The sequence below is a fragment of the Bufo bufo genome, chromosome 6, assembly GCF_905171765.1.
Source record: "Bufo bufo chromosome 6, aBufBuf1.1, whole genome shotgun sequence".
NCBI lineage: Eukaryota > Metazoa > Chordata > Amphibia > Anura > Bufonidae > Bufo > Bufo bufo.
The window spans coordinates 47870030-47942118 of NC_053394.1; positions in this window are offsets into that span (position 1 = coordinate 47870030).

Genomic DNA, 72089 nt, shown 5'->3' on the forward strand with positions numbered 1-72089 from the left:
CATAATAAAATATGAACGATGAATGGTTTAGGGAGAGCAATTTAAATTCCAAATTTGAATGCAAGTAGTACAAAAGTTAAAAGGCATGTAGTGATCATATAAAGAAGGAATGATAGTCGAACAGAAATTATTTCTTCCTTAAAGGGTCTGTATAAATGGTACATTTTTACAAGAGGTAACAAAGGCTTTCTGCTCCCTTAGCTGATGAAAATCTAAAAAGAAACATGATCAAACACAGTGGATGGCATGGGCGGACTTGGAACTTAAAGTGGCCCTGGAAAAAAACTAAAAGTGGCCCCATTTTATAGAAAGGTACAAATTAACAGAAGGCAGGGGAACAAAAGAAGGCACAGTCAACAATACCATGGTGCAAAATACCATGCTAGCAGAACCAAATAACACAGTGCAGCACAATATACTGCCCCAAAAGCTCCCCCTCTGTGGTGATCATCAATAGCTACCATCTTCTGTCCTCCTCCTCCAGTTGTCTATGCAGCCACAGCAGTTGAATTCAGGAGGGCATGTGTGGTCACTGGCTGGGTACATGAGTACCTGATTCTCACACCGTTAATTACTTTTGAGTGCTCATAATGTACCCGGTCAACGGCATAAAGGAGGACTTGGGTGGCCCACCTGGGTCATCGGCCAACTAGGAAATTTCCCTGTAGGGTCTATGGGTAATCCGCCCCTGGTGGATGGAATGGAACCTTCTGCTTTGAGTTTTGTCTGCTATGTTTCTTGTGCCAGCAGCTGCTGCAAACAGATGATTGGTGGAGGTGCTGGGTGAGAGACCACCACTAATCTGACATTGATGACCTGGACAACCCATATAAATAAAGCAGAAGGTTGTAAATGGCTTTCACAGCAAACAGGGCAGAGCGGAAGAAAGATAGATTTAGGTAGAATCGATTTGATCATGAATTGAATCTCAGGCCCAATTTGGAGAAAATTGGATCTGAATTGAGTTTTAAGAAATTGGCTAATCTCTGTATTTCTCACTCCCTTCCTTGCTTCCTTCCTTTCTACCTCTCTCCATCCTTTCCTTTGTCATTTCTCTCTCTAATACTCAAATCCTTCCTTCCTTCCTCCCCTTTCTCTATCCATTCTTTTGGTCCCTTCTATTGCACCTTCACTCATCCCTTCTCTCTTCCTTTCTTCCTCGTTTCTTCCTCTTTCTCTCCCTCTACCTTTCTGCCTTCATTCTTCCTCTCTCGCTCAGTCTCACTTTTCCCTTTTTCTCACCTTTCTGTACTTTCTCATTCTTTCTCTCTTCCGTCCGTAGTTCTTCTTCCCTTTCTCCCTCCCTCATTATCTTTCTCTCTTCCTTCCTGGCTTGTTTAATCCCTCTCCAACCTTTCCCTCTTTCTGTCTCTCTCCCTCTCCTACTCCTTTTCCTCCCCTTCCCCTTCCTTCCCTTCCCTCTATTATAAGCCAGCTTTTATACGAGACGACAAACATGACGACAAACAGGGATGAAGGCTAATAGGAACGGCATGACTGAGTGTAATTAGGTTTTAGTCAACGTGACTCTTCAAGTAAACTAAATTTAGCCTGGATTGGATCAGAAAAGTTGTGTTGAATATTTTAAGCCTGAAGTATACATTTATTAAACTTGACACCGTTACTAAAGAACCAATTTTACATAATTAACAGCTACACATTGTTACAACCATCTGCTTGATACATTTTCCTCCTGTTAAGCCTTCACCTTTAGTTGATGGCACAAAAGCCGTTTTAAGTTCATAAAATTATTTTTGAGGCAAATAGCTTGGGAATTTTTTTGATGTGGCAGAATAAAACCAGCAAAGCTTTTATACATTATGCATGTGCAGATAATTTCTGTTATATAAACTCCACTATTTAATTTTTTATCTTTTTTGTCACTTCGAAACAGAACTTTGCAAAAACGTATTGCCTTTAACGGGGCACTATAACAAAAAATTCAAAAAATACTGTAAAACGCACAAAATGTGAGCAATGTTTAAAGTAAAGTCCTGCTTTACATATTGATGCTGTTCTCTATTCTATCTTGATTTACCAGCCTGTTGTATGCAGCTTCCTTGCCCTAGTTGCAAAAACCCAAGTTGCAGATATACAAAGTTGTGAAGCGAAGAAAGTCCAAACCTGTCACTGAATCATCTACAGGAAAAAACAACATGTTAAAGCTAGTTGATTGCTGTCGTCTATGCATAACACATTGAACTAAGTGTAGGATTGTGATTAGATTTGAGCGGACACCTGGATGTTCGGGTTCGACGGGTTCGGCCGAACTTTGGAAAAAAGTTCGAGTTCGGGACCCGAACTTGACCCCGAACCCGAAACCAAATGAAGTCAATTGGGACCCGAACTTTTGAGCACTAAAATGGCTGTAAAAATGTAATGGAAAAGGCTAGAGGGCTGCAAATGGCATCAAAATGTGGTTTAGAGCATGGCAAGTGCTCTGCAAACAAATGTGGATAGGGAAATGACTTTAAATAACATAAAATATGTAAAAAATAAAAGATAATATTCTTGATCTAGGAGGACGAGGTCCATATGGAGTAGGAAGTTGAGGAGGCGGTGGATGTGGTGCTGTAGGTGGAAGCGGCGGTGGAGGAGGAGGAGGTAGCCTACACTGCTTTTTGGATTTAAATTTTATTTTTTAAATTAGGGTACACCCCAAAACATTGGGAAATATAACCTGTGATAACCCCCTCCACTCGTGCTCAACACACGTTCAGACAATACACTGGCTGCAGGGCAGGCCAGCACCTCCAAGGGGTAAAGGGCAAGCTCAGGCCATGTGCCCAATTTGGAGACCCAGAAGTTGCAGGGGCTGACCCCTGTCAGTCAGTTCGTGTAGGCGTGTGCAAACTTACTGCCCCACCATGTCGCATGTCCCCGTGATGTTCACGATCCAATTTGATATCTGCTCTATCAACTTTCAATGTTATTTTCTGCGCCTACCATGGTGATCACAGGTGGCAAGGAATCAGGGTTCCACGCCGGAAAGGGAGCGTGAGAAAGAGAGACCACATCCAAGGGAGGATACATTTTTTCAAATTTAAAATTATACAGTTGAAATATAGGAGAAATTATTAAAGCATAAAAGATGTGACAACTTTTTAAAGTTTAAGCATTGAATGAAAGGATGTGGCGCGCATTAATTACTAAAGAATTTATTACATTTTATTCCTTGTCACCTATGCAGAGCAGGGGTTTATTCACGTCTAAAATTGTATAATGTCAACCCAAGAATGTAACAGAAAGATTTGTGAAATGTATTTACCTGTCTACTTGGTAGAGCAGGGATCAGAAAAAAATTCTTTATTGTCACCCGAAAATGTTAAAGAAAAATTATTGAAATTTATTAAGCTGTCAACTAGGTAGAGGAGGTCGTACATCACACCCAAAAAATGGCTAATTTCACCAGAAAATGTAACTGACAATTTTTTTTTTTTTTTCGGTCTACTAGGTATAGGAGTGGTACATCACACCCAAAAATTGGTGAATTTCACCAGAATATGTAACTGACAATTATTTTTTTACCGGTCTACTAGGTATAGAAGTGGTACTATACACCCAAAAATTGGTTAATTTCACCCGAAAATGTAAATGACAATTTTTTTTTTGTGTAATCTGTCTTTTGTGTAACCTGTCTGTCACGAGTTGGAGGTCCCAGGAGAGACCACCGCGTCGTCAAGCAATAAACAAACGGAAATCAGGTACAGACACACAAGAGTTTATTGCACAAACAAAAAACAGGGAAGGCAGCACAGACAAAACATGAGCTCTATGTACCATCAGCACAGTGGGAGAAAACCCCCACTGCGCCACTGTCTAGTAATACTCCAGAGGGGGGTGACTAAGCAACTCCTGGTATTCACTAGGGCCCCAGAAGGTAGGGTTAGGCTTTGCCGCAGGAAGTTGCCAGGGTCCACTCTGGAGCGTGAACTAGAACGAATGGACAACAGGTACCAGAAGGTACGGACGGCACATAGGCATACATAACAGACAGGCAAATACAAACAGGGCAACTTATAACACAAGCAGGAGTACATAGCAAGGAAATAGGAGTGACAATGAGCAGAGAAGGACTTGCTCCACCAGTAGTAAACTGCATGGCCTTACGCATTGCACTCTGCTGCAAAGAAAGGTGCAGCAAGGACTTGCTCAACAGAGACATGAATACACACAAGGTAACTAAAACATAACTGGCAGAACAGATAACAGAAACACAGGAAAGGACATCAATGAACAAGTAGGAAACCCACAGAGCACGCACAGACAGACAGACACGGATCCCATGGGTCAGCAGCATGGGAGAGTGAGTACAAACAGGAGCAGGACAAGACAACACACCAGGAGAGCTGACACAGAACTGAGGAAACCTCAGCCTTATATACAGGTTCCATGGGTGCAGCAGAGAGGATTAACTCCTAATAAACACACAGGGGAGTTAACCCATAATGAACCACAAATGACACACAGGAACAGAGCTGCAGAGAGAGCATAGACAGAGGTGACGACTGTGACACTGTCTACTAGGTATAGCAGTGGTACTATACACCCAAAAATTGGTGAATTTCAACAGAAAATGTAAATGACCTTTTTTTTTTTCCGGTCTACTAGGTATAGCAGTGGTACTATACACCCAAAAATTGGTGAATTTCACCCGAAAATGTAAATTACAATTTTATTTAAATTTTTTACCGGTCTACTAGGTATAGCAATGGTACTATACACACAAAAATTGGTGAATTTCACCCAGAAATGTAAACGACAATTTATTTTTATTTTTTAACCTGTCTACTAGGTATAGCAGTGGTACTATACACCCAAAAATTGGTGAATTTCACCCAAAAATGTAAATGATAAAGTAGTGATATGACATAAAATAAAATACGTACAAATAAAAAAAAAAATGTGATTCATGAGGTGGAGTTCCATATGGAGTAGGAGTTTGAGGAGGCGGTGGACGTAGCGGTGTAGGTGGAAGCGGCGGTGGAGGACGACGAGGTAGCCAACAAAGGTTTTTGCTTTTAATTTTATTTTTAAAAATTAGGGTACACTCTAATGTCTATTCTGCACAAGGTACGGACAAGTCCTGATGGATCCATGCCTGGTTCATTTTAATGTGGACAGGCGGCTGCGCTTGTCTGTGATGACGCCCCCTGCCGTGCTAAACACACGTTCAGATAATACACTGGCTGCAGGGCAGGCCAGCACCTCCAAGGCGTAAGGGGAAAGCTCAGGCCATGTGCCCAATTTGGAGACCCAGAAGTTGAAGTGGGCAGACCCATCATTCAGTACGTGTAGGCGTGTGCACACATACTGCTCCACCATGTTGGTGAAATTCTGCCTCCTACTAAGACGTTCCATATCAGCTGATGGTGCTGGTTGTTGTGGCGTGCTGACAAAGCTTTTCCACATTTCGGCCATGCTAACCCTGCCTTCTGAGGTGCTGGCGGTGCCCCAGCTACGTTGGCAACCTCTTCCTCTTTCTCTGCCTTCGCCTTGTGCTTCCACTGTGCTCCCGCTGTCAGGGGAATGCCACCAGCAGCGCGTCTACCAGCATGCGCTGGTACTCGCGCATCTTACGATCACGCTCCAGTGAGGGAATTAAGGATGGTACATTGTCCTTGTAACGGGGATCCAGCAGCGTGGCCACCCAGTAATCAGCACAAGTTAGAATGTGGGAAACTCGCCGGTCGTTGCGGAGACACTAGACACTGCAGCATGTAATCGCTCATGTGTGCCAGGCTGCCCAGAGGCAATGAAAAGCTGTCCTCTGTGGGAGGTGTATCGTCTGTGTTGTCTGTATCCCCCCAGCCACGCACCAGTGATGGCCATGAGCTGGTCTGGGTGCCACCCTGCTGTGAACATGGTTCCTCCTCCTCCATCTCCTCCTCCTCATCCTCCACCTCGTCATCCTCCAGAACTGTGCCCTGGCTGGACAATTGTGCACCTTGGGTTTGTGGTGCAGGAGCCCACCCTCAGAGCGACTTGAGAATGACTGGCCGGAAACCGTACAAAATGTTCCCTCTTCCTCCTCCTCCTCCTCCTCTGCCACATCCTCTTCCATCATCGCCAGGAGCGTTTTTTCAAGGAGGCATAGAAGTGGGATAGTAACGCTGAGAACGGCGTTATCAGCACTGGCCATGTTGGTGGAGTACTCGAAACAGCGCAACAAGGAACACAGGTCTCCACTATCGCCTGCTGCTGCTCGCACAGTCTGGCCAGCATGTTCAAGGTGGAGTTCCACCTTGTGGGCCCGTCGCATATAAGGTGGTAAGCGGGAAGGCCGAAGTTACGCTGCAGCGCTGACAGGCGAGCAGCAGCAGGGTGAGAACGCCGAAAGCGTGCACAGACGGCCCTCACTTTATGCAGCAGCTCTGACATATCGGGGTAATTTTTAAGGAATCTTTGCACCACCAAATTCAGCACATCAAATCGGCTAGTCCCAGAGCTGCTGCGAGATTTCGCCCATTATCGCACACCACCAGGCCGGGCTTGAGGCTCACTGGCACAAACCACTCATCGGTCTGTTGTTCAAGGCCCGTCCACAGCTCCTGCGCAGTGTGGGGTTTGTCCCCCAAACAGATACGTTTTAAAACAGCCTGCTGTCGTTTACCCCTGGCTGTGCTGAAGTTGGTGGTGAAGGTGTTACGCTGACCGGATGAGGAGCCGGCAGAGGATGAGGAAGCAGAGTAGGAGGAGGAAGCAACAGGAGGCAAACTGAAGTGCCCTGCAATCCTTGGTGGTGGAAGGACATGCGCAAAACTGCTATCCGCCTCAGGCCCAGCCGCCACTGCATTTACTCAGTGTGCTGTTATGGAGATATAACGTCCCTGACCGTGCTTACTGGTCCACGTATCCGCTATGAGGTGCACCTTGCCACAGATGGCGTTGCGCAGTGCACACCTGATTTTGTCCCCCATTTGGTTGTGCAGGGAAAGGATGGCTCACCTGGAAAAGTAGTGGCGGCTTGGCACGACGTACTGTGGGACAGCCACCGCTCTCCGTCTCCACCAGACGGAATGACAGCATTTCAAAGGCCAGTAATTTTGCATGACCAGGCATTTAAGTGCTAAGCATGAGCTGCAGTGGAGTAGACACCTCAAAAACCAAGAAAGGTCTCTGGCTCCTCTTGCTTCCTCTTCTGCTGCAGTCTCGGCCTCTTCATCCACCTCTGGAGTGACAGTGCCACCTGCCACCTCGCAAACAGAGAATCTTCCAGCAACACCACCACCTGGGTCACCAAGTATCTCCACAATGTCCCACGGAAGCGTTCAGCTCTCCATCTCCCAAACGCTGGAGAGGAATGCCAGAATTTCAAATATCTGAATAGAACCACACTATGTAAAGGCTGTATCTCACAATGACATATGCAGCAAAGGCTGCCAAATAAACTTTTTTTTCCCAAACGGGTGTTTGTTTAATAACTGAATATGGCCGCAGTATATAACCCTGGAATTTCAAATGTCAAGATGCTGCAAGGCCTGAAAAATTGTGTATTTTGCACAAAAAAGGTGTTTTATTAATAAAAGAATCAAATCCTTGTATTTAAAGGGTGTATCTCACACGCCCTGAACCCGACTAGGCCTTCTTTTAATTTTGTTTGCCCAAAATGGCTGTATTTCAAATACCTGAATAGAACCCTGTATATACAGGGTGTATCTCACACGCCCTGATCCACACTAGGCCGCAATTAAATTTGTTTGCCCAAAATGGCTGTATTTCAAATACCTGAATAGAAGCCCTGTATTTAAAGGGTGTATTTCACACGCCCTGATCCACACTAGGACGCTATCAAAGAATTGTGCCCAAAATGGCTTTATTTCAAATAACTGAATAGAAAGACAGTATGTAAAGGCGGTATCTCACAATGACATCTGCAGCAAAGGCTGCCAACAAATTATTTTTTGCCCAAACGGGTGTTTGTTTAATAACTGAATTTGACAGCAGTATATAACCCTGGAATTTCACACGTGCTGATGCTGCAAGGGGTGTAAAATTGTGTATTTTGGCAAAAAAGTGTGTTTTTAAAAACCCAGAAAATGATGGCTGTATTTGTAGCTTAAATTGCACACTGACTAATCCAGATGTTGTATATTGCCAAAAAAGTGTTTTTTTTAGGTAACAGAATATGAAAGCTGTATATATTAAACTTGAATTTAACACTCGCAGATCTGGAAAATTAGCTTAAATTGCACACTGTCTAGACCTGCAAATGCACCAGATGTTGTAAATTGCCAAAAAAATATAGATTTAAAAAAAAAACTAATTATTTGTGCTGTTTTTAAAGCTTGGTTTCTATGTCCCAAAAGCTCAGATGCAGTGCTGGTGCACTGAGCTTGCATAAAATGGCCGCCCACCTAACTGACTTATAAAAGTTATTTTTTTTCCGTCACTGGGCTCAGGGCAGGATAAAAAAAATTGTGCCCTGCACCCACACAACATAATATATGTAGATCGCTGAGTTAGATTTACGGTTTGAGCAAAGATTCTCTCCTATTCTCTCCCTGAAATCACCAGCAGCATCCTCTCCCTACACTAAGCACAGCAGAGTGACGTGCAGCGCTACGTGACTCCAGCTTATATAGAGGCTGGGTCACATGCTACACTGGCCAATCACAGCTATGCCATTAGTAGGCATGGCTGTGATGGCTTCTAAGGGCACAGAGTTAAACGCTTGTTGATTGGCTGCTCTGCAGCCTTTCAAAAAGCGCTGAGAAATTGCCGAACACCGAACCCGAACCCAAACTTTTACTGAAATGTTAGGGTTCGGGTCCGGGTTCCAAAAATCCTAAAGTTCGGTACGAACCCGAACTTAACAGTTCGGGTTCGCTCAACCCTAATTGTGATATTTTTGGTTTATTTTCTTAATCTTTCTCTGAATCCTCGGTGCACCCTTCATTTTCCTGTACAATTATTTGAGTAAATCATGTATCTGTATAGCTGCTGCGTGACTCTCCTGTAAATGTCACAAGTCTTTAGGGATAAATGTGATTTCTGACATTTCATGCTTTATTGTCTTATTAGAAAATGTTAAAGATGAATAATGTGCTATCTGTTTTGAATATCTTTGTTACGCATCAGTAGGGAAGGGTCCGATAAGACATTGCGGTCATCCACAGTGCTTCGGCTCATTACAGTGTGTATTCACCATATACACAAACTTGAGGCAGCCCCTCGATGAAAGATTAATAATACACTCTGAAATTATAAAATCATAAAGTCCTAAGCAGATTTTAAAAGAAATCAATTAATAAATAAATGTAAAAAATATGTTTTTTTAATAAATACATTTTATAATTATTAATTACATTTTTTTTTTCATTATTTATTTAAAATGAACATGTCATGTGGATATTTGATTATAATCTAACGAATTATATACAATCATTAACTACTAAAAAGTACCTTAGATGTATTCACTTACTGGTGTGACAGATGGTTACCTCATAATATACACACAAAGATGCCACATGCCGCATGCTAATGAGCTGATTTGAGTCCAGCGTGATGTCAGTGAGTCCAGCGTTTATTTAATTCAGAGCTATAGCCACTCCCCTGCCCACCTGCTGCTGGTTCATATGGAAAATAACTGTCAATCAGCAGCAGGTAGGCGGGGAGAGTCAGGAGCTCATAAATATTCATGACTCATCATTATCAGCTGGAGCTTTTCAATACAAGATGTTGGCAGATTGACTGGGTCAATTAAAGAAAGTGACTCAGCATTTTGCTAAAAGAATCAGTCGCTTTTTTATGTTGCCCTTAGTTAGGATACCATAAAACTGGTGACAGGTTCCCTTTAAAGGGAATCTGTCACCTGGTTTGACCATATTAAGCTGTCACCATTGCCATGTTTAATAAAATACCTTATTTCCTGCAGTGGTTTTCTTTCTTCTTTTCATGCTTTCATTTTGCTAAAAAGGTGATTTTTGTATTATGCAAATGAACCCCGAAGGTGCCTAGAGGGGCGTTATTCATCACCCTTTGAGCCCAGTAACGCCCCCCTGCAATGCCTAGACCGCCTTAATTTAGAGCCCAAGCACGCCTCCTCGTTATGCAGTATCGTCCCACAGCCTAGTTTAACGGCGGCGCCCCCTCTGCTACGTCAACTAATTCATTCAAGCCATGCACCTGGAATCTTCAATTCGTCCGTCTGAAATCTCGCGCAGGCGCAGTACCGCCTACTGCCTGCGCCTGTGCAATCCAATAGCTCCTGATAACAGCGATAAGAAGACATCACTGGGCTCGGCGCATGCCCAGTGACACTTTTGAGGCTGTTGCCCTCAGGATCGGTTGGATCGCACAGGCGCAGGAAGTAGGCGGTACTGCACCTGCTTGAGATTTCAGACAGACGAATTGAAGATTCCAGGTGCGTGGCTTGAATGAATTAGTTGAAGTAGCAGAGGGGGCGCCGCCATTAAACTAGGCTGTGGGACTATACTGCATAACGAGGAGGCGTGCTTGGGCTCTAAATTAAGGCGGTCTAGGCATTGCAGGGGCTCAAAGGGTGATGAATAACGCCCCTCTGGGCACCTTCAGGTTTCATTTGCATAATACAAAAATTGCTTTTTTAGCAAAATGAATGCATGAAAAGAAGAAAGAAAACCACTGCAGGAGATAAGGTATTTTATTAAACATGGCAATGGTGAGAGCTTAATATGGTCAAACCAGGTGACAGATTCCCTTTAAGTAATTAAAAAATAAAAACAATATATTAAAATATTTTATTACTTAAATAATTAAAGAAACTAGTTAGTCAGGAGACCAAATATCAAACACTGAATGGACAAAGGTATTAGGACACCTACACATTCTACCTACAGGAGCTTTTATGACATCCCATTCTAAATCCATACAAATGCATATGGTGTTGCTCCCCCCTTTGCCGCTAAAACAGCTTCCACTCTTCTGGAAAGGATTTCTACAAGATTTTGGAATTTATCTGTGGGAATTTTTGCCAATTCACCCAGAAGAACTTTTGTGAGGTCAGACACTGATGTCGGATGAGAGGGACTGGTTCATTACAAAGGTGTTGGATGGTGTTGAGATCAGGGCTCTGTGTAGGCCAGTCAAGTTCTTAGACAAAGTCATCCAACAAAGTCACCCAACCATACCTTTATGAACTTTGCTTTGTACACTGGGGCACAGTCATGCTGCAAAATGAAAGAGTCTTCCCCAAACTGTTCCAACAAAGTTGGAAGCATGCAATTTTCCACAATGTCTTTGTACTGTATGTTGAAGCATTGAGATTTCCTTTCCCTGGAACTAAACGGCCTAGGCCGACTCCTGAAAAACAAACCCATAGCATTATCCCTCCTTACAGCTGTACATTGCAGTCAGGCAGGAAACATTCTACTGGCTTTAGCCAAACCTAGACAGGTCCATCAGACTGCCAGATAGAGAAGTGTGATTCATCATTCCACAGAAGACGTTTTCACTGCTCCAGAGTCCAGTGGTGTGCTTTACACGCCTCCATCTGACACGTGCCATTGTGCTTGATGAGGTAAGGCTTACATGCAGCTGTTCAGCCATGAAAACCCATGCCATGAGGCAGCAGGACGTTGGTGACTTTTATGCACTATGCTCATCAGCCTCCGGCCACCCCGTTATGTAACTTAATGTGGTCTCCACTTCGCAGCTTAATTGCTGTGTTTCGTAAACGCTTCAACTTTATAATAATTCCATTCAAGGTCGATGGTGGAATGTCTAAGGGGGCAAAAATTTCACAAACTGACTGGCAGCACCAGTGACATACTATTACAGTAGCATGATCGAATTCAATAAGCTCTTTAGATCAGCCAATTCTTTCACAAATGTTTGCAAAGACAGACTGTAAGACTAAGGAATGGATTTTATACACCTGGGGCAATTCGATTGACTGAAACACCTGAATTCAATGTTTCCCAGTACTTTTGTTCAAATTGTGCTTGTAAGTCAGTACCTACATACTCAAATCTTGCTACTTTGCTACTTTTTATCTCATCTCCATTAGGTCAGAGCTGCGATGGGAGACTACAGTTTGGCTGCAGTGCTCACAGGAGTCTGAGGTGGTCTGATACCAATCTCCTGCCTCATCCTTGGCCATGCTGCTACTCTCTTCCTCTCACGGCAGCTCTGCTGGTATAAATCCAATTGTATTCCATACTCACGAAGAAGTCAGTGCATGAAGAGCTGATTTACAGTACAATAAGGGAAGAAAGATTATAAAGTACATAGTACTAAACCACTAGTGGGAAAAGAATGATTATAAGGCACATACGTAAATACATTCAAACATACTGTACATTAGAGATGAGCGAATCGAAGCTGACAAAGTCGAAATCGTTCAGAATTTCAGGAAAAATTCGATTCTGAAATAATGCGAATTATCGTGGTAACAAATCGCAATTTTTCCTAACATGGCGGCTAGCCGGCTAAAATGGCGGCTACATGAGTGAGGACATGGGTTAAGGAACTCTGGGAAGGCGGGATGACCCATAATGCCATGCATGCAGCCAATCAGCAGCCAGCCAGCCCTGTGATGCCACAGCCCTATAAATACCCAGCCATCTTAGAGTCTGCCATTCACTATCGTACATTGTTCAGGGACAGACGTGTATGCAGGCGCTAGGGAGAGTGAAAGAAAAACTAATTGTTAAAAAAAAAAGAGGAAAGAAGCGATTTACTAGTGCAGGGAAAGGACAGTGAGAGGAATCATTTCACAGGCAGGGAGAGACGTGTGCAGAAGGAGTGTGGGAGACTGTGAGGCCTTTTTCTCCAAGCTGCTCCGGATCAGTGCTCTGGGCTCCGGGCTGGAAGTGGGCACAATAAGAAAAAAAAAAATTTTCATTACACCTCAGGTCAGACCACCAATCAGACCCCCAATGTTAATCAGACCTCAGCTAACAGCCCCAATAAGATCCCCAATGTTAATAAGACCTCAGATCACACCTCAGCTCAGACCCCAATATGAATGACCCCCAATCAGACCTCAGATAAGAGCCCCATGCCTCATAACAGCCCCCAGTGCCTCTCCAGCAGCCCCCAGTGCCTCTCATCAGCCCCCCAGCGCCTCTCATCAGCCAGTAATAACAGCCCCCCCTCAATCATGTGCCAGTAATAACAGGGCCCCCCCAATCATGTGCCAGTAATAACAGGGCCCCCCCAATCATGTGCCAGTAATAACAGGGCCCCGCCCCCAATCATGTGCCAGTAATAACAGGGCCCCCCCAATCATGTGCCAGTAATAACAGGGCCCCCCAATCATGTGCCAGTAATAACAGGGCCCCCCAATCATGTGCCAGTAATAACAGCCCCCCCCCCCATTATGTGCCAGTAATAACAGGGCCCCCCAATCATGTGCCAGTAATAACAGGGTCCCCCCCAATCATGGGCCAGTAATAACAGCCCCCCCCATTATGTGCCAGTAATAACAGGGCCCCCCCAATCATGTGCCAGCAATAACAGGGCCCCCCCCCCCCCCCAATCATGTGCCAGCAATAACCAGCCCCCCCATTATGTGCCAGTAATAACCAGGCCCCCCATTATGTGCCAGTAATACCCAGGCCCCCCATTATGTGCCAGTAATAACCAGGCCCCCCCATTATGTGCCAGTAATAACCAGGCCCCCCCATTATGTGCCAGTAATAACCAGCCCCCCCCCCATTATGTGCCAGTAATAACCAGGCCCCCCCCATTATGTGCCAGTAATAACCAGGCCCCCCCATTATGTGCCAGTAATAACCAGGCCCCCCCCATTATTGCCAGTAATAACAGGCCGCCCCCCCCCCCCCCAATCATGTGCCAGTAATAGGGCCCCCCCATTATGTGGAGGTGATTGTTGTATGTAAAAGCAGCTTGGCTCGTGTTTAGGCAATTATCTGGAAAGAAGAGTTTTTTCCTGATAATTGCTTTATTAGTTGGCCAATATAAAGGCCATAATGCTGTTTTTATATTACACCACAACTATATGTTCACTGACCCATTCATTGTTTGTGGATCCGTGTGGCTGTTCCTCGCCTTATAGAGCATATCCCATTCTTGTCTGTATTTGAATATATGAGAATGCACACGAAAGTTATCTGTATTTTGCAGATGTTTTTTCTGTAGACCGAAATACAGGCCTAAATTGACACCTGGATGGCTGACGTAATCACTGAGTGGTAAATTTCTGTCTAGTTGCAACAATTTTCTCTTTCATTGCGTCTGTAAACATAAGGCATCGCCACAGCTCATCCTTTATCTGTGCCGTTCACTATCCTGGGTCACTGAATTTCCTCATTTGCTCTTGCCTACCGACATAGCAGTGCACAGAAAGCTGCAAGCACCGCCATGTCAGGAGGAGGCCGAGATGAAGAAGTCTTACTTGAATATTACTTTTTTACGGCTCATTGAGATTTCTGCTGATTACAAAACAAAGGTTTTCAAGCAAACAGGAACTGAGCGTTGGAAAATGAAAATGTTCCTACTTAGGATGTGCGGGATGAAGTGCGGACACAGTGATACAAGTTATTGAAGCAGCAAGTTGGCAAATAGATAATTTAGTAGCATGTAAATGAGGCATAGCGTATTCTAATCAGAATAACTGCATTATCACTTATTACAGACATCAGCTCAGGGGACACATCGTAGTGCTCGCCGTATATTGTTTCTAGTTATAGGTTTTGCATGCAGAGAAATTGGTGTTATTATTGCATCTGTTCATCGGATACTTTCAGGCGGTGAGCAGAATTATGGAATTTGCAGTAGAAAAAGAAAAAAATAGCAAAAGTGGATGCAAAAACCAATATTGGATAAAAAAAATCACCCGCTTTCTCAACACCTGGGCAACATTGTAACTTTTAGACAGGAGATGATATGTGACATCCAACACTTTGCCTATAAAAAGCATGAAATGCACCCGAAACTAAAAATGTAGCAAATTTGCTAATAATATTCATTTTAAGGGCAAAGACTGCAAACAGTGCTCTGCAATATGTGGGTACTGGCTGTGTGCCCTCTGTGCTGCGGGTGCGGACTCATTGCCTTGAATGATCCGCAAAATACAGCAAAAGATAAGACATATTCTATCTTTTGCAGTGCAGAAGCACGGACCCGAAGCCCATGGAAGTGCTTTGGAGAGTTTCCGTGGGCTTCTGATCTGTGCTTCCGTTCCATTAAAGATAAGCCCATCAGTGAGAAGAGCAAAAAGACCTCACGCGTATCGCCAGTACAAAGACTAGCTTCCTCAGAGGTCCATGTGAATCCAAATGACTGTTTCAAAATTCTTATACATATCATGATTGCTTGATAATTATGCAAAGCTGTGATCAAACCTATCAAAAAATCGTAGGGAGGGAACCAGGGAAAAAGCGGTAGAGGGTGTGTGTTACCTGGATACTCCCCGGTGCATGGTCGCGCGCAGATGCAGGTTGTAAAAGCAAGTGCGCATGCGCAAGATGGCGCCCAAAACGGAAGTCGGCGCCGCTATGCGTTCCACAGACCGGAAACGCACCCTGGCACAGACGTCACCTCCGGTCGCCAACCCGCGCCACTACATCCAATGGAATGCAAACAGGTAAGGAGCGCAATGGAACACAATGGAACGCAAAGGGCAAGGGTGAATATTGTTAATGCAGACATTTAAGTCGAGCACAAAAAGTATCCATCAATAAAAAAGCCGATAGCAAACATCGAATTAAATGTTTTGACATGATTTGGTATTTTAAGTCAATCTCAAAATGGTAACTACATAATTATATAAACGATGTGGTTGTAAGTAAACAAACAACAGGTCCAAATTATGGGCCATAATACACCCCCAATCAGGACAATGATTCATACATATATTTAATAAACAACACATGATCAAAAGTGACTACATAATTATATATACAAAACATAAAAAGGCCAAGGCCATGATGAACCTGCCATCAGACAAAATAATTTATGCAGAATCGAAACAAGCTATAATTAAGTACAAAAATAGATACGTGCATAGACAAGTGGTACCCTTAATGACAATATTCCTTATTGTCTCTGTTCGTACAATAATGCATCCCAGCCATATCCTGTACACCCTACACCTGTATCCCTGAGTCCTGAACATTGAGTTATTATAAGTTAGTAAACAAATAAAAAAAAATATACATATCCACATATCGTTAAACTCAAGGTTTCAGCGAACCAAGGGATGGAGGACCATGCACCGGGGAGGAAGGGGCCAAGCAAGCAGGCGCAAAAATAGGAAGGGAGCCAGTACACACACATCTACATACTGGGGACATATCAAATAGGCAATTCATTAATTCGGGAAGAAGGACACAACATTACAATATTATATGTAGTTCCATAAAATATCCAAAATACAGACAGTACAGTAAGTACAAGAAGTGCCCCAATAGGGGAAGCGGCCAAAGGGTTGAATATACTCCAGTGTCCGTTGAACATATTCTTAACACATAAAATCTCAGAATCTGAAGTTGATTTTCTGGATCTCCGAATAAAATTGAAGGATTCCAGGATTGTGACTTCTCTGTTCCGTAAAAGCACTGCAACTAACAACTTACTCCATTTTGCAAGTTTCCACCCGGCACACCTGAAGAAGGGCATACCCAGGGGTCAGTTCTTACGTTTGCGACGCAATTGTACTGAATTGAGCGATTTTAGGGAAGCTTCACAAGATCTATCATCAAGACTGCATGAGAGAGGCTATCCCAAAAAGGTAATATCCCAGGCATTTGAAAGGGCTAAAGAATCCAAACGTGAGGATTTATTTGTACCCAGGATCAAATCACAGGATAATAAAATACGCGTGATCACTAGGTACAACAACCAGTGGTCTGATCTTTATAGAATTTTAAATACTCATTGGTTTCTACTTCGGTCAGATGGTAAATTAGCCTCGCATGTTGATGATAAACCCAGGATTATAGCACGGAGGGCACCAAATCTCAAAGACACCCTAGTACACAGCCATTTCCAACGCCCGGCTGGTACTACGGGTAGGGGTGGCACATTGAAAGGTACATACCCCTGTGGGGACTGCAATATCTGCCAATTCATGCTGAATTCTGACAGCTTCTCCTATGGAGAGAATGGTAGGGTGGATCTAAAACACTATGTCAACTGCCGTTCCAGGAATGTAGTCTACGCCCTCCTTTGCCCCTGTAATAGGATTTATGTGGGCCAGACCATGCAGGAACTCATGAAGAGAGTACAACAGCACACATCGAACATTCGGCTGGCAGCACGGGATAGAAGTAAGGGGGAGAAACCCCTAATATCGGCGGCAACCCACTTTCTGGATTACCATGATGGTAGGTATGACGATCTATGGGTGGCAGGGTTGGACATTGTCCGGGGCAATGTTAGGGATACACATATCTCTAAGAGGTTGCTCCGCTCTGAATCAAGGTGCATTTTTAACCTTGGTTCACAGTTTCCAGGGGGTTCAAATGAGGAACTCACTTTCACTGGTTTTTATACATAGGTTCTGCTCTGTCTGAACAGACCTATGTATCACTTATTTTATCTTGTTTCCCTTCACTCTTATTTGTTTGCTCCCACTTTAGGTCTAAAAAGGCCCCATGACACTGGAATGCAGGACTCAACAAATCATGGATCTCTTCCTCCTGCCCTTTCTTATCATTGTTCATTGTCTTTTTAACGGTAGGATGGCACTCAGGATGGCACTTAGCACTTTAATCACCCCCAGACACTGGAGTATATTCAACCTTTTGGCCGCTTCCCCTATTGGGGCACTTCTTGTACTTACTGTACTGTCTGTATTTTGGATATTTTATGGAACTACATATAATATTGTAATGTTGTGTCCTTCTTCCCGAATTAATCAAATGCCTATTTGATATGTACCAAGTATGTAGATGTATGTGTACTGGCTCCCTTCCTATTTTTGCGCCTGCTTGCTTGGCCCCTTCCTCCCCGGTGCATGGTCTCCATCCCTTGGTTCGCTGAAACCTTGAGTTTAACGATATGTGTATATGTATTTTTTTATTTTATTTGTTTACTAACTTATAATAACTCAATGTCCAGGACTCAGGGATACAGGTGTAGGGTGTACAGGATATGGCTGGGATGCATTATTGTACGAACAGAGCCAATAAGGAATATTGTCATTAAGGGTACCACTTGTCTATGCACGTATCTATTTTTGTACTTAATTATAGCTTGTTTCGATTCTGCATAAATTATTTTGTCTGATGGCAGGTTCATCATGGCCCTGGCCTTTTTATGTTTTGTATATATAATTATGTAGTCACTTTTGATCATGTGTTGTTTATTAAATATATGTATGAATCATTGTCTTGATTGGGGGTGTATTAGGGCCCATAATTTGGACATGTTGTTTGTTCACTTACAACCACATCGTTTATATAATTATGTAGTTACCCTTTTGAGATTGACTTAAAATACCAAATCATGTCAAAACATTTAATTCGATGTTTGTTATCGGCTTTTTTATTGATGGATACTTTTTGTGCTCGACTTAAATGTCTGCATTAACAATATTCACCCTTGCCCTTTGCGTTCCATTGTGTTCCATTGCGCTCCTTACCTGTTTGCGTTCCATTGGTTGTAGTGGCGCGGGTTGGCGACCGGAGGTGACGTCGGTGCCGGGGTGCGTTTCCGGTCTGTGGAACACATCGCGGCGACGACTTCCATTTTGGGCGCCATCTTGCGCATGTGCACTTGCTTTTACAACACGTCGGTTCGCACTGGCACCTGCATCTGCGCGCGATCATGCACCGGGGAGTATCCAGGTAACACACACCCTCTACAGCTTTTTCCCTGGTTCCCTCCCTACGATTTTTTGATAGGTTTGATCACAGCTTTGTATAATTATCAAGCAATCATGATATGTATAAGAATTTTGAAACAGTCATTTGGATTCACATGGACCTCTGAGGAAGCTAGTCTTTGTACTGGCGATAAGCGTGAGGGCTTTTTGCTCTTCTCACTGATGGGCTTCTGACCTTCCATGTGCTACCACTGTGTTGTGTGATAAGTATATTACCCAGGAATTGCAGGCATTTCATTGTTTTCCTGCTTCATAATTGTCTATTTCATGGTGACCTTGGATGTATTATTGCACATTACCTTACCCATCAGTGGGGCTTGCTTCATGAATCCATGTTTTTAATCAATATGTCTCAATAAATTATGTTTTATTCTTGGAGATGCGGCTCAGTTATGGTATTTCTTTTCTTAGTTTAGTTCAAAGTTTGTAAAATCAGTTTTGAATACCTTGAGGTGTGTAGTTTATAGAATGGGGTCATTTTTGGTAGGTTTCTATTATGTAAGCCTCGCAAAGTGACTTCAGACCTGAACTGGTCCCTAAAAATTGGGTTTTTAAAAATTTCCAAAAAATTTCAAGATTTGCTTCTAAACTTCTAAGCCTTGTAACATCCCAAAAAAATAAAATATCATTCCCAAAATGATCCAAACATGAAGTAGACATATGGGGAATGTAAAGTAATAACTATTTTTGGAGGTATTACTATGTATTATAGAAGTAGAGAAATTGAAACTTGGAAATTTGCAAATTTTTAAAGTTTTTTTGGTAAATTTGGTATTTTTTTATGCAAAAAAATTCACTTTTTTGACCCAATTTTAGCAGTGTCATGAAGTACAATATATGTGACGAAAAAACAATCTCAGAACGGCCTGGGTAAGTAAAAGCGTTTTAAAGTTATCAGCACTTAAAGTGACACTAGTCAGATTTGCAAAAAATGGCCAAGTCCTTAACCACCTCCGGACCGCCTAACGCAGGATCACGTTCCGGAGGCGGCAGCCCTGTGCACAGTCACGCATATACGCGTCATCTCACGAGACGCGAGATTTCGCTCAAAGCCGGCCCGCGATGCCATGCAAAAGTTAGAGGACAAGTTCGTCATCAGCCTGCCAGCCAATGATCGTGGCTGGCAGGCTGGCGATTTAAAAAAAAACGAATGAAAAGCCAGATAACACATCATATTAGTAAATATGATGTGTTAAATGGCTTGTCTGCTCCTCTGCTGGTCCTTTTCGTCAGTTGGTTACAGCAGAGGAGCAGACATCACAGTGAGTAGCACCAAACACTTCACCTTAGCCCCAGATCACCCCCATCACCCGAATTAACCCCTTGATCACCCCTTGATCGCCCCTGTCAATCACCTAGTGAAAGGAAAAAAGTGATCAGTGTAAACTGTCACTTTTTTTTTTCACTGGTATTGACGGTTAGGTTTTAGGATAGTTTAGGTCCCTTTGGTAGGTAGTTAGCGTCAGTTAGCGCCCAGCCCACCGCACCGCAGTCACTGATTCGCTGATTAGCCTATCGCTAATCTGCATTTGTACTTTTATAGTATCTGTAAGTGATCAAAACTGATCACAGTCAGATCTATAATAGTATTAGTGTCACCTTAGCTCGCCCTCCACCCAAAACGCAGTGTTTGCCCGATCAGGCCTGATCGGTCTCCCACACGTGCGTTCACCCACACCCGCCCCGCCGCAGTGACAAAAAATTATTTTTTTTTTTATCACTGCACAATCACTTTCCAAGCGCTGCGGCGATAAAAAAATCTGTTTTGATATTTTTTATCAACCGCAGCGGCATACGGTACTTCGCTAGCCTCCCCTTTGTAAGACAGGCTTGCTTTTTTTCTTGGGTAGTCTCAGGGAATACCCCTAAATTTAGTAGTCCAAATGTCAAACAGGGGGTATTCTTCTGAAGAGGCCTACAGGATTCTGACCCAGTCGGATGAGGAATGGGAACCCTCATCTGACGAATCTAGCGGGTCAGAATATGAACCTGTAGAAAGCAGTGGCACTCTGACCCAAAGCTCGGACGAGGAGGTTGAGGTCCCTGATAGAACCAGGCGTACCCGGCCCCGTGTCGCTAGACCACAGGTTGCGCAGGATCCGCTTCAAGAGCATCAGAGTGGGGCTGGCGCTGTCGGATCACGTGGTGAGGCATACACCAGCAGAGCAGCCCTCCCTGGACCTAGTACCAGCACTGCCGTACAACATGGTGACGTGGCGAGCACCAGAAGGGCAGTTGAAGCTGGTACGGTGGCACGTGCAATAGTTACCCCGTCGCAGCCACTGCAAAGACAGGCCCGTAGAGCCCCTAGAGTCCCTGAGGTGCTGGCAAATCCTGATTGGCAGTCACCAACTTCAGCCGCACCATTAGTTCCCCCTTTCACCGCCCAGTCTGGAGTTCGGGTTGAGACAGCTCAGATCGGTTCGGCCCTGGGATTTTTTGAGCTGTTCTTGACTGCGGAGCTCTTGGACTTAGTCGTGGCAGAAACAAATTGGTATGCCACTCAATTTATATCCGCCAACCCGGGAAGCTTTTATGCCCAGCCTTTCCGGTGGAAACCAGTCCAAGTTTCCGAAATTAAAATTTTTCTGGGCCTTCTCCTCAACATGGGTCTAACCAAAAAGCATGAATTGCGGTCATATTGGTCCATGAACCCGATTCATCACATGCCCATGTTCTCTGCTGCTATGTCCAGGGCACGATTTGAGGCCATCATGCGTTTCCTGCACTTTAGCGACAACAGCACCTCTCGTCCCAGAGGCCACCCAGCTTTTGACCGGCTCCAAAAAATTCGGCCCCTCATAGACCACTTCAGCCAGAAATTTGCAGATTTGTATACCCCAGAGCAAAACATCTGCGTAGACGAGTCCCTAATACATTTTACCGGGCGCCTTGGCTTCAAACAATACATCCCAAGCAAGCGTGCCCGGTATGGGGTCAAATTGTATAAGCTCTGTGAAAGGGCCACAGGCTATACCCACAAATTTCGGATCTATGAGGGAAAAGATCAGACCCTGGAGCCGGTCGGTTGCCCTGACTACCTGGGGAGCAGTGGGAAGACAGTCTGGGACTTGGTGTCACCTTTATTTGGCAAGGGGTACCATCTTTATGTGGACAATTTTTACACAAGTGTGCCCCTCTTCAGGCATTTGTTTCTAGAACAGATTGGCTGCTGTGGCACCGCGCGAACTAGTCGCGTGGGCTTCCCCCAACGGCTCGTTGCCACCCGTCTTGCAAGGGGGGAGAGGGCTGCCTTGTGTAACGAAGAAATGCTCGCGGTGAAATGGAGAGACAAGCGTGACGTTTACATGCTCTCCTCCATTCACGCAGACACAACAATACAAATTGAGCGAGCAACCCGTGTCATTGAAAAGACCCTCTCAGTCCACGACTATAATGCGCTCATGGGAGGGGTGGACTTCAATGACCAGATGTTGGCTCCATATTTAGTTTCCCGATGCACCAGACGCTGGTATAAGAAGGTGTCTGTATATTTAATTCAATTGGCTGCATATAATAGTTTTGTTCTCTACAGTAAGGCTGGGAGAACACGATCCTTCCTCAAATTTCAGGAAGAGATCATCGAGAACCTCCTGTATCCAGGAGGTTCCGTGGCCCCAACCACCAGTGTAGTTAGCCGTCTACACGAGCGACATTTCCCCAGTGTCGTTCCTGGTACCTCAACCCAACCGTCACCCCGAAAAAGATGTTGTGTCTGTAGCAGGAGTGGAATAAGGCGTGACACCCGCTATTTCTGTCCTGACTGTCCTGACCACCCTGCCCTATGCTTTGGAGAGTGTTTCCGGAAGTACCACACACAGGTACACTTAGCATAGGGATTGCATCTCACAGGACAGGCACACAGGGCTATTAGGGCCCTTTTACTCACAGCTGCTGCAAACCTCTCCTTTCACCTGGGATAAAGTGCATAATGTACTTCGCCACATCTTTGGGCGATTTGCGCTTTGCACATTGTCCCATGGGGAAGGAGAGGTTTGTCCTATAAAAGGTAAAAAAATAAAAATAAAAAAAAAACACTAGTAAGCAAAAAAGTTAACTTTCAGTTAAAAAAGTTAAAAAAAAGTTTATATGTTCTGTTCAGAAGTTATTATAAAGTTAATAAAATTTATTGCGTTGCGGCCTGGTTTTTTCTTTTTTGTTTTGTTTTTTTTACCTTCCAGGTGGACCAACCGATCGACTAGCTGCAGCACTGATGTGCATTCTGACAGAAGCATTACGCTGCTGTCAGATTACACACAAGTCGGTGTATGCGGCGCTGCAAGACGAGATTTCTCCTCTGCAGTAAAAGATACGTTTGCCGAGGCATATGAGCTGAGGAGGTGGCGGTGTTCATATGCTTTGGCAAACACTTTGTATATATAAAAAAATATAAAAAATCCTGGCAATGATTTATTCATCCACATCGATTGATGTGAATGGATAAATCTGGTTTGCCAGGGCATACGAGCTAAGTGGGTATGGATGTTGGGCGGAGCTCCTATGTCCTGGCAGACTCCTTTCCCCTCCTTTTTTTTTTTTGGGCAGAGATTTTTTCATCCACATTGATCGATGCGAATGAAGAAATCTGTGCCGTTCATTTTTTCTTTCAGCCCTGAGGCTGAACGGAAAAAAAAAAATCTCATTACCCGTATGCTCAATATAAGGATTATAGCAGAAACTCCTAATGCTGGCCATACATGTAATGATTGTGGAGACCCTCAAATGCCAGGGCAGTACAAACACCCCACAAATAGCACCATTTTGAAAAGAAGACACCCCAAGGTATTCCGTGAGGGGCATATTGAGTCCATGAAAGATTGAAATTTGTGTCTCAAGTTAGAGGAAAGGGAGACTTTGTGAGAAAAAACCCCAAAAAATCCATTTCCGCTAACTTGTGCCCAAATTGTTTTTTTCTATAAACTCGCCATGCCCCTCATTGAATACCTTGGGGTGTCTTCTTTCCAAAATGGGGTCACATGTGGGGTATTTATACTGCCCTGGCTTTTTAGGGGCCCTAAAGCGTGAGAAGAAGTCTGGGATCCAAATGTCTAAAAGGAATTTGGGCCCCTTTGCGCATCTAGGCTGCAAAAAAGTTTCACACATGTGGTATCGCCGTACTCAGGAGAAGTTGGGGAATGTGTTTTGGGGTGTCATTTTACATATACCCATGCTGGGTGAGATAAATATCTTGGTCAAATGCCAACTTTGTATAAAAAAAAATGGGAAAAGTTGTCTTTTGCCAAGAAATTTCTCTCACCCAGCATGGGTATATGTAAAATGACACCCCAAAACACATTCCCCAACTTCTCCTGAGTACGGAGATACCACATGTGTGACACTTTTTTGCAGCCTAGGTGGGCAAAGGGGGCCACATTCCAAAGAGCACCTTTCGGATTTCACCGGCCATTTTTTACAGATTTTGATTTCAAACTACTTATCACACATTTGGGCCCCTAGAATGCCAGGGCAGTATAACTACCCCACAAGTGACCCCATTTTGGAAAGAAGACACCCCCAGGTATTTCGTGATGGGTATAGTGAGTTCAAGGAAGTTTTTATTTTTTGTCACAAGTTAGTGGAATATGAGACTTTGTAAGAAAAAAAAAAATCATCATTTTCCGCTAACTTGTGACAAAAAATAAAAAATTCTATGAACTCACTATGCCCCTCACGGAATACCTTAGGGTGTCTTCTTTCCAAAATGGGGTCACTTGTGGGGTAGTTATACTGCCCTGGCATTCTAGGGGCCCAAATGTGTGGTAAGTAGTTTGAAATCAAAATCTGTAAAAAATGGCCGTTGAAATCTGAAAGGTGCTCTTTGGAATGTGGGCCCCTTTGCCCACCTAGGCTGCAAAAAAGTGTCACACATGTGGCATCGCCGTACTCAGGAGAAGTTGGGCAATGTGTTTTGGGGTGTCATTTTACATATACCCATGCTGGGTGAGAGAAATATCTTGGCAAAAGACAACTTTTCCCATTTTTTTATACAAAGTTGGCATTTGACCAAGATATTTATCTCACCCAGCATGGGTATATGTAAAATTACACCCCAAAACACATTCCCCAACTTCTCCTGAGTACGGAGATACCACATGTGTGACACTTTTTTGCAGCCTAGGTGGGCAAAGGGGGCCACATTCCAAAGAGCACCTTTCGGATTTCACCGGCCATTTTTTACAGATTTTGATTTCAAACTACTTATCACACATTTGGGCCCCTAGAATGCCAGGGCAGTATAACTACCCCACAAGTGACCCCATTTTGGAAAGAAGACACCCCCAGGTATTTCGTGATGGGTATAGTGAGTTCAAGGAAGTTTTTATTTTTTGTCACAAGTTAGTGGAATATGAGACTTTGTAAGAAAAAAAAAAATCATCATTTTCCGCTAACTTGTGACAAAAAATAAAAAATTCTATGAACTCACTATGCCCCTCACGGAATACCTTAGGGTGTCTTCTTTCCAAAATGGGGTCACTTGTGGGGTAGTTATACTGCCCTGGCATTCTAGGGGCCCAAATGTGTGATAAGTAGTTTGAAATCAAAATCTGTAAAAAATGGCCGGTGAAATCTGAAAGGTGCTCTTTGGAATGTGGGCCCCTTTGCCCACCTAGGCTGCAAAAAAGTGTCACACATGTGGCATCGCCGTACTCAGGAGAAGTTGGGCAATGTGTTTTGGGGTGTCATTTTACATATACCCATGCTGGGTGAGAGAAATATCTTGGCAAAAGACAACTTTTCCCATTTTTTTATACAAAGTTGGCATTTGACCAAGATATTTATCTCACCCAGCATGGGTATATGTAAAATGACACCCCAAAACACATTGCCCAACTTCTCCTGAGTACGGAGATACCACATGTGTGACACTTTTTTGCAGCCTAGGTGGGCAAAGGGGCCCACATTCCAAAGAGCACCTTTCGGATTTCACCGGCCATTTTTTACAGATTTTGATTTTAAACTACTTACCACATATTTGGGCCCCTAGAATGCCAGGGCAGTATAACTACCCCACAAGTGACCCCATTTTGGAAAGAAGACACCCCAAGGTATTCTTTGATGGGCATAGTGAGTTCATAGAAGTTTTTATTTTTTGTCACAAGTTAGTGGAATATGAGATTTTGTAAGAAAAAAATAAATAAATAAAATCATCATTTTCCGCTAACTTGTGACAAAAAATAAAAAGTTCTATGAACTCACTATGCCCATCAGCGAATACCTTAGGCTGTCGACTTTCCAAAATGGGGTCATTTGTGGGGTGTTTGTACTGTCTGGCCATTGTAGAACCTCAGAAAAACATGACAGGTGCTCAGAAAGTCAGAGCTGCTTCAAAAAGCGGAAATTCACATTTTTGTACCATAGTTTGTAAACGCTATAACTTTTACCCAAACCATTTTTTTTTTACCCAAACATTTTTTTTTTATCAAAGACATGTAGAACAATATTTCACAACTGAAAGTGAAAAATGTAATTTTTTTGCAAAAAAATCTTTAAATTTTGATTAATAACAAAAAAAGTTAAAATGTCAGCAGCAATGAAATACCACCAAATGAAAGCTCTATTAGTGAGAAGAAAAGGAGGTAAAATTCATTTGGGTGGTACGTTGCATGACCGAGCAATAAACGGTGAAAGTACTGTAGGTCAGAAGTGTAAAAAGTGGCCTGGTCATTAAGGGTGTTTAAACTATGGGGGCTGAGGTGGTTTAAGGGCTTCTGTCAGCCCACTAAACCGTTTTGTGTTTTTTTTGTTTACTAATAATCCCTATACTGCGAGCTCTGCATACATAAGTTAAATAATCATTTTCGTTCAGTAGAATTTGATAAAAAGCGATTTTTAAAATATGCAAATTACCTTGCTACCAGCAAGTAGGGCGGCTACTTGCTGGTAGCAGCCGCATCCTCCGACCCTAATGACGCCCCCTCCACATTGTGATTGACAGGGCCAGGGAACGGAATCGTTCTCTGCTGGCCCTGCCTGTCAGCATTCAAAATCTGGCGCCTGCGCCACGGCCGTACGTATCTTCAATCTGCGCAGGCGCACTGAGAGGCGGCCGCTCTCTCCTCAATGCGCCTGAGCCAGGTGTAGATGTGACGTCATCGGCGCAGGCGCATTGAGGATGGAGCGGCCGAACGAGTGGCCGTCTCTCAGTGCGCCTGCGCTGATTGATACGGCCGCGGCGCAGGCGCGAGATTTTGAATGCTAACAGGCAGGGCCAGCAGAGAAAGATTCCGTTCCCTGGCCCTGTCAATCACAATGCGGAGGGGGCGTCATTAGGGTCGGAGGATGCGGCTGCTACCAGCAAGTAGCCGCCCTACTTGCTGGTAGCAAGGTAATTTACATATTTAAAAAATCGCTTTTTATCAAATTCTACTGAACGAAAATGATTATTTAACTTATGTATGCAGAGCTCGCAGTATAGGGATTATTGGTAAACAAAAAAAAACGGTTTAGTGGGCTGACAGAAGCCCTTTAAGGTGAAATAGGGCTGAGTCCTTAAGGGGTTAAAGGCTATGTACACCTTGGGAGGCAATTTTCTTTATGATTGCATGTTGCCCATATTTGGCTACAAATCATTTTTTCAGTTTGCCTTTATTAACCGCCTCCGGACCGCCCAACGCAGGATTGCGTTCCGGAGGCGGTCGATTTGTTCCTCCTTGACGCTTCGGCGCGTCATCTCGCGAGACGCGAGATTTCTTGTGAACGCGCGCACACAGTAGCACCGCGCGCAAAACACGGACACCGCGGATCCGCAAAACACGAACATCGGCAATGTGCTTTCCGCATTTTGCGGATCCGCACATTGCCAGAACTATATAGAAAATGCCTTTTCTTGTCTGCAATTGCGGACAAGAATAGGACATGTTCTATAGGCTCTACAAAAAACGCAGTGTTCGCCCGATCAGGCCTGATCTTGTGCACACACTTGTGTTCAGTCCGCCCCACCGCAGTGACAATATTTATTTTTTTCTGATCACTGCAAAAACACTGTAAAATCGCTGCGGCGCTATAAAGATCACTTTTGAGGGGCATGGCGAGTTCATAGAAGATTTTTTTTTTTTGGCACAAGTTAGCTGAAATTGATTATTTTTTTTTTTTCTTACAAAGTCTCATATTCCACTAACTTGTGACAAAAAATAAAATCTCACATGAACTTACCATACCGCTCACGGAATTCAAATGCGTAAAAATTTTTAGACATTTATATTCCAGACTTCTTCTCACGCTTTAGGGCCCCTAAAATACCAGGGCAGTATAAATACCCCACATGTGACCCCATTTTGGAAAGAAGACACCTCAAGGTATTTCGTGAGGGGCATGGCGAGTTCATGTAAAATTAAATTTTTTGTCACAAGTTAGTGGAATATGAGACTTTGTAAGAAAAAAAATAAAAAATAAAAATCATTTTCCGCTAACTTGTGCCAAATAAAGAATATTCTAGGAACTCGCCATGCCCCTCACGGAATACCTTGGGGTGTCTTCTTTCCAAAATGGGGTCACTTGTGGGGTATTTATACTGCCCTGGCATTTTAGGGGCCCTAAAGCGTGAGAAGAAGTCTGGAATCCAAATGCCTAAAAATGCCCTCCTAAAAGGTACTCATTGGAATTTGGGCCCCTTTGCGCACCTAGGCTGCAAAAAAAGTGTCACACATGTGGTATCGCCGTACTCAGGAGAAGTAGGGCAATGTGTTTTGGGGTGTCTTTTTACATATACCCATGCTGGGTGAGAGAAATATCTCTGTAAAATGACAACTTTGTATAAAAAATGGGAAAAGTTGTTTTTACAGAGATATTTATCTCACCCAGCATGGGTATATGTAAAAATACACCCCAAAACACATTGCCCTACTTCCCCTGAGTACGGCGATACAACATGTGTGACACTTTTTTGCAGTCTAGGTGCGCAAAGGGGGCCAAATTCCAAAGAGTATCTTTACGATTTCACAGGGAATTTTTTACGCATTTGGATTCCAGACTTCTTATCACGCTTTAGGGCCCCTAAAATGCCAGGGCAGTATAAATACCCCACAAGTGACCCCATTTTGGAAAGAAGACACCCCAAGGTATTCCGTGAGGGGTATGGTGAGTTCATGTAAAATTTTATTTTTTGTCACAGAGACTTTGTAAGAAAAAAAAAAATATATATCATTTTCCGCTAACTTGTGACAAAAAAAAAAAACTTCCATGAACTCACTATGCCCATCAGCGAATACCTTAGGGTGTCTACTTTCCGAAATGGGGTCATTTGTGGGGTGTTTCCTATGTCTGGGCATTGTAGAACCTCAGGAAACATGACAGGTGCTCAGAAAGTCAGAGCTGCTTCAAAATGCGGAAATTCACATTTTTGTACCATAGTTTGTAAACACTATAACTTTTGCGCAAACCAATAAATATACACTTATTGCATTTTTTTTATCAAAGACATGTAGAACAATAAATTTAGAGAAAATTTTATATAGAAATGTAGTTTTGTTTAAAAAAATTTACAACAGAAAGTAAAAAATGTCATTTTTTTGCAAAAATTTCGGTCAATTTCGATTAATAACAAAAAAAGTAAAAATGTCAGCAGCAATGAAATACCACCAAATGAAAGCTCTATTAGTGAGAAGAAAAGGAGGTAAAATTCATTTGGGTGGTAAGTTGTAGGACCGAGCAATAAACCGTGAAATTAATGTAGTGCAGAATTGAAATAAGTGGTCAGGTCATTAAGGGGGTTTAAGCTAGGGGAGCTGAGGTGGTTAAAAAATATTAAGCTATTCTGTTACAAAGGGTTAACTGTTTTTCTAACTGTGTGACTGGTACTTTCACTTTGTGACGGTCATCTAAGAAAACTTATCTCTAAACTACTACATTAATTTAAGCCACATTCTTATCAGTTAGATAATAAATAAGCTATAATGAGTGTTTATAATGTAAGAGAGCAGAGATAAGGAGTCTGTCTGCTCCCCAGATGACGGAAAAAACTGAAAATCCACAGACTGCTACTAGAACATGTCATCTCTGTACAGAAAAAGGGCACCATATTTTTATTAAAGACCCATTGAAAAAAAATATTTTAGCTCAAAATGAGTACAATGCAATAAGTAAAAAAAATTGCCCCCAAAGGTGTTCATAGCCTTTAACTGTGTTTGTGTCCTCTGGGTGCAGATACAGTTGAGACGAGCTCAGCAACCCTTTCCCCTGCCTCCTGATGCACTTCATAGTCAAACTGTGTTGGGGGAGCAGTAGGGTGGCCAGAGGTCCAGTTTTAGGCCGGACAGTCCAGCTTTCTGACCAGCTGTATATTAGGCAAATTTTTGGCATAGATTGCAGCACAAAAGTTTTTTGCACTGCAATCTGTGACCTCTCCCTGCTCAGGCCAGGTCTAAAAAATGAGGCGTGGCATGGGAGAATAAGGAGAGGGGCCATCTGGCCCATCTTAATAAACATTTTCTCCTCCTAAAAAAAGCTGGCTTACATGTAGACTGGCGGTGGATACGCCGAGATTATGTAGAGGCCGATGCTTCTACATAAAGGGCTTATTAAGACCAGCGTCTAAAAAGCCGGTCTTAATAAATGACTGGCCCCTTGTCACGAGGGTGTCAAGAACCACGTCTGACTCCGTTATACCCGGGGTCAGGAAGTCGCAGCGGGTGGCTGCGCGCTCTGTGTCTAAAGATAGTGCTGTTTCTTAATGGTAGCTTTCTGGGTTTGCCTTGCAATCCTTTTTGACTCACTCAGGGATCTGTAGCTTCTTCTCCTCAGCTGTTTCTTGTCCAGCAATCCCAACCTCCTTATATTCCCCTCTCTCACTTCTCTGGTTGCCAGATATAGAGCTTCCTGCCTGGACTGCTATACTGACCCACTGGAGCTGAGTAGCTGTGATCCCTGGTTGTTGTTCCAGAGCGTTACCCTCCGGATCCCTGTTGGGCTTTTGTTGTCGACTGTTGTCGCCCACCTGGGATTATATGTTTTGTCTGTATTGTCTGTCCTCTCCTTGGTGTTTTCCTTTAGTGTCAGTGGTGCGGACTAGTGTTCCCACCGCCCTATTCACTACGTAGGACCCATCTCAGGGAAAGCCAGGGTTTAGGCACGTGATCGGCGTACGGGTGAGAAACCCGTCTAGGGACGTTAGGGCAGTCAGGTGCCAGCCTCAAGGTGAGTTAGGGGTCACCACCTTTCCCTCTCCCTTGGACAGGGCCTTCCCATTTCCCTCCCTTTGCGTGACGCCGGTCATGATATTATATCTGGCCCTTATTTTGTGTAGGTAGAAAGAAAGAAAAAAAAAAAAAAAGAAAAAAAATACTTTTTCTTTCTGCCTATTTAGAATCCAGTATGGATCCAATTGCTGCTTTGACAAAGCAACTTCAAGGCCTGTCTTTGGAGGTGGCAGGATTGAAGGCGTCGGTCCTCCAGCAACAGCAGCAATTGCAACAGACCGCAAGATCAGCGGTTGCTATGGGTAACCAGGTTGCTGCGGAACCCAGGGTTGTTCTTCCTGACAGATTTTCTGGGGGAAGGGACAAATTTGTGACGTTCCGTGAGGCCTGTAAGTTATATTTTAAGCTGCGCCCTTACTCCTCTGGTAATGAAGAACAGCGAGTGGGGATTGTTACTTCCCTGCTTCAGGGGGACCCGCAATCCTGGGCGTTCTCTTTACCGACTGATTCCCAGGCTCTCCGGTCAGTGGATGAATTTTTTGGGGCCTTGGGTCTCATATATGATGACCCTGACCGAGTCGCCCTGGCTGAATCGAAATTACGGAGACTCCTACAGGGAGAGCGGCCAGCAGAGGAGTATTGCTCAGAGTTTCGTAGGTGGGCTACGGATACCCAGTGGAACGACCCGGCTCTCAGGAGTCAGTTCTGCTCTGGGTTATCCGAAAGGGTTAAGGATGCACTTGCGCTGTATGAGACTCCCTTTTCCCTTGATGCTGTTATGTCCCTTTTTATCAGAATAGATAGACGTCTTAGGGACAGATTGAAAAATCCTGAGCAATTGGTAACCCCTCCGAAGCAGCAGTTAGTCTGTATGGACCTAGACGAGCCTATGCAGCTAGTAGGAACTACTCGTCAGGTCCGTCCTCCTGAGGCTCGCCGTAGGCGTGGGGTTTGTTTTTTCTGTGGGGGGAGGGGTCATTTCATTAATGTCTGTCCTTCCTTTCTCAAAAACAAAAGACCGTCGGAACTACTAACCCCAGGCTGTGTAGAGGATGTCAGCTGGGGGGTATACGTTTCCTCCATACGAACATCTCAATTTGTTTTGCCAGCGGTTGTTGTTTTTGGTGTTAAGACGGAGACTATTTCTTTCTTTCTAGACAGTGGAGCAGGAGTAAATTTGATAGATGCCCATTTTGCCCACACTATGGGTTTGTCTCTCTGTACGTTACAGAGACCTATTCCCATATTCACTATTGATTCTGCTTCTCTGTCTCAGAGAAACCTCACTCACATTGTCCATAACTTACACCTTCGGGTAGGGGACCACCATAACGAGTGTCTTTCATGTTACGTTCTGGAGGGCCTTCCCTCTCCTGTGGTATTGGGTCTTCCCTGGTTGGTAGCGCACAATCCAGTGGTGGATTGGCAGGCCAGGGAGATATTGGAGTAGAGTGAGCATTGCAGAGAAAATTGCTTAAATAGCAATTGCTTAGTCGCCTCCATAGCTACTCAACCTACATTTGTTTCGGACTTTGAGGACGTTTTTTATGAAAAGGGTTGTCAGAAGTTACCACCTCACCGTCCTTATGATTGCCCGGTTAACCTGATTCCCGGTGCAAAATTACCCAAGACCAGGTTATATAATCTTTCCCGAGAGACAAGCCATGAAAAGATTATATCTCCGAGAGTCTGGCTAAGGGACACATCAGACCCTCTTCATCACCCGTGGCTGCAGGGTTTTTCTTTGTTAAAAAGAAAGATGGGGGCCTGAGTCCTTGCCTAGATTTCCGCGAACTAAACCGGATAACCATCTGAGACCCATACCCCCTTCCTCTCATTCCTGACCTGTTTAATCAGATTGCGGGTGCTAGGTGGTTCTCCAAACTTGATCTTAGGGGGGCCTAGAATCTGATTCGTATCAAGGAAGGGGATGAGTGGAAGACAGCTTTTAACACCCCTGAGGGGCATTATGAAAATCTAGTCATGCCTTTCAGTCTGACCAATGCTCCTGCTGTCTTCCAACATTTCGTTAATGACATTTTTAGTCATCTTATCGGTAGGTTTGTGGGGATATACCTAGATGATATTTTAATTTATTCGTCTGATCTGAATACACATGAGGTGCATGTCAGACAGGTACTGCAGGTCCTACGGACGAATAAATTATATGCGAAAATACAAAAGTGTGTCTTCGCCCTTCAGGAAATACAGTTCCTGGGATATCTATTATCTGCTTCAGGTTTCCGTATGGATCCTAGGAAGGTCCAGGCAATTTTAGATTGGGATCTTCCTGAGAACCTTAAAGCACTGCAACGGTTCTTGGGTTTCGCAAATTTCTATAGAAAGTTCATTAAAAATTATTCGGTGATTGTCAAACCCCTCACTGACATGACTAGGAAGGGGACTGATTTTTCTAAATGGTCTGACGCCGCTAAAACTGCATTTTCCTCTCTAAAAGAGAGGTTTACCTCGGCACCTGTACTAATCCAGCCTGATGTCTCCCAGCCTTTAATTGTTGAAGTAGATGCGTCAGAGGTGGGAGTGGGGGCTGTACTGTCTCAGGGTCCGTCTCCTGGCAAATGTGATCCTTGCGCTTTCTTTTCTAAAAAACTATCTGCAGCGGAGAAGAACTATGATATTGGCAATAGGGAACTATTAGCTATTAAACTAGCGTTTGAAGAATAGCGTCACTTTTTAGAGGGGGCAATCCACCCCGTCACGGTGATTACGGACCACAAAAACCTTCTGTACCTCGAATCAGCTAAGCATCTCACCCCTAGACAAGCTAGGTGGTCGCTATTTTTTACCAGGTTTAACTTTTTCATCACCTATCGTCCTGGGGCAAAAAATACCAAGGCAGATGCATTATCTCGTAGTTTCCCTGGAGGGGGTAATGTGGGTGATCCGGTACCAATTTTACAAAGAGGAGTGGTTGTCTCTGCTGTACACTCTGTTCTGGAGGGAAAGGTGTTAGAGGCCCAGGGGGACGCCCCGGTCTCTTGCCCCTCAGAGAAATTGTTTGTACCGTTAAACCTGCCTCTCGAATTATTAAAGGAACATCATAATTCGGCACTTGCTGGGCACCCGTGTAGTAAAGCAACCTTGGAGCTATTGTCTCGTCGTTTTTGGTGGCCAAGGTTGCCTCAGGATGTAATGGATTTTGTGTCTACTTGTTCTACTTGTGCACGCGCGAAAGTCTCTCATACACGTCCAGCAGGGTCTTTATTGCCACTTGTCATTCCCAATAGGCCATGGACACATCTGTCAATGGATTTCATCACTGACTTACCTTTGTCTGCGGGTAAAACAGTTATCTTGGTAGTAGTAGACAGGTTTAGCAAAATGGTACACTTCATTGCGTTACCGCACTACCTAATGCTAAGACTCTTGCTCAGGTATTCATCAGTGAAATCGTGAAGTTTCACGGGGTCCCTTCCGATGTTGTTTCGGTTCGGGGAACCCAGTTTATTTCTAAGTTTTGGAAAGCTTTTTGTTCCCGTTTGGGGGTAAACTTGTCCTTTTCCTCAGCTTTCCATCCTCAGTCGAATGGACAGACTGAGTGTACCAACCAAAACCTTGAGACATTTCTAAGGTGTTTTGTGTCTGAAAACCAAGAGGTGTGGTCATCATATTTACCGTTAGCCGAGTTTGCTATAAATAATCGCCGTCTGGAATCCACTGGCAAGTCACCATTTCTTGGTGCATATGGTTTTCATCCCCAATTCTGTACTTTCAAAGAGGGGGGGTCTTCTGGGGTTCCCGAAGAGGAACGGTTTTCGTCATCTCTTTCATCTGTAGGAAGGTGCAAGCTAATTTGAAAAATATGGGAGGTAAATATAAATGCATGGCTGATAAGAAACGGTCGCCAGGTCCGGACCTAGGAGTAAATTACTATGTGTGGTTATCTACTAGGAATATTAAGTTAAAGGTTCCCTCTTGGAAACTGGGTCCTAGGTTCATTGGTCCTTACAAGATAGTAGCCATCATTAACCCCGTGGCTTTTCGCCTGGAGCTACCTCAAACTTTTAAAATCCATAACGTGTTCCATAAGTCGTTACTCAAAAAGTATGTTCCACCTCTAGAACCGTCACCGCTGCCACCCCCTCCTGTTGTTGTGGATGGTAATCTAGAGTTTCAAATATCCAAAATTGTTGATTCTCGTCGGGTCCGCCGCTCTCTTCAATATCTGGTGCATTGGAGAGGTTACGGTCCCGAGGAAAGAATGTGGGTTCCAGCGTCTGAGGTAAACGCCGACAGGTTAGTTCGAGCTTTTCATGCCTCTCATCCTGAGAGACCTAGTCCTGAGTGTCCGGAGGCCCCTCGTGGAAAGGGGGGTACTGTCACGAGGGTGTCAAGAACCACGTCTGACTCCGTTATACCCGGGGTCAGGAAGTCGCAGCGGGTGGCTGCGCGCTCTGTGTCTAAAGATAGTGCTGTTTCTTAATGGTAGCTTTCTGGGTTTGCCTTGCAATCCTTTTTGGCTCACTCAGGGATCCGTAGCTTCTTCTCCTCAGATGTTTCTTGTCCAGCAATCCCAACCTCCTTATATTCCCCTCTCCCACTTCTCTGGTTGCCAGATATAGAGCTTCCTGCCTGGACTGCTATACTGACCCACTGAAGCTGTGTAGCTGTGATTCCTGGTTGTTGTTCCAGAGCGTTACCCTCCGGATCCCTGTTGGGCTTTTGTTGTCCACTGTTGTCGCCCACCTGGGATTATATGTTTTGTCTGTATTGTCTGTCCTCTCCTTGGTGTTTTCCTTTAGTGTCAGTGGTGCGGACTAGTGTTCCCACCGCCCTATTCACTACGTAGGACTCATCTCAGGGAAAGCCAGGGTTTAGGCACGTGATCGGCGTACGGGTGAGGAACCCGTCTAGGGACGTCAGGGCAGTCAGGTGCCAGCCTCAAGGTGAGTTAGGGGTCACCACCTTTCCCTCTCCCTTGGACAGGGCCTTCCCATTTCCCTCCCTTTGCATGACGCCGGTCATGATACCCCTTCATCAGACCAAGAAACTGACTATTTCTTGGTCTGATGAATAGTGTTGGGCACGAATATTCAAATCGCGAATATTGATCGCGAATATCGGCACTTCGAGAATTCACAAATATTTAGAATATAGTGATATAATGTATATTCGTAATTTTGAATATTCTAGATTTTTTTCATTAGTAACCTCCCTTCTTGCTTGTCGGCCAATGAGAAGGCTGCAATGTCTTTTTCTGAGCTTAGCAAAATCCCTAACAACCAATAGGAAAGTTGCCTACCCTTTACTATATAAGAACCTCCCCAGCAGCTTTTTTCTACAGTTTTTTAAAGTTTAAAGAGAGAGACAGCAGTGTCATTGCTGTGCTCTGTGCTTTCCACACTACATTAGGTAGATAGTTAGATAACTTATATATATAATACAGATATATAATACAGATATATAATACAGATAGTTAGCGGGAGATAGTCAGTGTAGGTTATATCCTGATATAGTGTAGCTGTTGCAGTGCAGGGTGTTAAGTGTTAGGTAGTGTGATAGGTTCTGCTGTCCATACATACATGCAGACCTGCTAAAATGTGAAGTTTCACGTATTGCGGCAAAATATTCACATCATTAGTGCCGATTAACGAAATCGTGAATATATTGGAGCACTCTAACTGCATATAAAGCCATTTTTAATGTTCTGCCAACCATTTTCTCCAGTCTCAGGAAACTTCTAGCAGCTTGGAAAATGTAGCAAAAGTGACCCACGCCTGTATTTCGCGTGCATTATGTGAATATTATATTGCCAATTTTTTGCAATCAAGAAATAATTTCCGAATTTGCGAATATATGACGAATATTCGCCCAAATATCAGTGAAATATCGCGAATTCGGATATAGCCCCTGCAGCTCATCACTACTGCATCACCTGCAAAGGAAACAATCCTCAATAAAGATACCTTTGAAAGAATCAAGCCTTTGGACCTTACCTGGTTGTGTCGCTTCCCATTGCCTATATCAGATTGCAACCACTAAGCCTGGTGCCTCTTGTAGGTCTTTTGTAACTGTCAAGCACTTTGCCTTACATGAGACCAGTAGTTATTCTTGATGCAATTTCTTCCACAATCCTAGAATGGGGTGCATACCACTCGATGACCAAAAAGATTCTTTCTGTAAGATCTGACCCCTTACAGCCTTGTTACAAAGGGCCTAGAAGCTTCAAGTTACACCTCATAGTTATTTGTGATTGTGACACAACCTTACAAGGACCAAATTCCATAACCATACATTGATTGGCTATTCACAGTGTTCACAGTATACCTATAATATAATCTTAGACAAGGCACTGAAAATCCACGTAAAACCTCCATCAGGCTTTGGCTTCCATTCATTGGTTAAATGTCTACAAGTTTTGTCATAAAGCAGTCTCCTGCCTAAGGGTAACCAAAGGGAAGATAAAAGTGAACACTTCACACATTCATTTACATGCCCAAAGACATCAACGTAAATGCCTTCAGCGCTGCACAGTGTGTGATTTCCAGGTGTCTGAGTGCAGGCTCTGCAGGGCATACCAATGAGCCCTGAAGAGATTGCACTCCATTATTCTATCCACAGACTCTTCCCTTTCATCTAAACCTAACAGAGGGTGGCTGCTACAGCACCTTTATGTATGCAACCAAATGCACTTAAAGTTAACTCCAGGCTCTACCTGCATATGAAAAGTTATCCACCGTTACGTCATTTTTAGACTAATCATTTAATCTGGAAGTGGATGCATGGAATAGCCTTCCTGCAGAAGTGGTAGCTGCAAATACAGTGAAGGAGTTTAAGCATGCATGGGATAGGCATAAGGCCATCCTTCATATAAGATAGAGCCGGGGGCTATTCATAGTATTCAGTATATCGGGCCGACACATTCTATGTTTCTATGGAAGCTACTGTACATGCATTTAGTCAATACTTGTTCTTATGTTAGATGTCTAATATGTGGAAATTTTTGTCACAGATAGTGTTGAGCGAACCCGAACTGTAAAGTTCGGGTCCTTACCGAACTTTGAGAGTTCGGGTACCCGGACCCGAACCCGAATTTTGCCGGAAAAGTTTGAGTTCGAGTTCAGTGTTAATAAAGCTTTTGTAAGGGTGCAGAGCAGCCAGTCAACAAGCTTTTAAGCTGTGGGCACTTAGAAGCCATCACAGCCATGCCTAGTAATGGCATGGCTGTGATTGGCCGGTGCATCATGTGACCCAGCCTCTATGCAAGCTGGATCAAATGTAGCACCGCCCATCAGCTCTGAGTAGTGCAGGGACAGGAAGGAGACAGCTAAAGCGACATGCAGTACTTTTAGGCCGGCTGCCTCTCACCATGCGCTGCCGTGCCGCCGCCGGAACTCCGCCCCCATTATAGTCAGGGGAGACGGAGCGTCAGTCCGGGGGCACACGTGAACTAGCGGCAGGACGGATCCGACAGGCTGTTCACCCGCCGGAACAGCCTGTCGGACTCTCCTGCCGCTAATGTGAAAGTACCCTAACACAAAAATATAATGGTTAATCCGTCTGTTAGTTCGATGGGTGACTTTACCCATTTTAGGTGTGAGATACACGTGCACTTTATACGTGACAGGGAAATTAATATAGTTCATCTGACTGTTAGTTCGGCCAGTGAGATATACCCATTTTTGGTGCAAGATACACGTGAAATTAATATAGTTAATCTGTCTGTTAGTTCAGTGGGTGACATTTTTCCTTTTTTTGGTGTGAGGTACACCTGCACCGCATACGTGACAGGGAAATTAATATAATTAATCCGTCTGTTAGTTCGGTGGGTGACATATTCCCATTTTTGGTGTGAGGTACACCTGCACTGCATACGTGACAGGGAAATTAATAAAGTTAATCTGTCTGTTAGTTCGGTGGGTGACCTCAAAGAATGAGGAGAGCATCAAATAAGGGACATGGCCCAGGTCGCGGTGCTGCTGGTGTTGGTGGAGCTCCTGTTGCAGAGAGAGGACGTGGTCGATCTGTGCCAGCTACACGCCCAAAAGAAAAACCTTCCTCAGGTGCACGTAGGCGACAGGACGTTCAGAGTCGAATGGTTAGGCCAGAACAAGTAGAGGCAGTAGTAGATTGAATGACTGACAGACAGTGCCTCCAGTTCCGTCACATTGTCTCCCACCCGGTCCCCTGCTGAAAATGCAGAGTTGTCAACTACAGCCCATGGGCATCTGTCTTTCACCACATCCCCCCTGGAAATCAGCAAAGCAGTCTGAGCCCCAAGTAATACAACAGTCTATTATGCTTTTTGAAGACTCTGCTGGCGGGGTTTCCGTGGGCCATCCACCTAGCCCTGGCCCAGAAGTGGAAGAGATTGAGTGCACTGATGCCCAACCACTTTTGTTTCAGGATGTGGACATGGGAGGACCACCGCAGCACGTCTCTGATGATGATGACGAAACACAGGTGCCAACTGATGCCGGTTTCTGCCGTGTGCAGAGCGGCAAGGAGAGCAGAAAGCAGTGAAGAGTGGGTGGAAGATGATGTGTAGGATGATGAGGTCCTAGACCCCACATAGAATCCAGGTCATGCGAGTGACATGTACAGTTCGGAGGAAGAGGTGGTGGTCACACAGCACCAGCCGCACAGCAAAAGAGGGAGCAGGGTGCAAAAGCAGAGTGGCCGTCCCCTAGCCAGTATGCCTGCTACTGCCCACCGCACTCAGGGACTAAGCACAACAAGGAGCTCCCTGGCATGGCAGTTCTTCAGACATTGTCCTGACGACAAGACGTGAGTGGTTTTCACGCTGTGCAATCAGAGCCTGAAGCGAGGCATAAATGTTCTAAACCTGAGCACCACCTGCATGACCAGGCATCTAAATGCAAAGCACGAGCTGCAGTGGAGTACACACCTGAAAAACCACTAAAGATTACAGGCTCCTCTTGCTCTCTCTTCTGCTGCGGTCTCAGCCTCTTCCTCCCCCTCTGGAGTGACAGTGGCACCTGCCCCCCTCAAACAGAGGATGTGAAAGCTGTGGCAGATGCAGCACTATGAAGTGCCTTTTGCGCTGTGGCTTTAGAAGAATTTTGATATCTCTGACTTTTTACTCTGTAGTTCCTCTAGAGCCGTTCTATGGAAGCAATAGTTTTGACCACCTCAGCTCCCCTAGCTTAAAAAGGACCTTTCACCGATTATTACACTATTAACTAACTATACAGACATGTAGAGCGGAGCCCGGGGATCTCACTGCACTTACTATTATCCCCGGGCGCCGCTCCGTTCTGCCGCTATGCCCTCTGGTATCTCCACTCACTAAGTTATAGTAGGCAGAGATTTCAGTCCCTAAGTTATGGTAGGCGGAGTCTGCCCTTGTTCTGCTCTAGCACTGGCCAATCGCAGCGCAGAGCTCACAGCCTGGGAGGTTATTTTCTCCCAGGCTGTGAGCTCTGCAATGCGATTGCCCAGCACTACAGAAGGACAAGGGCAGACTCCACCTACCATAACTTTTTACTTTTTTGGATATTAATCAAAATTGACCGAAATTTTTGCAAAAAAATGACATTTTTCACTTTCTGTTGTAAAATTTTTCAAATAAAACTACATTTCTATATCATTTTTTCTCTAAATTTATTGTGCTATATGTCTTTGATAAAAAAAAAAATGCAATAAGTGTATATTTATTGGTTTGGGTAAAAGTTACAGCGTTTACAAACTACGGTGCAAAAAATTTTATTTACGCACTTTGACTTTTTGAGCACCTGTCATGTTTCCTGAGGTTCTACAATGCCCAGACAGTAGAAACACCCCACAAATGACCCCATTTCGGAAAGTAGACACCCTAAGGTATTCGCTGATGGGCATAGTGAGTTCATGGAAGTTTTTATTTTTTGTCACAAGTTAGCAGAAATTTCTTACAAAGTCTCATATTCCACTAACTTGTGACAAAAAATAAAATTTTACATGAACTCACCAAAACCTTTACAGAATACCTTGGGGTGTCTTCTTTCTAAAATGGGGTCACTTGTGGGGTATTTATACTGCCCTGGCATTTTAGGGGACCTAAAGCGTGAGAAGTAGTTTGGAATCCAAATGCGTAAAAATGCCCTGTGAAATCCTAAAAGTACTCATTGGAATTTGGGCCCCTTTGCGCACCTAGGCTGCAAAAAAGTGTCACACATGTGGTATCACCGTACTCAGAAGAAGTAGGGCAATGTGTTTTGGGGTGTATTTTTACATATACCCATGCTGGGTGAGATAAATATCTCTGTAAAAGACAACTTTTCCCATTTTTTTTATACAAAGTTGTCATTTTACAGAGATATTTCTCACACACAGTATGGGTATATGTAAAAATACACCTCAAAACACATCGCCCTACTTCTCCTGAGTACGGCGATACCACATGTGTGACACTTTTTTGCAGCCTAGGTGCACAAAGGGGCCCAAATTCCAATGAGTATCTTTAGGATTTCACATGGCATTTTTTTACGCATTTGGATTCCAAACTACTTCTCACGCTTTAGGGCCCCTAAAATGCCAGGGCAGTATAAATACCCCACAAGTGACCCCATTTTTGGAAATAAGACACCCCAAGGTATTCCGTGAGGGGCATGGCAAATTCCTAGAATATTTCTTTTTTGGGCACAAGTTAGCGGAAAATGATATATTTTTATTTATTAAATTTTTTTACAAAGTCTCATATTCCACTAACTTGTGACAAAAAATAAAATTTTACATGAACTCACCATGCCCCTCACAAAATACCTTGGGTGTCTTCTTTCCAAAATGGGGTCACTTGTGGGGTATTTATACTGCCCTGGCATTTTAGGGGACCTAAAGCGTGAGAAGTAGTTTGGAATCCAAATGCGTAAAAAATGCCCTGTGAAATCGTAAAGGTACTCATTGGAATTTGGGCCCCTTTGCGCACCTAGGCTGAAAAAAAGTGTCACACATGTGGTATCTCCATACTCAGGAGAAGTAGGGCAATGTGTTTTGGGGTGTATTTTACATATACCCATGCTGGGTGAGATAAATATATCTGTAAAAGACAACTTTTCCCATTTTCTTTATACAAAGTTGTCATTTTACAGAGATATTTCTCTCACCCAGCATGGGTATATGTATAAATACACCCCAAAACACATTGCCCTACTTCTCCTGAGTACAGCGATACCACATGTGTGACACTTTTTTGCAGCCTAGGTGCGCAAAGGGGCCCAAATTCCAATGAGTACCTTTTAGGAGGGCATTTTTAGACATTTGGATTCCAGACTTCTTCTCACGCTTTAGGGCCCTGGCATTTGAGGGTCTCCGCAATCATTACATGTATGGCCAGCATTAGGAGTTTCTGCTATTCTCCTTATATTGAGCATACGGGTAATGAATTTTTTTTTTTCCGTTCAGCCTCTGGGCTGAAAGAAAAAATGAACGGCACAGATTTATTCATTCGCATTGATCAATGTGGATGAAAAAATCTCTGCCAAAAAATGTGCATAAAAAAAAAGGAGGGGAAAGGCGTCTGCCAGGACATAGGAGCTCCGCCTAACATCCAAACCCACTCAGCTCGTATGCCCTGGCAAACCCGATTTCTCCATTCACATCAATTGATGTGGATGAATAAATCATTGCCAGAATTTTTTACTTTTTTTTATAAAAATGTTTGCCAAAGCATATGAACACCGCGCCTCAGCTCATAAGCCTCGGCAAACGTATCTTTTTTACTGCAGAGGAGAAATCTCGTCTTGCAGCGCCGCATACACCGACTTTGTGTAATCTGACAGAAGCGCAAAAAAAAACAGGCCGCAACGCAATAAACTTATTAACATTAACTTTATATAACATTTGAACAGAACATTAACTTTTATAAACTTTATTGAACTTTTGGAACATTAACTTTCTTGCTTACCTGTGATTTTTTTTTTTGTTTTTGTTTTTTACCTTTAGAGGTCAAACCTCTCCTTCCCCATGGGACAATGTGCAAAGCACAAATCGCCCAGGGATGTGGCGAAGTACATTATGCACTTTGTCCGAGGTGAAAGGAGAGGTTTGCAGCAGCTCTGTGTGAAAGGGCCCTAAGACCCCTGTGTGCCTGTCCTGTGTCACGCAATCCCTATACTAAGTGTACCTGTGTGTGGTACTTCCGGAAACACTCCCCTAAGCATAGCGCAGGGTGGTCAGGGCAGTCAGGACAGAAATAGCGGGTGTCACGCTACAGACACAACATCTTTTTCGGGGTGACGCTTGGTTTGAGGTACCAGCAACGACATTGGGGAAATGTCGCTCGTGTAGACGGCTCACTACACTGGTGGATACAGGAGGTTCTCGATGATCTCATCCTGAAATTTGAGGAAGGATCCTGTTCTCCCAGCCTTACTGTAGAGAACAAAACTATTGTACATAGCCAATTGAATTAGGTATACAGACACCTTCTTATACCAGCGTCTGGTCCTGCGGGAGAGTAAATAAGGAGCCAACATCTGGTCATTGAGATCCACCCCTCCCATGAGCAAATTATAGTCGTGGACCGAGAGGGGCTTTTCAATGACACTGGTTGCCCGTTCAATTTGGATTGTCGTGTCTGCGTGAATGGACGAGAGCATGTAAAGTCACACTTGTCTCTCCATTTCACCGCGAGCAGTTCTTCGTTACACAAGGCAGCCCTCTCCCCCCTTGCAAGACGGGTGGTAACGAGCCGTTGGGGGAAGCCCCGGCAACTAGGTTGAGTGGTGCCACAGCAGCCAATCTGTTCTAGAAACAAATGACTGAAGAGGGGCACACTTGTGTAGAAATTGTCCACATAAAGGTGGTACCCCTTGCCAAATAAGGGTGACACCAAGTCCCAGACTGTCTTCCCACTGCTCCCCAGGTAGTTAGGGCAACCGACCGGCTCCAGGGACTGGTCTTTACCCTCATAGACACAAAATTTGTGCGTATAGCCTGTGGCCCTTTCATAGAGCTTATACAATTTGACCCCATACAGGGCGCGCTTGCTTGGGATGTATTGTTTGAAGCCAAGGCGCCCGGTAAAATGTATCAGGGACTCGTCTATGAAGATGTTTTGCTCAGGAGTATACAAATCTGCAAATTTGGTGTTAAAGAGGACCTTTCACCGATTCTTACCCTATGAACTAAGTATACAGACATGTGGAGCGGCGCCCGGGGATCTCTCTGCACTTACTATTATCCCCGGGCGCCGCTCCGTTCTCCTGCTATGCCCTCCGGTATCTCCGTTCCCTAAGTTATGGTAGGCGGAGTCTGCCCTATCGCTGGCCAATCGCATTGCAGAGCTCACAGCCTGGGAGAAAATAACCTCCCAGGCTGTGAGCTCTGCGCTGCGATTGGCCAGCGCTAGGGCAGACTCCGCCTACCATAACTTAGGGACTGGTATCTCCGCCTACTATAACTTAGTGAGCGGAGATACCGGAGGGCATATCAGGAGAACGGAGCGGCGCCCGGGGATAATAGTAAGTGCAGTGAGATCCCCGGGCGCCGCTCTACATATCTGTATAGTTAGTTCATAGGGTAAGAATCGGTGAAAGGTCCTCTTTAAAGTGGTCTATGAGGGGCCGAATTTTGTGGAGCCGGTCAAAAGCTGGGTGGCCTCTGGGATGAGAGGTGCTGTTATCACTAAAGTGCAGGAAACGCAGGATGGTCTCAAATCGTGTCCTGGACATTGCAGCAGAGAACATGGGCATGTGATGAATTGGGTTCGTGCACCAATATGACCGCAATTCATGCTTTTTTTGTCAGGCCCATGTTGAGGAGAAGGCCCAGAAAAGTCTTAAGTTCGGAAACTTGGACGGGTTTCCACCGGAAAGACTGGGCATAAAAGCTTCCCGGTTTGGCGGCTATAAATTGAGTGGCATACCGGTTTGTTTCTGCCACGACTAAGTCAAAGAGCTCCGCAATGAAGAACAGCTCAAAAAACCCCAGTGCCGATCCGATCTGAGCTGTCTCAACCCGAACTCCAGACTGGGCGGTGAAAGGGGGAACTACTGGTGCGGCTGAAGATGGGGGCTGCCAATCAGGGTTTGCAAGCACCTCAGGGACTCTAGGGGCTCTACGGGCCTGTCTGTGCGGTGGCTGCGACGGAGGAACTACTGCACGTGCCACCGTACCAGCTTCAACTGCCCTTCTGGTGCTCACCACTTCACCATGTTCTACGGCAGTGCTGGTACTAGGTCCAGGATGGGCTGCGCTGCTGGTGTATGCCTCACCACGTAATCCGACAGCGCCAGCCCCACTCTGCTGCCCTTAAAGCGGATCCTGCGCAACCTGTGGTCTAGCAACACGGGGCCGGGTACGCCTGGTGGTATCAGGGACCTCAACCTCATCGTCCGAACTTTGGGTCAGACTGCCACTACTTTCTACAGGTTCGTATTCTGACCCGCTGGATTCGTCAGATGAGGGTTCCCATTCCTCATCCGACTGGGTCAGAAGCCTGTAGGCCTCTTCAGAAGAATACCAATTCCTTGCCATTTGGTCAACTAAATTTAGGGGGTATTCCCTGAGACTACCCAAGAAAAAAAGCAAGCCTGTCTTACAAATGGGAGGCTAGCAAAGTACAGGAAGCCACTGCGATTGATAAAAAATATCAAAACTGATTTTTTTATTGCTGCAGAGCTTGTGTAGTGATTGTGCAGTGATAAAAAAAATAAAAATTTTTGTCACTGCGGCGGGGCGTGGGTGAACGCACATGTGGGCGACCGATCAGGCCTGATCGGGCAAACACTGTGTTTTGGGTGGAGGGCGAGCTAAGGTGACACTAATACTATTATAGATCTGACTGTGATCAGTTCTGATCACTTACAGATACTATAAAGTACCAATGCTGATTAGCGATACGCTAATCAGCGAATCAGTGACTGCGGTGCGGTGGTCTGGGCGCTAACTACCTACCAAAGGGGCCTAAACTAACCAAAACCTAACAGTCAATACTGGTAAAAAAAAAAAAAATGTGACAGTTTACACTGATCACTTTTTTCCCTTTCACTAGTGATTGACAGGGGTGATCAAGGGGTTAATTGGGGTGATGGGGGTGATCTAGGGCTAATTATGCAGTGTTTGGTGTACTCACTGTGATCTGTGCTCTCTGCTGGGACCAACCGACGAAAAGGACCCAGCAGAGAGCACAGAAGCCATTTAACACATTATATTTATAAATATAATGTGTTATATGGCTTTTGGTTTGTTTATTTAAAAGTTACCAACCTGCCAGCGCTGATCATTGGCTGGCAGGCTGGTGACCAACTCCTTCTGCAACTTTTGCCGACCCTCACTCTGCATGTGTGGGCCAAATATGGGCGTAATCTCGTGTCTCGCGAGATGACGCGCCGATGCGTCCAGGAGGAATAACCCGGCCGCCCGCAGGACGCATCCCTGCGTTAGGCGGGTTAAAGAGCACACCAAATGCTTGAAATAACTTCTTTATTAACTTCAACTTTTCTTCATATATAACACTGCCGCCTCTGCAGCAGATAGTCCATGTACAAAACACGTGTTGAATAAAGTATCATAAAATGGCGCCATGCATAAGATGGTGGTTCAACTGTTCAATCTTGCAATTCAACATAAAATGGTGGATATATTTCTCTCTTCAGTATCTGTACTCTCACTTTAAGTTATTTAAGCACTTTATGATCTCTCTGAGAGGTATATCTAAGGTTAACCAATAGTTCACTTGCTCTACTTGGTTTGCAGTTTTCTCTATACAATTGCTTATGATCTGGTATGAGCAGTTCGCATTTGTATGCAACTTGTTTGGATTGTATGATTGTATGGCTCAGTAGTTCGTTTGTATGGTGGTACTGTAAGTAAATATACACATAACCAGTTCAGTATACAGTTCTAATCACTATATTAACAGTAGGAGAATTATATAACAGTTTTAAATACCTATTTTGGCCTCTTGCTTCCATAAAACACAGCTCTTAGCGGAGTGTATGTCTGTTCAGCTCCTCTCTCTGGTAAATAATGATTCCAGCAGCTCCTGCTAGGGGATTTCCCACATAGGCTGTGTGTGAGGCTGGCTGTGATTGGTCAAAACTCCTGCTGTGTGTGAGGCTGGCTGTGATTGGTCAAGACTCCTGCCCAGCAACAACAGTTTATGCTTTCTGTTGTTTCTGCTGTGTCATTGATTTTACCTTACATTATATAATGAATCCTAAAGGCATACTATCTTTTCTGCTTCTGTGAACACAAAATATAACTATTACATGACATCCAAACATAAAGTCACTGTAAATAACTCTGCTTTTGTCTTTAACTTATAAAAATAGGAACTGTATTAATTGGCAGGTTTAGCTGTTAAAAATACAATCTATATTAGTAACCTAGGACAGGTCTTAGCTGGCCAGCTACACTCCCACCAAAATTACCTATGTTCTTACTGATAGGACTTGAACATGAATTTGAGGAATTTTCCATCAGGTTCTCAACTTCCAAGTGTCTTTTATCACTCTCAAGTAGAACAACTAACTTCTGTATAGGACGTTCCAACTTGAGTGGAGTAGTGAGACGTTTTCCTTCTTTGTCAAGTTTTGAATCTCCTATTTGTAACAACACTCTTCTTACTAGTTTGTCTTCATCCTTTTGAACTTCTAGAACTTTGGCCAATTTCCATTGACTTCTAGGTAAATCTTCTTTCACTAACACTATGTCACCAACTTGGACATTTCTTCTGGGTGTTTGCCATTTACTTCTTAGCATAAGGATGGCTCTCTTTCCTCTATCTATTCGAAAACTGATCTGATAGATATTGAACTCTTCGCCATCTCCTTTTAGCATATAAATCCTCTTTGGTGAACTTGCCAGGTGGTGGCTGTATGCAATCAGACTTAAGGTGAAGTAGATGGTTGGGAGTTAAAGGGTCCAAACTTGTTGGATCGTTGATATTATCAACTGTAAGTGGACAACTGTTAACGATAGCCATTACTTCATAGAATAGGGTCCTAAGTAAAGCATTATCTATTCTTCCGGTGTTCCTTTTCAATACTGAACTAAACATATTTCTTACAGTTCTGATTTGTCTTTCCAAACTCCTCCTGTATGGCTTCCATGTGGGGCATTCATGTGAAAATCACACTGTTTCCCTAACAAATACTCTGTTACTTTTTCTTTATCGATCTCTTTTAGAGCTTTCTTTTCTCTGATGGTACCTCAAATGGCTATGAAACATCTTAAGGCGTTGATAAATGTGTCAGTTGACATATCTTCTAACATTTCCAGGTGAATTGCTCTGGAGCTTAGACATGTAAATATTAGTCCATATCTCTTGTACTCCTTGCTGTTCTGTTTGGTGATGAATGGGCCAAAACAATCCATTCCACTATAAAGTAATGGTGGTGATGGGTTTACACGATCTGCCGGTAAATCTGACATTCTTTGCTCTTCGGTAGGTCTACGTGCCTTTCTGAAGACTGCACATTTATACTTTGCTATAACTTTGCTTCCTTTCACTATCCAGTGACCACTTCTCTCAAACAGCTTTGGGTAAAGTTTCTTCCTTGATGCAAGGATTTGTTGTGGGAGTGATCAATAATCAATCTTGTGAAGGTAGAGTTTTTAGGTAGAATTGCTGGATACTTCCAGTCTCCCTCCCACCTTCAGTATACCATCCTGCAGAACAAGATTAAGCTTGTACAGTGGGTGGTTGTTTGGAAGCCTTTTAGGTTCTTGACTAAGTCTCTTCAACTATTCACTGTAGAATCTCTGTTGAATGAGTCTTATGACTGTTTCTTCAGCTTTCATTCTTTCTTCTACATTCAACATATCCTTCATTCTGATTCCCTTTGCCAAACGTTGAATTCAAGCTACTGCATTTATGATCGTATTCCATTTTGAACATCTGGCTAGTCTTTCAAGTATGTCATCTTGACACTTGGCCGCAGTGCTCAATATTTGTACAACTTTTACTTCTGGATCACCCATAGACAATTCTGTGTAACCTTTACTGGGCATAATTTCCTTTTCCCAAAGGAACTATGGGCCTGTGAATCAATTATAATTTTTCAATTCTGTTACATTCAGGCCTCTTGAAGCATGATCTGCTGGGTTATCCTTTGTGTCAATGTGATGCCAATGTTCTGGATTTGTTATTTCCCGAATTTTCTCAACTCTGTTGGCGACAAAGATATGGAATCTTCGCACTTCGTTGTTTATGTATCCTAGGACAACTTGTGAGTATGTCCAAGAATATTATTAATCTATTTTTAATTTCAATTCTTCTCTCAGAAACGTGCTTACTGATGCTGAAACTACAGCTGCTGTCAGTCCAAGTCTTGGTATTGTCTGAATACTGGAAGGTGCGACTCTGGCCTTTCCTATAACCAGGGCACAGTGTATCTTTTCTTCTCCTATCACTCTGATGTAGGAGCACTGACCATAACCATAACTACTGGCATCTGAAAAATGATGAAGTTCTATTTTCTTGTACTTTCATAAATCATGAGGTACAAAACATCTGGGTATATGAACTTCTCTCAAGTTTTGCAAGTCTCTTATCCAACTCTCCCACCTTGGACTCAAATTTTCAGGTATGGGTTCATCCCATCCTGACTTCTGTCTGCATAATTCTTGCAATATTTTTCTTGCTTTGAGCATCACTGGGGCCAAGAATCCTAAAGGATCATATATAGAAGCCACTGCGGAAAGAATGGTACGTCTAGTTGCAACTTTCTCTTCAAAAGATACTTCAAAGAAAAACTTGTCATTCTCTACATTCCATCCTAATCCAAGTACATTCTGAACTGGAAGATGATCATAATTGAGATCTACATTCTTCATTGTTGATGCACGTTCAGAGTCACTGATGGATTCCAGTACTTCTCTGTTGTTTGAGATGAATTTGTGAAGGCGCAAGTTTCCTCTTGCGCTTAACTCTTGGCTTTCTTTCACTAGTTTGAATGCCGATTCTGTGGACTCTAAACTTATAGGACCATCATCTACATAAAAGTTTTTCTTCAGAAAATGTGCTGCTGACAATCCTTTTTATTCTGATTGGCGAGGTACTTCATACCATAATTGGTACAACCTGGAGACGATGCTGCTCCAAACAAGTGTACTTTAATTCTGTATTCTGCTGGCTCTGTATCAGTATCTCCGTCCTCCCACCATAGGAAGCTCAGGGAGTATCTATCTTTATTCTTTACATGAAACTGGTGGAACATCTTTTCAACGCCACACATGACTGCTACAGGATACTTTCTGAATCTACAGAGTACTCCAGGCAGAGTGTTTGTAAGATCTGGTCCTTTTAGTAGATGATCATTCAATGCAACACCATCATACTTTGCTGAGCAATCAAATAATAGTAAAATCTTATCTGGTTTCTTTGAGTGGTAAACACCTTGATGTGGGATGTACCACACTTCTCCTTCTTTAGGTTGATTATTAACTTTCTCTGCATGTCCTTCTTCGAGGATGCATTCCATGAATTTCAAATAATCATTCTTGAGTTTGGGATCTCTTCCCATTCTTTTCTTCAAACATTTCAATCTTGCTAGGGCAAGATTTCTGTTATTTGGCAGACAGGGTCGTTCTCTAAAAGGTAAGGGCATTTCAAGATGACCTTGTTGAATTTGCTAAATACTTTCTTCTAGAGTGTGTATGAATTTTATGTCTTCTTGGGATACACTCTTTTCTTTAGAACAAAGTCTAAAAGTCTGCAAAGTCGGATTCAAGGATCTTGATTACTTTTGCTGGACTTACAGTTGGTAATTCTTAGACAGAAATTCGATGACACAATCCTTTCACCTGTCTTGAGATTGCAATCTGCTGTTTTCCTCCAACAACACCTCATTGTAGATCAGTTTGAACAGCGTAGGGTTCACCCTTTTCTCCTGTGATACCAAGGCTTCGGGACAATCGAAACCTATCAACAGTCCAACACCAAACTCCTTCAGCCGGGACATTTCATGAGATATGACAGATAGGTGCTCCCATTTATTGGCTGTTTCACAGGTAGGTATGCGATCTCGATTTAGAGGTATATTGTTTTTTGTATAAGCCGGAGGTAGATCTAATGTGAAGTTTGAATGAAGTCCTCTAACTCTCAGTCCTTTGACCCTTTGACTGTTCACTAATGTGTCCCTCCCCGTCATTGTGGTGAGTTTGAGCTTCACTGGTTCTATAGCCACTTGTAATTTCTTGCAGATTTCTCTGGGCATCCAGTAGCGCATAGGCGTATACCTTCTTGTTCCTCCTTTTAGGATTTGAAATGCACATTAGTACAACCATTGATGTGCCATTGCTTTCTCCTTCCCTCACTCTGCAAGAGAATACTGATACTTTATTTCCTTCCTCAGTATCTTTAGGTACTGAGGATTTATCTTTATTTGGACATCCCTCATGTAGTGGTGTAGGATGGCATCCTTTGCAAATACTGCATGTAACCTTTTTCTTACACTCATTAGTAACATGGCCTTTTCTTAGACAACCGAAACACAGTTGGTTCTCAAGTACAAACCTTTTATTTTCATCTGGGGACTTCTTCTTCAATTGTTGGCACTTGTGTATGGAGTGGTTCTCTCCACTGAACATACACTTGAAGGTAGTCTGAAGATTTGTCGGTTTTGTCTCTCTACTAATCCCGGTAGTGACTTTGAACTTGCTCTCATAGGTATCTGGACCTTTAGCTGCTGTGTTGGTTGCAAAGCTAGTTGCTCTTGCACGTCTTATCTCTCTTGCAGGCCTTTCTTCTAAGGCATAAGATGATGTTACTGGATTACATGCTATCTGTGCTTCCTTATTGATGAACTCAGAGAACTCTTTAAATCTTGGGAAGTTCTTGTCTAGATCTAACTGTTCAGTCACATAGCGATTCCATCTAGAAGCCACTTCTTCAGGTAGCTTGGCTAGCATCCTGTGGTTTTCTAGATAGTCGTTCAGTACTTCTAGTCCTTGAACATGTGGGATGGCATTGCTGCATGCTTGCAGGAAGTCAACATACTTTTGGAGTCTGAAGTGTTTTCTCTCTAAAGGCTCTTTGTACTAAGAAAGGATGACCATATCTTGCATTCAATTTTTCCCAAGCTTGCTTGTAGGCTTCTTCGTCTTTTCTATAGAAGTTACCATCATGAACTTCCTTGGCTTCTCCACTAACATATCTCTTAAGGTAGAATAACTTGTCAACTGGACTGAAGCAATGATGCTCAATGATCATTTCAAAGCTTGCCTTCCACTCTATGAACTTCAGTACTTCTCCCGAAAATACAGTGGGTTCCGGAACGGGAAGTCTAGCTAGGACTGTTCTTTGTGGTCTTGCTGGGACAATGGTTGTAACATTCTCCTGAGCTTTGCCGTGACATCTAGGAATAGAATAATCTGGTTCTATTTTCTCACTTAGGTCTGTATTAGGTGAGTCACTTTCTTTATCTTTTCTGGTAGAGACAGAGGGTACATCCACACACCTTTTTCCTAACACTGGACTAGGCCTCTCTTTGTTTTTCTAAGCAAGGATGGAAGGATAACTTATTTATTCACTACAAGCTGGAGATTTCCTTTCATTCTCCTGGGCGTATGAAGGAAAGTAGAAGTCTGTTTCTTCATTTGTTACTGATTTGAACCTTGGACTACTCTGACTCTTATCCTCCTCTGAGTCTGGCCTCTATAATCTTAACTTCTTTCAACTTTCCAGACTTTTCATCTGTTGGCGCTGTGCTTCCATTTCAACTTCCATTTGATGGCGATGTGCCTCCTTTTCAGCTTCCATCTGATAGCGTTGTGCATCCTTTTTAGCTTCCATCTGATGGCGTTGTGCATCCTTTTCAGCCATCAGTTGGCGCTGCGCCTCGATGGCAGCTTCCATTTCAATTTCTGCTCTCTTGACAGCAAGTTGTTCATCTAAGGGTGGGCTCACACTAGCGTTATGGAGTCCATTATGGCTTGCCGTTATAACAGGGTTATAACGGAACATAACAGAATCCATAGGATGAAATGCAAAACGAAAGCCTTTAAAAGGCATTCAGTTTTTGCTCCTTCCTAATTAGAAGTTTATGGGAAAACATAACGGATCCATCTGGGTCCCGTTATGCAAGACGGAAAACAAAGTCCTGTCGACAGGACATTGTTTTCCGTCTTGCATAACAAGAACCAGACGGATCCGTTTTGATTCCTATAGACTTCTATTAGGACGGAGAGAAAACTGAATTCCTTTTAAAGGTGTCCGTTTTGCATTCCGTCATAATGCAAGTCTATGGGCAGCAAAATGGATCCGCCCTTCCGTCTTATGGATTCCGTTATGTTCCGTTATAACCCTGTTATAACGGGAAGCCATAACAGACTTCATAACTCTAGTGTGAACCCACCCTAATTACTTTCTTTTGGCTAAAGTATTTGAGGACTCTGATATGTGGGTGGCACTTCTGCTAGGGAAGGAAGTCACACTTGAGATTGTGATACCACCTAAGTACCTAGCATAGTCTCTCATAAAAAGCTTATTCATTCTACTTCTTGCTTTAACTTCATCATAGTTTTCTGCAGATGATAGTTCTCTCATGAGCTTTACCAAATCTTTAGTGACTGCAGTACATGTGTCCATGTTCCTTACAATATCCTAGGAAGGTGTCATAAACGACCGCAGGTTGACATATGCTGCAATAAGCTCTGATTCAGATTCTTCTCTACCATATCACTCAAGTTCCCTTTTATACCTTCTTGCTTTAGCTTTTTACGAATGTCTTGGTGTATAATTTCCACTTGTCATACATTCTGGCGAACCTTTTTCCTTTCAGTACTGCTTCTTGCTCCAAATTTTCCAGCATCTTTAGGATTGGTTTGCTTGGGCTATATTTGCTTGAGGCAAGACTAATGTTGCATCAGACTCTTCTACCTCAGACAGGTTCCCTTGCTCTTCAACTTCTACTCTATCTATCTTTGCATCTTCTAACAGTGGCATGGTAATACTAGGCTCAGACATTTTACTTTCAATGCTATTACAATCAATACAAATAATAAGATGCCTTTCACTTTAAATGCAATACTGACAAATGCAGAAATAAATGACTTTCACTTCAAATGTAACAGCGATAAATGCAGGCAATAAATGACTTTCACTTTAAATACTTTAGAGTCCATATACTACAAAACTGTCCTTTGTTTTACTTTAAAGTCTTTTAATTCTGAACACAAAAATGTCTCTGTCTCTTTATGCCAAAGCCTATATGCAATGATAAGTAATAAAAGGAAAGCTCTGACCTTATTATGAAGAGCAGGAACAAATGTCAGTCTAAAGGAGACGTGTCTTTTCTTGATGATGTGATGCTCTGCGCTGATTTGCGATGCTCTGTGATGACTTGTGTTGCTCTGTGATGACTTGCGATGTTCTGTGATGACTTGTGATGCTTTGTGCTGACTGTGGGGGCAAAGACCCCTTACTCTTATTTATGCTGAGTTCCAAATTATCATTGCCCATAGATTCAGAAAATGGGTACCCATGTAGAATTGATTGACCGACACTCAGTGATCAAAGCAAGTCTCTGTTTATTAAAAGACAAACTGTATATCTTATACTGTTAATGGTGGAGGAAAAGACCCTCCCACACACGTCTCATAAAACTCATGATCACATTTGCTTACAGAGCAAAAAGTATTACATAATCACAATTGCAGAGTTCAGCTTGATGACAAATTAGGAACTTAGTTTCTTGGAAAATTATAAGAGGAACTAAAAACAGGTGCAAAAGCTAAAAACTGCCAGTTCATTCAAAAATGAAAAAGGCAGAAGCGGAAGTATGTAAAACATGTAACCATTATTTTAGAATAGTCTCAAGCACTTCACAATCTTAAAATGGCCAACAAGACAAGAAAGATTTCTTGTCATAAACCTTTTAAGATGACTGACATAAGACAGGGAAAAGATCTCCTGTCTTCCACACTGACTTGCGATGCGCTGGCTTGGATAAGATGCTGCAGGCTTTGGGCCTAGTGGTAGGAAACTAGCTGGCTGCAGTACGCGGCCTCTAGCGGTGCAGGAAATCTAGCTCTGGACTTTGGCCTCCCACCATGCATCTCTTTCTCTCTCTAGGGATCACAGGAGAGTTGGCGCTCTTTCTCTGACTATTTTGCCTTTGCCGTTTGACTAATGCACACGTTCTATGGCCTCTATGGTAGTTCCGCTGAGGTGTCTTTGCTTGCTCACCAATGGAACAGTTGCTGCATGGCAGTATATGCTGGCGCTCCGCTGCTCTAATGCGCTCTTTACTGTGCAAGTTGAGGAGCGCTATCACTTCGCCCTCTGAGGGTAATAGTTCCACTGTGGCAGGCGCAGCACTATGAAGTGCCTTTTGCGCTGTTGTTTTAGAAGAATTTTGATATCTCTGACTTTTTAGTCTAACCAGACTGTCTATTACTATGTAGTTCCTCTAGCGCCATTCTATGGAAGCAGTAAGTTTAAAGAGCTCACCAAATGCTTGAAATAACTTCTTTATCAACTTCAACTTTTCTTCATATATAACACTGCCACCTCCACAGCAGACAGTCCATGTACAAAACACAAGTTGAATAAAGTATCATAAAAGGGCAGCATGCATAAGATGGTGGTTCAACTGTTCAATCTTGTCCTTCAACATAAAATGATGGATATATTTCTCTCTTCAGTATCTGTACTCTCACTTTAAGTTATTTAAGCACTTTATGATCTCTCTGCAGTTTTCTCTATACAATTTATTATGATCTGGTATGAGCAGTTCGCATTTGTATGAAATTTGTTTGAATTGTATGATTGTATGGCTCAGTAGTTTGTTTGTATGGTGATAAAGTAAGTAAACATACACATACTCTCTGGTGAATAATGATTCCAGCAGCTCCTGTTAGGGGATTTCCCACATAGGCTGTGTGTGAGCTGGCTGTGATTGGTCAAAACTCCTGCTGTGTGTGAGGCTGGCTGTGATTGGTCAAGACTCCTGCCCAGCAACAACAGTTTCACTCTATGCTTTCTGTTGTTTCTGCTGTGTCATTGAGATTACCTTACATTATATAGTGAATCCTAAAGGCATACTATCTTTTCTGCTTCTGTGAACTCTAAATATAACTATTACATAACTTCCAAACATAAAGTCACTGTAAACAACTCTGCTTTTGTCTTTAACTTATAAGCATAGGTACTGTATTAAGGTTATTGGAAGGTTTAGCTGTATAAACATATAAGCTATACTAGCAGCCTAGGACAGGTCTTAACTTGCCTGCTACAACAGCCACACCACCACCTCCACCACCGTCACCCAGCATGTCCACATTGTCCAATGGAAGCGTTCAGCTGTCCACCCCCCAAACACTGTAGAGAAAGAGGTACCCCCCTTCCCACCCGCGATCCCTGGCCCTGAATGCCAGCATTTCAAAATTCCTGACCATTGAAATGCTGTTATTTTGTCTGATGGAGTCAGAGACTTTTAAAAACCTTATGGTAGTGGCTGTCCCACAATACGTGGTTCCCAGCCAACACTACTTTTCCAGGTAAGCCATCCCTGCCCAGCACAACCAAGTGGCAGACAAAATCAGGTGTGCACTGTGCAATGCCATCTGTGGCAAGGTCCACATAACAACCGATACGTGGACCAGTAAGCACGGGCAGGGACATTATATCTCCCTAACTGCACACTGGGTAAATGCAGTGGTGGCTGGGCCTGAGGCGGATAGCAGTTTGGCGCATGTCCTACCGCCACCGAGGATTTCAGGACAATTCTCATTGCCTCCTGTTGCCTCCTCCTACTAGTCTTCCTCCTCTACCGCCTCCTCATCCGGTCAGTGTAGCACCTTCACCACCAACTTCAGCACAGCCAGGGGGAAATGACAGCAGGCTGTTTTGAAACTCATCTATCTGCTTGGGGGAAAACCCCCACACCGTGCAGGAGCTGTGAATGGGCATGGAGCAACAGACCAATGAGTGGTTGGTGCTACTGAGCCTCAAGCCCGGCCTTGTGGTGTGCGATAACGGGCGAAGTCTCGTAGCAGCTCTGGTGCTAGTCAGCTTGATGCACATCCCTTGCCTGGCGCATGTGCTGAATTCTCACCCTGCTGCTGCGCGCCTGTCTGCGCTGCAACATAACTTTGGCCTTCGTGTTCACCGCCTCATTTGCGATGTACCCACAAGGTGGAACTCCACCTTACACATGCTGGAGAGATTGTAAGTGCAGCAGCAGGCAATAGTGGAGTTTCAACTGCAGCAAGCACGGGTGAGTCGCTCTGCGGAACAGCACCACTTCACCACCAACGAGTGGGCCTCCATGCGGAACGTGTGTGCCTTGTTGCACTGTTTCGAGTACTCCACCAACATGGCCAGTGCTGATGACGTTACTATACCACTTCTATGTCTCATTGAAAAAACTTTGGGTGATAATAGAAGAGGATGTGTTACAGGAGGAAGAGGGAACATTTCCATGCTTATCAGGCCAGTCATTCACAAGTGGCTCGGAGGGTGGGTTCCTGCACCAACAGAGGTCAGGTACACAACTGTCCAGCCAGGGCACACTTCTGCAGGATAAGGAGGAGGATGAGGAGGAGGAGAAGGAATGTGTTCACAGCAGGGTGGCACCCAAAGCAGCTTATGGGCATCAATGGAGCATGGCTGGGGGGATACAGAGGACACAAATGATACACCTCCCACAAAGGAAAGCTTGTCATTGCCTATGGGCAGCCTGGCACACATGAGTGACTACATGCTGCAGTGCCTGGGCAATGACAGCCGAGTTGCCCACAATCTAACCAATGCTATTTACTGGGTGGCAACCCTGCTGGATCCCTGCTACAAGGACAATGTGCTGCCCTTAATTCTGTCACTGGAGCATGATCAGAAGATGACGGAGTACAAGCGCACGCTGGTAGACGCGCTGCTGATGGCATTCACACCTGACAGCGGGGGCACAGTGGAAGCACAAGGCGAAGGCAGAGGAGGAGGAAGAAGTTGCCAACACAGCTGGGGCACCACCAGCACTTCAGAAGGGAGGGTTAGCATGGCCGAAATGTGGAAAAGCTTTGTCAGCACGCCACAACAACCAGCACCACCAGCTGATATGGAACGTCTTAGCAGGAGGCAGCATTTCAGCAACATGATGGAACAGTACATGTGCACATGCCTACACATACTAATTGATGGGTCTGGCCCATTCAACTTCTGGGTCTCCAAATTGGGCACATGGCCTAAGCTTGCCCTTTACGCCTTGGAGGTGCTGGCCTGCCCTGCAGCAAGTGTATTGTCCGAACGTGTATTTAGCATGGCTGGGGGGTAATCACAGACAAGCGCAGCCGCCTGTCCACAGCCAACGTGGTCAAGCTCACGTTCATTAAAATGAACCAGGCATGGATCCCACAGGACTTGTCCGTACCTTGTGCTGAGTAGACAAGTATACCGGCTGCACCCAGCCATTGTTATACTCCAGCGCACTTTCTCTATGCATTCTCTTTTCTATTTCCCAATGTTTTGGGGTATTCCCAAATTTATAAAAAAAATAAAAAAGAAAGAAAGAAAAAACAATATATAAATAAATAAAAAAACAACAAAAACAGTGTTGGCTACCTCCTTCACCGCTGCTTTCACCTACACCGCCACGTCCACCGCCTCCTCAACCTCCTACTCCATTTTGACCTCCGCCTCCTAGTTCAAGATTATTATTTTTTTATTATTCTATGTTATTTTAAGTCATTTCCCTATCCACATTTGTTTGCAGGGCAGCTGTCCTGCTCTTACCCCCATTTTGCTTCCTTTTGCAGCCCTCTAGCCCTTACTACGACTATTTTAAAGCCATTTTAGTGCACCAAAGTTCGGGTCCCGATTAACTTTAATGGGGTTCAGGATCGAGTTTGGGTCAAGTTCGGGTCCCGAACCCGAACTTTGACCCGAAGTTTGGCCGAATCCGGAAAACCCGAACATCCACGGGTCCGCTCATCCCTAGTCACATTCCATATTTGTGTCCAGGACTTTACTACTGATGGCCTATTCTCAGAAAAGGTCATCAATACTTGATTGTTGAGGTTCTGTCAGATCCCCATCAATCAGATACTGATGGCCATCAATAGTAAAATCCTGGACAACCCCTTTAAAGGGATTCTGTCATGACATTTTAGGCCTATAACCTAAACATATGGCCATGTCCGTCCAAATAGCAGGAATCCAAAACTGTACTTATTAAATGTGCCTGTGGCCGTCTGGTGCCCAGCGCCGCCTTCCCAGTTGAAATCGCCGCCTTCATCACCTCAGCCCCGCCTCCGCAATCGTCCGGTCCCTCTGCCAGATCCCGCGCATACGCACTAGGCATAACCTGAGGGACCGGACGATTGCGGAGGCGGGGCTGAGGTGAAGAAGGCGGCGATTTCAACTGGGAAGGCGGCGCTGGGCACCAGACGGAGATGGCTGCAGCCGGGCACCCTGTATGAAGCGACGTCAGCCTTGGGCACCTTAGGTAGGTGAATGACAGGTTATAAAAACCTGTTTTATGTGCTAATAGAGCCACAGGCTCATTTAATAAGTACAGTTTCGGATTCATGCTATTTGGACGGACCTGGCCATATGTTTAGGTTATAGGCCTAAAATGTCATGACAGAATCCCTTTAATGTTGCTGGTAGTTTCAGCAAACTTTTTATTTTATTTTAGGAATAGTGCCTCCAGCACAATTCAGATGAGATCTACTATTGCCATTCAGGCAGTGATAAAGATATACAGTATATAGTAAAGTAAAGTGAATACAATTTTGTTTTGTAATTTAGCCTAAAATACTGTACTGATTAATTTCTTAATATATCTGTACAATGCCTGGAGCTCAGTTTTACTAATATAGAGCTCAAAATCCCCTACACAGGCACACAGGTAAATGTTTAAATTCTGGATGCCTGCAGCCACTACTAGAGGGAGCTTAGGGGCTTACCACATACTGATTATTGATAGAACACAATAATAAAGCAGTACACAGTAAAATACTATGCTGCCTCTAGTTGCTGATATAAGTTGGATATCCTTTTTATGGAATGGGAGTAGAATGAGTGGCAAGGCACCAAGTGTAAGTTCCCAAAATACTTTTCAGGACAGGAAAAGGCATGAATGTTAAAAGGTTCATTTATCTCTTGTCTATCTACTAATATTGTGATGCTTGGAAATAACTGTCACGGTCCCTCCTGTGACAGAAGAGGTTAGAAGATCTGAGAGACTGGCTGCACATAAGGTTAACTGACAGCCTATCTGTTTTCACTAGTTGCATATCTGCTCCTCTATTTAGTCTGGACTCACACTTAGAGATGGCCTTGCGGTTCACCCGGCGGTTGTTTTGCGGCGAACTTTGCTCGTTCGCTGTTCGCCGAACAGGCGAACATATGGCGATATTCGCACCCGCCATATTATTTTACATTGTGAAGAACTTTAACCCATGACACATCCATCAGGTGGTACAGGACAGCCAATTGAGATGTTTCAGCACATGGACATACCCCTTACCTTATAAATAAACCTGATCTGGCCGCCATTTTACATTCAGTCTTTTGCCAGTGTAGCGAGAGGTTGCTGGGTGGAGCAGGGACAGACTGTTAGGACACAAATCGCTAGCTAATAGGGCCACAAAAGTCCTTTTAAGGACTGGTATAGGTATGCTATCGATAGGTGTGACATAATGAGGGGTGTAATATACTTATAATATACTTTCTAACATAGAAAGTATATTATAGTACATTTGTATTGTGCAGCAGTTGTGTGCAGTTGGAACCAATAATTTCTACTGGTGTGATTAACCAGTTGCCCCCCCAAAAAAACTGATTGAGGCAGGGGTGCTATATACCAATAATATACTTTCTATATAGTGCATTTAGGTAGTGCAGCATTTGTCTGCGGTTTTGCTGCGTTACCGCATCTACACAGAGTGACAAACACTATTTGAATAAATAATTTCTACTGGTGTGATTAACCAGTTGCCCCCCAAAAAAACTGATTGAAGCAGAGGTGATATATACCAATAATATACTTTCTATATAATTCTATATAATAAATGATCACCTAATTGTATTATTATTCGTGGGTAGGGCTAATATCTTTATATTATATAGATTATAGTCTATTATACTGTGCCCTATATTTCCCAGTAGAAAATGATCCTTGGGAAACACAGTTCTCATCCCTGACCACCAGGAACAGGTAGTGCTCTGTCAGTACATGGTGGCCTCCCCTCTCCACCACGCTGTTCCAATGTGTACTGGTGCTTATTCTGATACTAGGGCTGGGTTCACATCCTATTTTTGCCATCAATTTAGTGGTGTCCATTCACCATACAGTTCCATGGTAGAAAAAAATATTACGTTAACGTATGCATTTTTTAATAGACTCTGTAGAATACAAAAACGTGGAGTGCTGCACATTTGTATACATCAAACCGATAGGAAATAAAAAATTTCTAGGCTCAAGCAGGGCACATTTTTAAGAGATGCCTTTTAAGACGCATAAAAATGGCCCCTGATTACTTAAAGGTGACGCACAGTCTTGGGCTTTTTCGTTGCCGATCGGATCACAGTCCCTCCGGTCTGTAGATTAATTTTTCAGAGCTCTAGGTCTTATCTATGATGACCCAGATCAGATTTCCCTGGCCAAGACCAAGTTGAGTGGCTTACGGCAGGGAGAGCGTTCTGCAGAGACCTATTACTCTGAATTTAGGAGATGGGCTACGGATAAGGAGTGGAATGATCCAGCTCTTCGTAGTCAATTCTGTCAAGGGTTATCCGAGAGCCTGAAGGACACTTTGGTGTTTCACGAATATCCTGAGTCATTGGAACCTGCCATGTTCCCAGGGCCGGACTGGGGATAAAAATCAGCTCTGGAGAAAGTTGCACACCAGCCCCACAGCATTGCGTCATTATTTACTTGTTTATAAAAGGGGAAAGCATTCATTATAAAACATGTGTGTAAACACGAATATGAACTTTGCCCCACAATAGCTCTTTTGTAGAAAACCCATTGTTTGTCAGGGCATGCTGGGAGATGTAGTTTGCAACCCCGGGGGTCCGCCTCCGACACTTTGGGTAGAGAGACACTTGAGTTCATGTCTGGTGACGAGCCAATGCAGTTGGGGGGAGCTACACATGAACCTGGTGATAAGAACTTTAGGCTTAAGAAGGGACTCTGCTTTTTCTGTGGAAAAATGAGACATTTTGTTAACGTATGTCCTTATGTTTAGCGTCAAGGTGAAAACAAAAGAAAAATGTTTAATCCTCATCTCACTCTTGGTGGTCTGGGTGGAGAATCTGAGAATCTACTTTTGTAATTTACCGGTAGTACCCGATTTCTCCTGTCTGCCAAGGTGGCACTAGATTCTAAAACTGTGGGAATTGAAGTGTTTATTGACAGTGGGGCAGGGGTTAACCTAGTTGATGGTCAGTTTGTCCATATGCATGGGTTGACAACAAGTGCTTTAGACAAAAATATTTCATTGTTTGCAATTGATTCCTCTCCACTCATACAAAAATGTTTTTCACAAATGGTGAAGGACATCCGTTTAAAAGTGGGTAATTTTTATCAAGAATCCATTTTGTGTTTTGTGCTAGAGGCTCTGCCTGCTCCCTTGGTGCTAAGTTTACCATGGTTAAGTAAACATAATCCTACCATCGATTGGCAAGCGAGACAGATTCTTGATTGGAGTGATTATTGCATAGACAACTGTCTTAGCACATCGCTTTCTGTTGTAACCACTAAAGCTGTACCTTCCTTTATTTCTGATTTTGCTGATGTATTCTCTGAAAGTGGAGACCAGGAGTTATCCCCACACCGAGAGTATGATTGACCTATCAACCTTATTCCCGGAGCTAAATTGCCCAAATCTCGGTTGTATAATCTTTCTGAACCCAAAAGAACAGCCATGCGAGAGTATATAACCGAGAGTTTGGCTAAGGGACATATTAGACCGTCCAAATTCCCAGTTGATGCAGGGTTTTTCTTTGTTAAGAAAAAGGACGGAACTCTTAGGCCATGTCTAGATTTCCATGAGCTTAATCGCATTACTGTCCTTGATCCTTCCCCCCTTCCTTTGATCCTGGATTTGTTCAATCAGATTGTCAGTGCCAAAGTGTTCTCTAAGTTTGATTTGAAGGGGCATATATTCTGGTAAGTATCAAGGAGGGGGACGAATGGAAGACAGCCTTTAATACCCCTGAAGGTCATTTTGAGAATATGGTCATGCCTTATGGGTTAAATAATGCCCCTGCAGTTTTTCAACATTTCGTCAATGACATCTTTCATCATTTGGTAGGCAGGTTTGTTGTGGTGTATCTGGATGTTATTTTAATTTATTATCCTGACATGGAGATGCATCAGGATCACGTGAGACGAGTGTTACAGATCCTGAGAGAGAATTAATTGTACGCTAAGATGGAGAAGTGTGTATTTGCTGTTCCGGAAGTGCAATTCTTGGGTTACCTACTCTCATCTTCAGGTTTTCGTATGGATCCTGAAAAGGTCCGTGCTGTGTTAGACTGAGATCGACCTGAAAATCTGAAATCGCTTATGCGATTTTTGGGGTTCATTAACTAATACCGTAAATTTATTTTGAACTACTCGACTGTGGTCAAACCTTTGACGGACATGACTAAGAAAGGTTTTGATGTCTCTGCCTGGTCTGATGTGGCATTACAAGCCTTTTCTGTGGTGGAGGAGCGTTTTGCTTCTGCTCCTATACTGGTGCAACCTGATGTGTCACAACCATTCACTGTGGAAGTTGACGCTTCCGAGGTACGGGTAGGAGCAGTTTTGTCGCAGGGTCCTTCACATAGTAAATGGCGCACATGAGCTTTCTTCTCTAAGAGAGGAATTATGACGTGAGTAATAGAGAGTTGCTGGCCATTAAGTTAGCTTTTGAGGAGTGGCGTCATTGGTTGGAAGGAGCGATTCATCCGAGTACGGTGATTACCGATCACAAAAATCTGGCTTACCTGGAGTCGGCTAATTGTCTGAACCCAAGGCAGGCCAGATGGTCGTTGTTTTTTTACCAGAATTAATTTCGTTGTCACCTATCGCCTTGGGATTAAGAACGTCAAAGCGGATGCTTTCTTGCGTAGCTTTCCTGGGGAAGGGGGGTGATTCAGAAGATCCGGGTCCGATTTTTCCTGAAGTGGTGGTAATATCCGCCCTTTATCCCAACCTTTATCAAGCCTACCTAATGCTAAAAGGTGTGCATTTCTAAAGCATTCATTATAAAACATGTGTGTAAACACGAATATGAACTTTGCCCCACAATAGCTCTTTTGTAGAAAACCCATTGTTTGTCAGGGCATGCTGGGAGATGTAGTTTGCAACCCCGGGGGTCCGCCTCCGACACTTTGGGTAGAGAGACACTTGAGTTCATGTCTGGTGATGAGCCAATGCAGTTGGGGGGAGCTACACATGTTCCTGGTGATAAGAACTTTAGGCTTAAAAAGGGACTCTACTTTTTCTGTGGAAAAATTAGACATTTTGTTAACGTATGTCTATCTAATATATTAGTTTCACCTTTTAAGTTGTATTACTGAAATAAATTAACTTTGCACGACATTCAAATTTTTTTGAGTTTCACCTGTAAACGGATGGCTGACAAGAGATGTATGAATGGTCTGGACAAGAAACATTAAGTTGGAGGTACCTTCTTGGAAGTTGGGTCCAAGGTTTATTAATCCATATAATATCTCTGCCATTATTAACCCGGTAGCCTTTCGTCTTGAACTTCCGCATTCATAATGTTTTCCACAAATCATTTCTGAAGAGATATGTTGAACCTGCTGAACTGTCCTCCTTGCCTCCCGCTCCTGTCATGGTGGACGATAATCTTGAATTTCAGATCGCCAGGATAGTGGACTCACAAATTCTCTGTAGATCCCTCCAGTATCTCGTTCACTGGAAGGGTTACGGTTCAGAGGAGAGAATGTGGGTTCCAGCGTCCGACGTTAATGCCAGTCGCCTTGTAAAATCCTTTCACAGGGCTCATCCAGATAAGGTCGGTCCTGGGTGTCCGGAGGTACTGTCACGGTCCCTCCTGTGACAAAGGTTAGAAGATCTGAGAGACTGGCTGCACATTAGGTTATCTGACAGCCTGTTTTCACTTGTTGCAGTGTTGTTGTTGGTAATGACCACACCTCTTGTCTCAGGTGTAGCTTGTGATCATTATAGCTCCTCTATTTAGTCTGGACTCACACTTCATACCATGTGGTTGATATTATCTGCCTGGAGTTGGAAGAGCTGGTGTGAGTTCCTCATCTGTGTTCCTGCTCATCCATTTTCTATTGAAGATAAGTGTACTTCCCTTTGTATTTTGTTGTTCCCATTTGCTCGTTGTTTACTAGGCCTCAGGAAGAAACTGGTTCGTTCATCTGGGAAGGAACCAGTGGTCTCAGACCCTGTCACTACTCCTAGGAATTTCCAGGGTTTCTAGGTCCTAGGTTTCCGGTATATGAATATTCCCACCTTCAGGGTCTATTCATATTGACAGGAGTCAGAGCTAGGTTTAGGGTTTCCTAGGTGGTGACCTCTTCCCTTTACCTAGCCGTGAGGCCTAGTTTCTGATCATTTTCCGTCTGTTATCATTCTGGTGTTCCGCCCCTCCCCCCACTTTGTGACAATAACTCATCCTAGAGAGCCATCTCAATGGGCCCTATAGCTGCTTCTGTGGTACAGCTTCTCTTTAAAATACAGAACCAGTTTGTCACCACCAGTTCTGTGAGAAGGTCTGACAGACTTTCTTCTCTACCTCTTGTATGACGTTCTTTGTTTTGGTTTCACTTTGTCATCTCCTTGCCTTCTGCCAGGTGTCACTTATTTAGACTAATCGTCTTCCTTTATATTCCCTCCCATACTGCCTCACTTTGCGGTTTATACTAGTTCCTGGGTGAAGTGTTCACTGCTGGAGGCTGCTGCTGCTGTTTGTCAGGGTCAGGGAAGGGGACGAATGGAAGACGGCCTTCAATACCCCTGAGGGTCATTTCGAGAATTTGGTTATGCCCTTTTGTTTGATGAATGCTCCGGCCGTCTTCCAACACTTTGTGAACAGCATTTTTTATCATTTAATGGGGAAATTTGTACTGGTGTATCTAGATGACATTTTGATCTTTTCTCCTGATTTCAAGACTCATCGGGACCACCTATGTCAGGTCTTGCTGATTCTGCGTGAGAATAAATTGTGCGCTAAACTGGAAAAATGTGTGTTTGCAGTTCCGGAGATTCAATTTCTTGGTTTTCTTCTCTCCACTTCTGGTTTTCGAATGGACCCTGAGAAGGTCCGCGCTGTGCTTGATTGGGAGCTTCCTGAGAATCAGAAGGTGCTGATGCGGTTTTTGGGTTTTGCCAATTATTACAGAAAGTTCATTTTGAATTATTCCTCTGTTGTTAAGCCACTCACTGATATGACTAAAAAGGGGGTAGATTTTTCCTCGTGGTCGGTAGATGCGCTTAAAGCCTTTTCTAGTATCAAAGAGAGTTTTGCTTCCACTCCAATTATGGCACAACCTGATGTCTCTCTACCTTTTATTGTTGAGGTGGATGCTTCTGAGGTGGGTGTGGGTGCGGTCTTATCTCAGGGTCCCTCTCCTGCCAAATGGCGACCGTGTGCCTTTTTCTCAAGGAAACTCTCCTCTGCAGAGAGAAATTACGATATGGGAGATAGGGAGTTGTTGGCCATCAAATTAGCTTTTGAGGAATGGCACCATTGGTTAGAGGGAGCCAGACACCCCATTACCGTGTTTACCGACCATAAGAATTTGGCCTACTTGGAATCGACCAAGCGTCTGAACCCGAGACAGGCCAGATGGTCTTTTGTTCTTTTCTAGGTTTAATTTTGTTGTTAAGTTCCGCCCTGGGGTTAAAAATGTGAAGGCGGATGCCCTGTCACGTTGTTTTCCGGGAAGGGGGGACCCGGGTCCCATTTTGGCTGATGGAGTGGTCGTCTCTGCTCTTTTTTCTGATTTGGAGGCAGAGGTTCAGGCAGCCCAGGCAGAGGCTCCTGATCTTTGTCCTCCTGGGAGGTTGTTTGTGCCTCTCGCTTTACGACACAAGGTTTTTAAGGAGCACCACGATACTGTCCTTGCTGGGCACCCGGGGAGTAGAGCCACAGTGGATCTCATTGCTCGGAGATTCTTGTGGCCGGCTCTTCATAAGACGGTTGAGGGTTTTGTGGCAGCCTGCGAGACCTGCACTCATGCCAAGGTCCCTCATTCACGGCCATCGGGTTCTCTCCTGCCGTTACCCATTCCTTCCCATCCTTGGACGCATCTGTCCATGGACTTCATTACGGACCTGCTTTGTTCCTCGGGGAAAACTGTGATTCTGGTGGTAGTGGACCATTTTAGCAAAATGCCGCATTTCATTCCCTTTCCTGGGTTACACAATGCTAAGACGCTAGCGCAAGCGTTTGTTGATCACATTGTTAAATTGCATGGCATTCCTTCAGACATCGTTTCTGATAGGGGCACGCAATTTGTTTCCAGATTCTGGAAGGCCTTCTGTTCTCGCTTGGGGGTTCGGTTGTCGTTCTCTTCTGCTTTTCACCCGCAGTCGAATGGTCAGACCGAACGCGTCAATCAGAATCTGGAGACATATCTGCGCTGTTTTGTGGCGGAGAATCAGGAGGATTGGTATTCTTTTTTGTCCCTTGCTGAGTTTGGTTTAAATAACCGTCGCCAGGAGTCCTCTGATAAGTCATCATTTTTTGGTGCATATGGGTTTCATCCGCAGTTTGGGACATTCTCTGGAGAGGGGTCTTCTGGTTTACCTGATGAGGAGAGATTTTCCTTGTCCATGTCATTTATTTGGCAAAAGATTCAGGCTAATCTGAAGAGGATGAGTGAGAGATATAAGCGTGTGGCGGATAAGAGACGTGTGCCTGGTCCGGACCTGAATGTGGGTGATCTGGTGTGGTTGTCTACAAAGAATATCAAACTGAAGGTTCCCTCCTGGAAGTTGGGTCCTAAGTTTATTGGGCCTTACAAGATCTTGTCCGTCATCAATCCCGTTGCCTTCCGTCTTGATCTTCCTCAGACTTGGAAGATCCATTAGGTTTTTCACAGGTCCCTATTAAAACCTTATGTTCAACCCACTGTACCCTCCTCTTTGCCTCCTCCTCCGATTTTTGTTGATGGTAATCTTGAATTTCAGGTCTCTAGGATTGTGGATTCTCACATTATCCGCGGTTCTCTCCAGTACCTCGTTCATTGGGAGGGTTATGGTCCTGAGGAGAGGATGTGAGTCCCAGTGGCGGACATTAAGGCCACTCGTTTCATCAGGGCATTCCATAGGTCTCATCCTGAGAAGGTGGGCTCTGAGTGTCCAGAGTCCACCCGTAGAGGGAGGGGTACTGTCACCGCTAGTTCTGTGAGAAGGTCTGACATAATTTTTAAGGATTCTGGAAAAAGTACAGAGGAGAATGACTAAAATGATAAGGGACATGGAGGGTCTTAGTTATGAAGAAAGATTTAAATAATTGAATTTATTTAGTCTTGAGAAGAGACGTCTAAGGGGGGGACATGATTAACCTATACAAGTATATAAATGGGCCATAAAAAAAATACCGTGAAAAGCTGTTCCATGTAAAATGTGCTCAAAAGACAAGGGGGCACTGCCTCCGACTGATGAAGAAAAAGTTCAGTCTCCAGAAGCGTCAAAGCTTCTTTACTGTGAGAACTGCGAATCTGCGGAATATACTTCCTCAGGATGTGGTCACAGCAGGAACAGTGGACAGTTTCAAAAAGGGTTTAGATGAATTCTTAAAAGTAAAAAACATTAATGCTTATGAAAACGTGTAGAAATCTGAGTCTCACTTCCTTCTGGGATTCGTGTCCCCACCTATCCCTTGGTTGAACTTGATGGACATATGTCTTTTTTCAACCGTATTAACTAGGTAACTAAATGTTTTTTTTAGCTCTGTATATTCAAAAGAAGCATAAGGAGCTGATATTGGTGCTGTAGATATGGTCTAAGCTAAGTTAAATAAGTTTATACACAGTGTGAACAATTCTCCGGGACCAGATAGATTATACCCAAGAGCTCAGTTCAGTCATTGCTATGCCCCTGTTTATAATTGCTAAAGATTCTCTAGGTACTGGTACAGTGCCAAGTGATTGGAGCAACACAAATGTGGTGCCCATATTCTAAAAAGGATCTAGGTCCTCCACAGGGAATTATAGACTAGTGATGAGCGGACGGGGGCAATATTCAAATTCGAATTTAGTAGAATATTCATCATATATTCGCAAATTCGAGATTATATTCTTGATTTCAAAAATCAATTATTCGCGTAATGCACGAGAAATACCGGCGTGGGTCACTTATGCTGAATTTTTCAAGCTGATATAAGTTTCCTGAGACTGGAGAAAATGGTTGGCACGGCAGAACATTAGAATAGCTTTATATGCAGATAGAGTGCTCCAATATATTTGCACTTGCAAATTTTCGGCAATTAATGATGCGCATATTTTTTCGCAATACGTGCAACTTGTGACATCACAGCACTATGTCTGTAGCATGTATGTATGGACAGCAGAACCTATTACACTGCCTAACACCCTGCACTGGAACCTATCAGCTACACTATAGATAAATCTAACCTACACTGACTATCTCCCCCTAACTATCTGAATTATATATTATAAGTTAACTGTCTAATGTAATACAACAAAGCACAGAGCACAGCAATGACACTGCTGTCTCTTTCATAACTGCAATAAACTTTGGAAAATAGCTGCTGGGGAGGTTCTTATATACTAAGGCAGTGGTGCCCAACCATTTTTCGTCTAAGGGCCGCACTAGACTTGGTATAAATTTTGCGGGCCGGAACCAGGTAGCTTCGCCAGAAAGAAATGCAAACGCTATGAGGGGGCACGTGTGAGTATTACTACTGTGAAGAGGGCACATATCTGGCATAACTACTGTGAGGGGGCACATATCTGGGCATAACTACTGTGAGGAGGGCACATATCAGGGTATAACTACTGTGAGCTGTGAGGAGGGTACATATCAGGGCATAACTACTGTGAGGGGGCACGAGTGAGCATTACTACTGTGAAGATGGCACATATCTGGCATAACTACTGTGAGGGGGCACATAATTGGGCATAACTACTGTGAGGGGGCACATATCAGGGCATAACTACTGTGAGGTGGGCACATATCAGGGCATAACTACTGTGAGGAGGGCACATATCAGGGCATAACTACTGTGAAGAGGGCACATATCTGGGCATAACTACTGTGAGGGGGCACATATCTGGGCATAACTACTGTGAGGGGGCACATATCTGGGCATAACTACTGTGAGGGGGCATGTGTGAGCATTACATCTGTGAAGAGGGCACATATCTTGGCATTATTACTGTGAGGGGGCATGTGATGTATACATGTGTGTAATGTATGTAGTGCAGTATGTGATGATCACACACTGCACTACATACATTACACACATGTATACATCACATACTGCGCTGTCACCTTCTCCTGCAGGTCTACCTTGATGTCTGGTCTTTAGGCTTCAGTCAGATCCTCCACCGCCATGCTTGCGCCGTGTGCCCGACACCACCAGGAGCTGGCCCCTCCTCCTTTCATCTCCCGCCGGCTTCTCCTACAGCAGGGCGCTCTATCGCTCCAGTGCCCGCCCAATCTTAACAATCAGGGGTGTAGCTAGAAATGACTGGGCCCCATAGCAAAAAAAAATTATGGGCCCCCCTCCCGTATCTCCCACCCCCACATACCTATCGGACCTCCCACCCCTTCCAGAGCTCCCACCCAAACACCCCTCCAGGACCTTCCACCCCAACATCCCCCTAAGTGTCGTCCACAGATCCCCCCTTCAGTGTCGTCCACAGATCCCCCCCTTCAGTGTCGTCCACAGATCCCCCCTTCAGTGTCGTCCACAGATCCCCCCCCTTCAGTGTCGTCCACAGATCCCTCCCCTTCAGTGTCGTCCACAGATCCCCCCTTCAGTGTCGTCCACAGATCCCCCCCTTCAGTGTCCTTCACAGATCCCCCCTTCAGTGTCCTCCACAGATCCCCCTTCAGTGTCCTCCACAGATCCTCCCCTTCAGTGTCCTCCACAGATCCCCCCCTTCAGTGTCTTTCACAGATCCCCCCTTCAGTGTCCTCTACAGATCCCCCCCTCAGTGTCCTCCACAGATATCCCCCCCACCCAGAGCCGCTTCCTAGCTAATTTATTCACTGCACTTGCCACTGTGAAATTGAAGAGAAGCGCCGTAATCTCGCACAGGCGCACTGGCAGAGGCCAGGAAGACGGTGCATGCTCACTTCGATGCCTCTGCCAGTGCGCCTGTGCGAGATTACGGCGCTTCTCTTCAATTTCACAGAAGGCAAGTGCAGTGAATAAATTAGCTAGGAGGCAGGGCTGGGCGGGGAGATTTCAGGCACAGGCAGCATCACTTTGCTGCCTCTGCCGTTCGCAGCGCGCCCTGCGCTGAAAAAGTCTGATCACTGTGCGGGCCGCATGACACGGCTTCGCGGGCCGCATTTTGCCCGCGTGCCGTAGGTTGGGCATCACTGTACTAAGGGGTAGGCATCTTTTCTATTGGTTGCTAGAGATGTTGGTAAGCTGTAACTAAGCCTTCTCATTGGCCCACAAGCTAGAAGGGAGGGATGATCACCTTATATGTACTGTGTTAAAAAAATAATAAAAAATAAATATTCGTCATTACGAATATATAGCACTATATTCCAAATATTTGTGAATTCTCGAAGTGGCGATATTCGCGATAAAAATTTGCTTTTCGAATCTTCATGCTCAACACTATTATAGACTAGTTAGTTTAACTTTTGTTGTGGGAAAAATGTTTGAAGGACTCTTAAGGGACTATATACAGGAGTATGTGACTGTTAATAATATAAATAACCAGCATGGGTTTACCAAGGACAGAAGTTGTCAGACTAACCTGATTTGTTTTTATGAGGAGGTGAGTAGAAGCCTGGACAGAGGGGCAGCTGTCAATGTAGTGTGGATTTTGCAAAGGCTTTTGATACTGTCCCTCTTAGACTTTGAATAAGTAAAGTAAGGTCTATAGGCTTGGAAAGTATAGTTTGTAATTGGATTGAAAACTGTCTGAAGGACCGTGTCCAGAGAGTTGTGGTCAATTATTCCTATTCAGAATGGTCCCAGGTCATAACTGGTGTACCCCAAGGTTTAGTGCTGGGTCCTCAATTATTTAATTTATTTATTAATGATATCGAGGATGGGATTAATAGCACCATTTCTAGTTTTGCAGATGACACTAAGCTATGTAGTACTGTACAGTCTATGGAAGATGT